Below are 72,089 nucleotides of genomic sequence, written 5' to 3' on the forward strand. Positions count from 1 at the left end.
ATAGCCGGGCCCGGCCGAGAGGCGCCCATCCGAAAGCCGGCGAGAAGCCAGGAACGGAGGAGCGCAAGGAAGAGAACGTCCGTCGCCCGCATCCAGCCCCAGAGACACCTCGCTCCGTCCTCAGCCTTCCTCCGGCCGTTTTTTTCCGTCGGCGCGCGCCGGACGAAAGGGGTCGGACCGGAGAGAGGCCGCGCGACGCGGGAAGTAGATCAGTCGACCGGTGCGCATGTGGCCTTCAACCCCCGTTGGATGTGGGAAAGGGACTAAAGGTTAGTTGGTTGACATTCCTCGAGCCATTCTGCCGGAGATGTCGGCGGTTCAAAGGAGTCATTAAGCCTCACCCCAACCCGCCACAAAGGGGAGATTTAAAACAGCAAAAAGATCTGATAGTCAAAAAAAATAAAATTAATCAAAGCCTAACACAAATATCCACTAAGAGGCTTTCATGTATTATGTTGTTACTTTATACAAGTCTATGTAGGTTCAATTATGCTTTCTCTGTCGTCCTCTCCTGGGAAAGTCTCATCATAAATAGTCATGTCCCTTTTCATGTCAGCTGCTGAGAAAACCTTTGTCCCAGATCAAATATTGCGGCTTTCTTTATGATGCAGGACCGTTGTCGCTGTATCAGGACGTCCCCTGTCGTTTTACAGACAAACTCAACCCCGGACAAGGTGTATCTCGCATCGTGACACGCTGTGTGAATTTTGCATGGGAGCACAAAGGACGATGCGGCTTCACAGAACTTTGTTGACGTGGTTTCGCCTCTGCAACCGGCATTGAGGACTCGAAGGTCTTCGGGTTGGCGAGGCGACAGAGAAAGCCCATTTAACCAGGGCGATGCTGATGGAACGGGCCTGTTCCTTATCGGGGATAATGACGTTCTGCATCTGAGTGGGCCAATACACATCTGTTTGTGTTGCGGTGTTTGCTGCTTGGCGGTGAGGCTGTCACTAATAGAATGGAGCACTGTGACCGCAGCCATATGAATAACAATATGAATAACAATATGAATAACAATATCAACAGATACTGTGGGATACCAGTGAAAGCAGGCACCAAAACGGGTGGACGGACAGATGGACGGATACATACACGGACAGAGTAATCCACACCGGGATGGTCAGCCAGATGTGTTGTCCTGTCTCATCTCAACCTGCTGTGAACAGTTAAGAGCGCCAGACTTTTCCTGGATCTTCCTTTAAGAAGCTGCAATAATCCGTTTGCTCCTATAATGACCTCATTGTTTCTCGGACCATGGAAAGCTGGTCTCACCGCCGCTAAGCTCCGGCTCTTTGAGCGGCAAAGCTGCTCTGAGCGTCAGTGATACTCTGCTCTGGAAGGAACATATTGTGTGAGTCTGAGCCTGAAGTCTGAGCCTGTTTGAATTCACACACAAAAAAAGCTGTTTTGAAGCTCTTTTACAACGTCCTGAGTGCCTGGCAGATGGTAAGGTATTTCAGCCAAACGGTGGGTTATCTCGAATAAGTTGATCAGGGTTCGAAACCTCTCCTGCGGCTTGGCTGGATTTTAAATTTGGATTCTAGGCTGAGAGAATGAATGCAAGGGAATAAATGGAAATAAAACTTAGTAATTGAAATGGTAAAAAAAACAAAAAAACCTAAACGCGATATCATGTTATAATGAAAGGTAACATGATTTTACCTGAAGCACCTGTTCCAAACCATCTTCCACGTCATAGAGGGGGTATTGTATTTCTCTCTCTCTATATATATATATATAACCAGACACGTTCATATTCATTTAAACTCAAAATATTTATATAGCTGTTATCACATCCACTGCAGGATACAATTAAAGGATGATGGAGGTACAACAGAGTCTAATTAGTATTGATAAGTATGATAATGGATGTATATCTGGCCAGAAGGTCACAGTTTGGAAAAATGGCGTCATCCTGACTAATGTTCACTCCCAGCTGCAGCAGCAACACAGCAACACATAATGGCAACAGTCAACTTTAATGATGCACGCCTCTCTCAGAATGCACACACACACGCACACACACACACGCGCGCACGCGCGCACGCGCACACGCGCACGCGCACACACGCACACGCACACACACACACAAGCACACACACACACGGACCATGAAAGTCTGCATGTTGATCAGACAGTGCCCCTCTAATTGAGCTAATCCCCACTTCAGGATCAGTCCTGTTCCCTAAGGTATGGCCCTCCACCATGCCTCTCTCTCTCTCTCTCTCACCCTCTCTCTCATTCTCTCACTCTCTCTCTCTCTTTAAGCCATTCCCTCAGCTCTCGGCCTAAATCTCAAGTCCCTTCTGTGGCCCATGTGGACAGTAGAGATGTTGATTGGGAGACAATGGGCAGCAGATTGTGCTGTCAGGCTCCATTAATTGCCATCATTAGCATCACACTCCAGGGTCTGCAGACCTGTGGTCCTAAGCCATAAACTCAGATTGTGTGTGTGTGTGTGGGTGTGTGTGTGGGTGTGTGTGTGTGTGTGTGTGTGTGTGTGTGTGTGTGTGCGTGTGCTTGTGCGTGTGCGTGTGCGTGTGTGTGTGTGTGTGTGTGTGTGTGTGAAAGAGAGTTTTGTGTGTATATTTGTTTTTATGCATGTGCCATATACATGTATGTAATTGAATGCATCTCTACAGTGACCTTATTCATCTTTGTGTGTGAATATGTATTTGATGAAGTAGAGCAATAACAACCAAACTGTTGTACGTATTTGCCGTGGAGAACATGAGGCTCGAAGAATTACTGTAAAGAATCTGCATGGGCCAATGAAATGCCTCATTGCCTCAATGCCTCACAGCAGCACACATCAAACAATAGGCAATAACAAAAGTAATAAATGTGTATATAATAAACAATGAAAAAGGAGTAAACTGTGTGGGAAACTATGCGTAGATATTTCCTATGTAATCGGTACATATACTGTGCTGTATGTAACAGGGTGAGAAGCAGAGTGGTCATAACAATATAATATATAGAGTATTCTACAAGATGAGTGTTTTCAACATGGTCCATATGTCCTTTAAAACATGTCAATCAATGGTCAAATGCGATTGACCACTGACCACCATTGATATTTCCACCTCCAGCAGCGGGGCAGTGAAAGGGAATTGAACCACGTTCCTGCCACGCACCTACTGTGGCATAAGCCTTTGGCTCCTAATTTAACTTCCTGTTCGATCAATGGCTGAGACAATGGCTCAACAGGTGCGACAGACACGGGCCCAGCGGCAGGCCCCCGCCCCGCCGCCAGGCCCAATTAGCCCCCACGGCTCAGGAACAAAGGGCCGACATTTCATTTCAGCAGAGTGGCAGTTTAAGGCTGCTTCCCACCACCACAGCCTTTTTTCCTTTCTGTCTCTCGCTGCTGACATCTCTGAACGATCCTCCGGGCTCCAGCGTGTTGGGGACGTTTCGGGTCGATGCCTTGTGTTGCGAGTGGCAGGGGTGTTGAAAACATGGGGCGTTGATGAATTCATTGCATGTGACTGAACTTGCTTTCTTTGTGAGAGGCTTTTGGCAAATGAAACCCCACCATGGTCCGCCGAAGGGGAGTCCATATTGTTTGGTTAACTCTCTTAATTAGGGATGGTTAACTTCACCGAATTACGTAACAAATCTTTGAAAATGTATATATATTTTTTTTTTTCAAACATCGGTAAGCTCGAGAAATTCAAGAATGGAAGACAAGATGTCACAGAAATATTGCAACATAGTCATATGAATCAGATGTAGTCGTGGTTCTAATTCGGCTCTTCACAATATATCGAGAGAGCAGTGTCTTATCTTAGTGTGAGATTGTTCCAAAGAAGTATCCTTGACATGAGCTGTGATTCCATGAAATGTTCATTCCATTCTGACACAAGACGTGTTGTGATTTCAAGATAAGATGGGAGACAAGACAATATAATAAGTAAAGTTGATTAGCGCAGCAGCGTAAGTTAATATACATAGCAAGGCATACATGCAGCCGATTTATTATAGTTACATATGACTTTGGTAACCCTAATGTGAAAAATGGAAATATATGTGAACTACTTTGACATTGATTCAAGTGGGGTTGCATTTGTCTAAATTAAATTTGTCTTCAACATTATTTATTTTACAAGTCGCCATTTATAGATGTTATTTGCATGTATTTTTTTTCTGTACATGTATGCATTGACAAGACAGGTCTGACCCAATATGTATAGAATATATATATATATATATATATATATATATATATATATATATATATATAAAAATGTAATAAAATAACAAGTTGATGTGCAAAAAATGAAACTCAATGTAAAGCAAGATCCATGGTATATATATAGTCATTAACCACAAATCACTGTCTAGAGACGTGAACCGATAAATAGCCTCACATAACAGCCTGGAGATGTTTTTTTTTAAAATGTATTTTCTGTGTTCATTATCTATCTATCTGTCTATCTATCTATATATAGCGTGTATATATATATATATGTATATAGCGTATATAAATATATATATATATATATATATATATATATATATATATATATATATATATATATATATATATATGTATATAGCGTGTATATATATATATATGTATATAGCGTATATAAATATATATATATGTATATATATATATATATATGTATATAGCGTGTATATATATATATATATGTATATAGCGTATATAAATATATATATATGTATATATATATATATATATATATATATATGTATATAGCGTGTATATATATATATATATGTATATAGCGTATATAAATATATATATATATATATATATATATATATATATATATATATATATATATATATATATGTATATAGCGTGTATATCGGACAAAATATATATATATATGTATATAGTGTGTGTATATATATATATAGCGTATATATATTTTTTTTCAATATATATATATAAAAAATAAATAAAAATAAATAAAATGATAGCAGAGGATGGAGTACAGCATGAGCGGTCGTCGCCTAGGGTCTTCTCGCGAGACTTACCGTGCGGCGCAATCTCGTCCCTCTTCCGGTCTGGGGAGGGCCATCCGGAAGCCGGAAGTGACGGTGATGAAGCCGCTGGCTGCCGCGGTGCTTGGGTGTGTGGCGGCGGTGCTGCTCGCTGCGCTGATCAACCACCTGGACGGTCCGGACCCGGTGCCGCTCACCAGGTAAACGCTCCATTTTCTACCGCCGAGCGTGTTGTGTAACAGGGTGAAACGGTTCGCTGCCGAATCACCGCAGAAACGGGTGAAAAGCCCCCGGTCTCCAGTGTGTGTGGACGGCGTTTACTTCTAGAATGATCCCTGAGATGAGGAGACGAGTTCCATCTCTTTAACTTTTAAGTTTAGTTTAGTTTGATTCGTTCACTTGTTTATCTTATTTTATTTTATTTCACTATTATTTTTATTCACCAATTTTGTCCGACTGTTTAGCTCGTTAAGATTCCTAGTATGTATAATAATAATAATAATAATAATAATAATAGCTTTATTTATACAACACCTTTTAAAAACAGTTTGCAAAGTGCTTTGATAGATCATGAAATTAAAAGGCAAACAATAATAAACAGGAATAATCGAAAAAGCGGATAAAGAATGAATAAATACAATTTGATAATTAGAACTATATAAATAAAAACGAAAAATAAATAAAATAAGAAAGTAAAAAATTAAATAGTTAAAGAAAGGGGGCGAGATCACATGAAAGCAGATCTATTAAAATGGCTTTTGAGAAGTGATTTAAAGGAAGTCACTGACTGATGTTGTTCCAAAGCCGAGGGGCCCTGACAGAAAAGGCCTGGTCACCTTTAGTCTTAAATCTAGACTTTGGAACAGCCAGGAGGGCCCCGCCCGCCTGAGGACCTGAGGCCACCCTGGCTCATACGGGGTCAACATGTGTCATGTAGCTTGGAGTCAGACCCAGACACGCTTTAAAAGTAATCAGTTACATTTTAAAATCAATTCTGAACAGGAGCCAATGGAGAGAAGCCAGGATTGGGGTGATGTGATGTCGTCTTTTGGAGCCGGTGAGAAGCCGAGCTGCTGCGTTCTGAACTAGGTGGAGGCGAGAGAGTGACTTTTGGACTTTTGGCGTGGCGGAATAGACTGTTTTCTGATTCTGATCTCCAAATTTTTCTTAAATATGAAAGGTTCAGACCTCTTCGTCCATGTGGGTTAGGGTTAGGGTTGTATTTTAGTGAAATGTTATATAAAGTGGCTGCACTTGTTTCTTATTGTTCATTAACATTAATTATTTGATTTCAAGCCGTAATATTCCTCTTTTTTTTTTTTTTTTTTTTTTTTTAATGGCATTTACTGACGGGACTTATTTTATTTTGAATATTCAATAAAACATATTATACATCTACATGCCTTGATGTCATTCTCTATGGAGCCTGCTTATCAATTGTTTTTAAGCTCAATAAACGGAGATAATATTTGACCGGAATCTCTCCCGTTTGTCTGGGAAATTGAAATCATCCGGGACATGTTGACCGGCACCAATTTGTTCTCATGGAAACTCTGCTACGCCGCATGACCTTCCCTCCAGGTTCAGCTCTCAGCACTGTTTCATGAAAACCCGAACAGGCCTGATGACCAGAGTCAATGTGCTGTGGTTGCGTCTTGTTTTGTGGTTTGGTAGCATGGCGGAGGACATGGCCACCCTGGAGGAGAACTTCAGGCGACAGAATAAAAGCTGCTTCATCCTCGGTGCCTCTGGAGAAACGGGCCGAGTTCTGCTGCAGCAGCTTCGGCAGCGGAAGCTCTTCTCCAAGATCACGCTGATTGGAAGAAGACGCCTTTTCGAGGACAGCGCTCAAGAGAACCTGGTTAGGGGCGTCCCCTCCCAGAGTTGAAATGAACGGACCATTTTGAAAATGGATATTAAGGGTCATATTTGGGAAAACTGCGTGAAAAATATTTGTTTCTGAATCTTTATTAAGGCACAAGAGGTTGTGGACTTTGAGAAGCTGGATGATTACGCCGCAGCGTTCCAGGGACACGATGTGGGATACTGCTGCTTGGGAACAACCAAAGCTAAAGCAGGGACGGTACGTCGTCTGTAACACTCTTAACGCTTGTTTTCACCTTGTAAATAAATGCTCTGCCAGAAACTTACTTTTGCTCGTGTGATTTTTTTATTTTTTTAATCCCAGGAAGGATTCATCCGTGTGGATCATGACTACGTTGTCAAGTCGGCAGAGCTGGCTAAGGCAGGAGGCTGCTCACAGTTCCACTTGGAGTCTTCCAAAGGAGCCGACAAAAGCAGTAGCTTCCTCTATCTCAAAGTCAAGGTTATTTGACTCGTGCTGTGATTAACAAAACCTTGCTGTTGTTTTGTTTTTTTAATGATACATTCAATTAGATTTTTGACATAAAATAGCAGGGAAATTTGACATCCAAACATACTGACTGTGCAAAGGAACTGAGATGCTATGGAAGTATCTACTCCCTTGGGCCAGAGAGCCACTGGCCTAAATTTAACAAAATTTAGGATTGAATGATTGGTTCACGTTTTTGTAAAGGTTTTAAATTTCAATGGCCAATTCAATGAGATTTTATTATTATTTTTTTTTATAATGCGGTGTCCACTCCCATACCAGCTCTGAATGCTTGGTTATTACTGAACATTTTATGATATGACATCATTTGTAGAGAAAACAATATTCATGCACAATGGAGCTCTGACAAAACAATGCCACATTTTGTCGTCAAGTAAGGACATTTGATTGTGTGTGCGACTGCTTTACTTCTTTCTTCTTCTAGGGACAAGTGGAGGCTGATATAGAGGCGCTCGGCTTCAACCGTTACTCCATCTATAGACCTGCGTGAGTTTTCAGTTATTGACAAAACAAAAACGGTTGAACTTGGTTGTCTTTTTAAAAACCTTTCAAACCTACCTTTTTCAAAAGAGGTACAGGAAGCGTTTGTCATGTGACGGGGACATCTGGAGTTTTGTTCTTGAAGATGTCATTTCCTGTTGTTTGTTGCATTTTACCATTTGGTCTTGACCTATATCAGGCTTCACCAGCGAGGTGGAAAGCAGTTTAATAATGTCATTTCCTCCAGAGGATCTAGAAAACGTGTTGGTTTATTGATGATATTGATTACATCAGTTCACTGATAGATTATGTAGGAATGCTGCTGTCATTAATGATTTTCCCAGTGAAGCAGGGTCTATGTTCTGGAGCTCCTGTCTCACCCCCCCCCCCCCCTCCCCCCTTCAGGGTTCTCCTGGTGGACCGGCAGGAGAGCCGACCCACTGAGTGGCTGGCCAGGAAGTTCCTGAGCTCCTGCTCCTTCATGTTTCCCACCATGTCCATCCCCATCGACGTGGTGGCCAGAGCCATGGCGTCCAACACGGTGCTGCAGCCCGAGCAGAAGAGCGAGATCCTGGAGAACAAAGCCATCTCAGCTCTGGGTCAAAGTGCAGCCAAGTAGGAGGAGGGCGAAGGAGGAGGGCGAAGGAGGAGGGCGAAGGAGGAGGGCGAAGGAGGAGGGCGACGGAGGAGGGCGACGGAGGAGGGCGACGGAGGAGGGCGACGGAGGAGGCCGACGGAGGAGGCCGACGGAGGAGGCCGACGGAGGAGGCCGACGGAGGGTCCTCCCAATCAAGCTCAGTTTGTCTTTATACGCCTTATACTGCACTTAATTTTCTCTACGGGATACTGCTACTTCATACTTAATATACTTGAACATTTCTCATGCTTTTTTCAAAGTTGCAGTGGGAATTTGCCACTGTTGAACCAGGATTTCATGGGGAAAGAAAAACAAAGCTCTGTGCTGTGTATATGCATTATTAGGGCTGGGCGATATTGACAAAATCAAATAGCCGCGCTTTTTTACAAATACCTGGATATTGACAATACTTTGGTGCCTATATTAAATATTTATGCACAAAAAATATTTGAGAAAAAACTATGATTATATTTCGAAAACCCAAATCCCAGACGATAGTCTCGTATGGATATATAGTGTATTTGTATGGAGAGCGAGATATAGACCAACCATGAATGTTGTAATATTCATAGAAATTGAATTATTTATGTTAACACAAAGCCCTGTCTGTCTCTCGAGGATCGAGGTGGCCTTCCAGGATGCTTTTTGGGGAATCAAACCTTTGTTTTATGCAAAAATGCAACATCATGTTTGTTTTTTTAATTCAGGTTTTCATAGTTTCCTCTTTTGTTATTGGTATTGTGAAATGATCCGTTGGCACATCCCTCAACTTGACCTTTCCTTTTCTGTTCTTCATTTTGTACGTTACCTTTTGACAGAGAAAATGCCTTGAAGTGAACGGAAATAGGAATTGACACTACCACCTTAATAGAGAGAATTCCATGACACACCAACACTATATTTGTTTGTTTATTCTTGCTTTTGAAATAAAAATCTCTTAAATTAACTTGAATGTAAAGCTTCATATTTTGTTTATCCACAGATATCAATCCTGCAACATGCAACTATAAAAAAACATGTCTTAGGGAGCCCAACCAGGGAATATTTCTCAGATTTTGTTTGACATTAGTTTGTTCACTTTAACTCTTCATTTATTTTCTGTAGGATTGGAAAATATAGAATCTGTGTTTCAAGTTACATCACTAAGAGGTCTGCTTTGTGGTTAAATGCAGGATATGTATAAACTTTTAACATTTATATATGTTTTAGACAACATGCATAACATAAGTAATATGGTTTATATATTATATTAAAGTGTCTTTGTGTGTGTATGTGTGTATATATATATATATATATATATATATATAATATTCTTGTCACATCTGTAAACAAACAAAAATATGTTTTGGTATTTTCCAACATTTGTCAAAGGTACATTTTCACACACAAGGATTTTAATTGAATGTGACTATGCAAACGAACACAAAACAGATACTGTTTGTAACATGACCTGTTGTGTTACAGATTTTGCTAACGGAAATTTGAACATGAAAAAACACCACGCTCTGTTCCTCCCTTCCGACAGCGGAGACCTGTGGTGTTTTTCTTTATTAACTGGGAGTCGTTCAGTCTGCGCCACCCACAGCAATCAGCCCAAATGGAAATCAGCCGAATGGATTCACTCCACAGGGTTCTGAGGTTATGAGTACGAGTGCTACTGTTTCTGATAGAAGTTTGATCTGGTTTGTTGTTGCCCACTGGCGGAAGACTGGAGGATGGCCATTTTGCATGGTTTGAGGTAATTTCTCTTGATTTACATTTTATCTTTAAAAGTGACACCAATGACCAGCAACAGAAGGTCAATGTCCAAACTACTGCGACGGTGCTTTTGCTTCCTCTGCAGTCTGTCTTTGTTTGTCCTACGGCTGGTGGTTGGGGATGTTGCTCGTGAGACTACGCAGACAAGTAAAGTACCCAGATTTCAGTTAATTTTTTACAATGAAGTTCCAGGTAATGACATCTAATGCAAATTCATTTTTTCAGGCTCTTTTCTCCTTGTCCAGGCACCAGTGGGCCCCCACACGGACCATAAAAGATGGAGTCAACCACCCATTTTAAGAGGTCGCAAAGCTGACCACAAGACGCCTTTTTTTAGTACAGACGCAAAAGACAACACTGACCCAGGAAGTGGACGTCGGTCCATCACTCCACTCCACCCTGTGGTGGTGGTAAATGGTGCGAAATCCGAAACCCCAAACTGGTTCAGACGCCCCCAATCCGGTTTTACCTCTGTAAGCGGGGGCAGGAATGGTGTGTCGTTCAGCCCCGTTGGACATAAAGGGGACACTGTTCTGGAAGACCGAAGGACAGGGCAACCAAGCGCTGGTTCCACCTCCTCCGTAGGGGCGTCCTCCGAGTCTCCATCGGGCGTCTATCGAGCCAAATTGATAAATAGTCGGATAGAGCCCAGTTCTGCGGGCCATGGGGCCGACAGCAAGAGGCCTTTTATACATTCCAGAGAGGGGGTGAGGACAAACCCAGAAAGTGACGTTGGCTCTGGTCTGAGCTCTCAGTATCATGGACCAGGAGTTCCCAATCGTGGACCGGGAAACTCTCGCCGCCTGCCACAGTCACCGGTGTACAGCCACGTGAGGAAGGAGACGCACCCGCGTCCTAGTGCGGGCGGACATCACCCTGCCCATGTTTCCCAGAGCGGAAGTCGGCCGGGTGCTGCAGGACCCTATAGCTTTAGCGTAAATAGCCCGGCTTTACCATTTGCATCGCCCGACTTTACGAGCCAAGGCTCTGCATTGGCCAACGCAGAAGGTGGAAGAGGGCAGGCCCGGCCTCCGCCCAGTCCCGCGGTCCACAGCGGGGTCGGCTACAAACGGAAGGGATATTTCCAGGTCGGATATATCAGGCCTCAGTTTTTTCAAACCGCTCGGGACAGGAGCCCTTCCAACCCGGTCCTTCCCAGCATGCACCGGCGTCCGCCATCTGGGGACCCAGGGTCAGGGCTCGGCATTGCCGCTTACGCCGTGGGGAGGCGAGACCCCGGTCTCCACCAGAAGGACAGGGGAACGCGCCCCCCGGGCCCTAATAACCACGGACAGCGGCATTCCCAGCCCACAGGGGAGGGCCCAAAGTTCCAGGTCAAGGGACGATACCGGCCTTTCCAAACCGTCCGCCGTCCCAAAGGCTCCCTCTCCGATCTGACTAACTCATCGGCGACGGACCACGGTCCTTCGAGTCCGACGGTTGCCCCCCCCTACGACGACGACGATGACGTCGACCTCGGCTCCGGGGAGGCTCCTGCCACCGTCCTGCCTCCCGTAGACGAGGAGCGGAGCACCACGGCCGCCCCTGCTGAGGATCTCAACGGAGCCCCCCCGACGTGGAGACGAGCGGAAAGAGCGGCGGCGGCACCGAAACCCGGAGGAAGAGAGTTAAACTGACGCTGTGAACGCTGCTGAAAGAAGTGAAGAGGGTTTCTGTCGGGGCTGTGATCGAATGCTCTGCACCGCTCTGGTTTATTCCATGGCTGATGGAGGAGACCTGACGTATCGCCACAGGTGAAACCAGGCCTGTTGTACTGGAATAAAAGTTTTAAAGGCTGTGATTCAAAGTCCAATTATTTATTTTAACAGATGTGAATATGTACCTTTTGTCCAGCACGGGTCTGAATTTGAACTAGCTGCGAAAGGATTAAACAAAAAAAAAATAAAAAATTCTTACGGCTCACTCAAGACTGACTTTCACAACTTGATGTAAAATGCATGTTCTCAGGAGGTGGAAAACATCTTTTTACTCAACTGCCGTCCTGAAGTAAAATTGAGGTATTTAATATTAGAGCAATTTTATTTCAGGGGATTTTACAAGTTGACTCAAAGAAAATATTACTTCTTGCTTCCCTGCATTTATCTCCCGCGTCTTGTATTTTATCTATTTTTATTTTTACAGAAGGGATTATTCATACAATGACTGATTTATTAAAGGTTTGACAAATTCTGCCTATTAGGGCAAACTGACGCTTGGTTTTCAGTGGGCATACGTTTTCAGCAACCTGTAGTATGGGACCATATTTTCTAGAGTTTCACTGAGAGCTAAACTGCAAAAAAAAACGGGGGGGGGGGGGAAAGCTGTCTTTGAACTTGTCTAAAGTAACTGATCATGCAACGGACAAACTATTATGGTCCCACAGCTCGTCCGCATGACATCAGGTCTGTTGACCACCTCTAATACCCAACATCTAGATGTGGCGCCATCTGGAGGCGATCGTACGAATGCGCAGTTCGGGAGCACGACGATGGCGCAGAATTTTGGATTCGTATCCAGGTTTTCTGAATAAAATACAAACACAAATAAATTGTATGGATAAAAAAAAAAAATGTGGATGTGATCGAACAAAGCCTCGTTAAACCGTTTTGAGTTTTGCGCGTGTGAATTCCTTATTTTAATAAAGATTGAAACAGCGTGTAAGCAGTTTAATTCTTGGATAAAAAAAACCAAAACAAACAAACCTCGGACGCGTGCTTGTTGGCTTTGTTTTTTTAATCGCTTGTGTTTTGGACGTTTTCTTATTTTATTTGTATTTTAATTCCATTTGTTTCCCGCCACCCCCTCCCCGCACGCGCTCGACGGCGTCCGAAATGACGTCACCGTGCGTAAGCTACGTCACGCCGGAAGCGCGTCCCTCGAAGCGACGGGCAACATGGCGGAGCGCGCGGACACACGTGAGTAACTCCGGCGAACACGTCGCTCCGCGTCCGTGACGCCGCCTGGTGTCGGTTCGAAAGAGGCGGCGGGCGTTGCCACAGATTTCAGGGCGCGGCGTTGTCCGTGCTTTTGACCGTGAGGCTCGTCGTTTCTCCAGGGGCCGAGCCTGATGGGTGCGACGTTCCGGAGCTGTCGGACAGTGATGGCGACGAGGAGCAGTGGCAGTGCCTGGAGGAGGAGGAGGAGGACCCCGAAGAAGCAGGCGTCCTCTGTCTGTTCTGCGACAGGTGCCACAGCTGCATCATCTCCGTCCCTCCTGGATGTCTCCCCCTTCCCCCATCTTGTACATATAGTCTGATACTCAGCCCTTTACGCACCTTTATATAGAAAAGAAGAAGAAAGAAAGAAAGAAACAGTCTTTAATCGTCACACCACACTACAACACATGCTTGCACACACACACACACATGCACATGCTTTGATGGTGGCCGGTGAAATGGATTCTCTGCTTTTGACCCATCCTGGCTTGTCCTTCCTCCGGGGGCACAGCCAGGAGCAGTGGGCAGCGTACGTGGACGCGCCCGGGGACCAGGTGATAAGTGTCCATTGCTGGTCAGACGATGATGGGTGCATGTTTTGGGTGGGGGTCCTTACTGACGTGAGGTGGAGGAAACCCCATGTGAACACGGGGAGAACATGCAAACTCCACACAGAAAGGCTCCTATTTGGGAGATAACCCACCGGAGCACGGTGCCAACAGCGCCCCAGGCGGGAATCGAACCCAGGACCTTCGTTGCGTACTTCTTGTTTTTCCCTATTTTTTTGTATAAACTATTTCTTCCTCCAATATTGCTGACGGCTAAGCTTCCGTTCGGTTTTGTTGCGCTTATGACAATTCAAAACCTTTACTAGCAGTACTAAATAATTATTTTAAACGTGCTGCATTAGCTAAGACAAAGCGGTCTTTGCAGTCCTATTACTTGACACAGGTTTTCTATTTAATTATGTTATAGTTAAATCAAAAAACACAATTGAAATGCTGCCGTTGCAGCTGTATGCATCTGCAAATTGCTGAGGCGACATGGATTAGTCTATTTGATTTTATTGGCCAGCAAAATATAGACCTGGGCAGTATTCACAAAATCAAATATCGCAAGTGGTTTACCCGGGTTCCTCAATATTAATTATTTGACTGTTTTAGGGATGACTATCTATGCTTTCAGTCTACGGTTCAGAAAGATGCTACTGTGATGCATCCTTAAACATAACATTTAACTGTATCACGATTAACTGAATAACTGAATCCATAATTGCAAAGATTTCACTCTTTATTCCAGGTTGTTGCCCTCTGTGTCCAACACACTACAACACTGCTCAACCCAGCACCAAGTCAGTCTTGTGGATCTGATACGAAAGCACAGTGAGTCATTAAGCTTATGTTTATCACAGGAAAAATGCCTACAATAAGTACATGTGGTTAGTGGGGATGCAAAGGAGCAGGGTATGTTATCGAACCGTTCGATACGCGCCCTACGGTTCAATACGCACACGTGTACCGCCTTATATACTATGATATAACGGTAGAAATCCACCGACGCGTTGGTGTTGGAGCGTGGTGCGTTGGTGCGTGTCGTTAGTACACGCTTCCTATTGAATCCACTGTTGGGGCTCCATTGGCCACATCAGCCGTGTGGGGTCCGCGCCGCATTTCTCTATTTTTGCACAAGACGTCTATTTATCTATTTTCTTTCCAACTGCCTGCTGCTATAGTTTTTCTGCCTGTTTTTCTGTGTTTTTATTTTAGATCTGTTCATTTTAGTTTGTTTCCCTACTTGTATGAAATGACATTTTTAAAACAAAGTTAAGGGACTGTCCTGTTCCATGTACCGTGCCACTACCCACCAATGAGTTTGAACTTTCCCTTTCCCCCTCCCCCCACAGTCATACACACAGAGCGTTACGCTAGTTATTTATGGCAGACTACTATAAAAGCAATTTTTACACCTTTTAACGTTTTAAAAGTCTTTTCTTAAATATAAAGATATCGAAACCGTACCGTTTCCGTGGCCCAAAACCGTGATACATTTATACCTTGAACCGTGGGCCCACTGTACCGTTGCATCCCTAGTGGTTAGATGGTCATTCTCCTTCTCTCTGATAGTTTTGGATGACTATGGCTACATAAAGATGGTCAACTTCATACGATCCACAGTAAGTGCATTTCTCACATTTTTACACGTTCTTACAAAAGTTGAAATAGCATTTTAAATATCTATCGAGTATTCATGATTTATTTGAAAACAATACCAACCATAATGTTCTATCCCCCTTGAAAACATCCACTTCTTGCAGAAATGCAGCGCGGCTGATCTTGCAGCGCTGCCAGAAGGCACCGAGCCCTGGCAGAGTGAGGACTTCCTGAGGCCCGTTCTCCAGGACGACCCCCTGCTGCAGACAGGTGAAGTGTCTCCACAGAGTTCAATTGATATTTATAGAAACCTTTAATGCGATGGCAGGATCAGAAAAGTGATTATTTAAATTATGGCACATCCAATATAGCCAGAGTTGAGTATATTCCCATAACTAGTTTTTGCATGAACAAGTTTTTTGATACGATATTGTGATTAACTGGTGTGAATCATATTTGAGTTGAATGAAAGTAAATTTTTGTTTTTCTAATGGGCTCTGCCAGTGATTTGCCGATATCATATATGATGAATTCACCTTAGAGAAATAATTATGATAATAAAACAAATATGAATTTTGCCACATCTCTATAGTGAGTTTTAAACCCTTTTTTTTTTTTTTTTTGCATTGGATTTATTAAAATCTCATCTCTTAAATGTTTTGACCAGTAGAGGGCTGCACAGAGCAACAGCTGCTGCAGCATAAAAGCGCTTTCCTCGGAGAGCCTGCTTGCTTGGCTTTTTCCACTCCTCAAATAAATATTTGAGCCTATCTTGAAATGGTGTAATACGAATTGCTGATTGGTTCTGCTCATACATCACTATGCGAGGAAGTTAGGAGGTCGCATTAAGGTGTCTCCTTTTTCCATGTGCCAAACACTTAAGGAACTGACCTTGCAGAGGCCTAGTAATCTGACCAGTCAGCTAGTATTCATCAGCTAAATGAAACATTAACGTGAGACATAACATTAATATTGCAAAATGACTGCTACTCAAAAAAGTACACTCTGACCGAAACCTGAAGCATAACTCTTTTTTTTATTTATTTTTATTTTTTTTTGAATGTGAAAAGTCTAAATCAACCAAGTCTTGGAGACTCAGGGTTTTAAAGTCCAGGCTGTTTTCTACGCAGTGCTGCTCTTGGGGAGTTTGACTTTGTGTTCATTGACCTCAGCCGAAGAGAAATAAAGACGTGGCCTCTTTTGTTTCCTCCTCCCCAGACCCAGAGGAGCTGTGTGGCAGTGAGAGTGCATGGCCCTCTGCGGGCTGCTTATTCGGGGCCCAGGACCCAGGCATTATGCTACAGCGGGCCCAGGCTGCTGAGGAGAGGGCCCGACAGTCAGAGGAAGCTCTATCCAGAGCCATGGACGACCTACACAAACTCAAGTAAAGTGAATATTGCGCTTTATTTCAGCGTTTTGCTTAGATTTTTGCACTAGATCGCTGCAATTAATCCAGGTGCTTGAAGTTTGAGGTTGCGTGCACTACCCCCCCTGAGCCACCAAGGGGAACCAGCGAGTCCAGTATTGCAGGGGCATCAGTCAGTGCTAGGAAGAAGTTTGGAGAAGAGGAAGCAAGGGAAAAGGAAAATTCCACTGCAGCAAAGAGGTTAAAGTAAGGAGGGAGGGAGGAGGGCAATAAGGGAAAAATACAGAAAGAGCAAGGGAAGTTAAAAAGAGGAGGGGTGGAAAGAGTGTGGAAGATGAATGCCCCCCGCCCCCACCCTGTCCATGTACTACCCTGTCCTGCATGAAGGTTGTGTGTTCTTTTCTGGGTTTTGCGGTTTTTTGCGCCCGGTCCCAGTTTGAGGGTGCAGACGTTAAAACCATGTTTCCGCCCACCTCCATTAGGACGCTGGCCCAGGGCCTGGTGCTTAGCGCTGACACCGCCAGGGGAGCTGGCAACCTGGGCACCATTGCAGAGCTCCGGGACGATGAAAACGAAGCCTACTTCAGCTCCTACGGCCATTACGGCATCCACGAGGAGATGCTGAAGGTCTGATACCCATGCACGACATGCTCCAACGTACACACACATAAAACCACCGCTGTGGCGCAGCGGGGAAACATCCCCCGGCACAGACGCTCCTGCACAGCGGGTTGACCGGCGTGCGTCTCAGCTGGAAGAAACCGATGTGGCATTAAATGAACATGATCATCACTTGGCATACATTGATGTTGAGCGTGAGACAGTTCCTCAAAGTGACAAATCAGCAATAAATAATGTTTCCTCATCTGAGACACCGTCTCTGATGTGGCATGGCCGAGGTTGGGAAAGCAGAAACGGACAGCGCAAATTTATGAATATTTTATTTTACGCCACTTGCAGGCAAAGGGCTGTAAATTTGAGAGAATAGGAAGAGGGCGGTTCCAGGGGCTGTTCACAACCCGGTGTACATACCGCAGTGCTTAAATGGACGTACTCCTTTGGCGCGTCCTGATTGGTGCTAAGAACTGTTAAGTTGTGCGTAATGTGTGTATGCGTCAGACTGTAAACTCCAAGGTGTGTGTGTCTCTGTGGGTGGGTGTGGGTGGGGGTGTGTGCGGGCAGGGGTTGCGGTAGAACGTTGTCAGAGCTCTCATCCTACGATAAAGTGCTTCAGCTCTGACGCAGGGGGTGTAAAAAGAAAGAGCGTCTTCTATTCTGGTATTCCATCCTCAGGCCAATTTATGCTTTCCGCGTAAATGCGAGGGCCCGTGTGATGTAAATTTCATCAGCCGCTCATGGGCGGACATCCGCACCTCACAGTTTATGTGACCGCGCTAGTGGTCTTCTCTGGCACACTGTACAAACAACAGAATAGAATAAAAACAATTCTCCAGAAGATAAGTTGACAATCGTCACTTAAACATAAAAATCTTCAGAGGTTGCTTTGTTTGGTGGTCAGTGTTTTATGATAGGTTCCATGGAATTCTGCAACGCATTGTAAAATACTGGAAAACTTCCGAGTTACATGTGTTCTATTGCCACTCTTCCGCAAAACATGGTTTTGTTTGTTCTGTTCCAGAACAACTTTTAGTTCCGCCCACACCAGTGCATGTGACTGGAGGACAGGCAAAACTCAAGATTCACAATACACATTCAAAAGTGTTTGTCATTTCACCAAGTTCCCTTCATGTTAATTTCCCTTCCAATATTAGTTTGTCCACTTTATAGATGGTCAACGGCTCAAACCTCATCATTTAAGACATGTTTCTGGTTGCAGGATAAGGTGCGCACGGAGAGCTACCGTGACTTCATGTACCTGAATCCAGAGGTGTTCAAAGACAAGGTGAGGAAGCTGCAAACACGGTGTCTGTGCACAACAAACTTAGTTTCGATGAGCATATAAACTCCCAAACCAAGTCATGTTTTTACACAGCTCTAAAATTCTTCAAAAATGACAGGTTTTTTTTTTTATAGGGCTGCCCAGTGACAGTCGACGAATCCAATAATCAACTCTTTTTATTTTATTTATTCAGTGTGCATTTCATTAACAGGATAAAACCGATAGAAGCTTACATATGCTCAGAGATAACATTTCAATGAGGTATTCTAAATGAGGGTGAATCGATGTGTGAATTGTCCAGACACGAACCCGGACACGGCTCTCAGTGCATTTCAGCCCCGATGGCTGAGAGCCGCGCCCCGTTCCTCCAAATAAAACAACTACAAACAGTGTGGGGACGGGGCTCGGAGGAGCGGGGCTCGACTCGTAGACTCCTTAATATTATATTCTGCGTGTAACGCATGGAGAGGGGGCGATCGGGGAGAGAGTTATTTACTAGGAAATATTTTTATCCACAATAATGGACCGTTCTGGATCAAACTTAGACGACGGCATGTTGGAACTGCCCCGAAAACACATTTTATTCCTCTTGTCTGTGGGCAGATCCATGACATCCCTAGACTACTGATGTCAGTTTTTCATTAACAAAAGCAATATTGCTCCCGCCCCTTTGGGGCTGGACCCCTAACTTTTTATTATTATTATTATAATTATAATCATTGTTATAGTGTAGGTCTGAGTGTCCGTATTTATCTCTCTCTATGTCTCAGTGTAAGGAATATTTGCCTCCTTTTGTGAGGGAAGGGTCTCACTGAGCTGCCCTGACATAAAACATTGTGACTTTATTAGGTGCCGTAGCCCCTCGCGCGCGGACTGCGTAGAACTGATAACACGTGCACGCAACCCACCCCCCTCCCACCAAACAATGGCTGTCAGTGGCAGCAGTCAGTGGCCTGTATCAGGACCATCCATTATATGGACTGCTGCTAGTTAATGCCATGGTGAGACTACAGGGGGGTGGGGGGGTGGGAGGGGTAATTGGTGGGGGTGGGTGTGGGGTGGAGTTTGGCAGATTCTGTTGGACAGTGATGGTGGTTGAATAAATATGTAAAACAGAAAGCGGAGTTACCTGCCGGACTGTTGTTTTAATGCTGAAGGTTTTCCGTCCCAGAATGATGCTGTAACATCCAGGAAAGGAGTCGGTGAGTTTGTTTAGAGCAGACGTTCTCAACCTTGGGGTCACGACGCCACATGGGGTCACTTGATATGCACGTGGAACATTTCTAAGACTGATAAATTGATATTTAAAAGTAGGTTTGTAATACATTTTTTAATTAAGTAGGTTTGAAATATATAATTATAATCCATTTGAAGCCCCCTCCATGCGCTATGATGTAATTCACATGAAACAGACTGTCAGTTTTCGGAAGTACGGCAATAAAATATTCTTATTTAGTCTCAATCTGTTGCTTTTTAACCCTAAATGTGAACCAGAACAAATACAATTAAGGACACTCTTAACTGCTGTTGTCACAAGAATTTTGGGAACAAAAAACCTGTGGTTTAGAGATTTAGGGCCACCTCGATTTGAATGTTTCCTTGACCATTTCTGTCCCTGTGCCTGTAATAAAACACCTCCCCAACTGCACCTCCCCGCTTCGTCTTTTCAACTTCCCCCTTTCCCCTCCCGTCCTGCAGGTGGTGCTAGACGTGGGCTGTGGAACCGGCATCCTGTCCATGTTCGCTGCCAGAGCAGGGGCCAAAACAGTCATAGGAGTCGACCAATCAGAAATCATCTACCAAGCCATGGACATAGTCAGGTGAAATGGACATGAATTGTCAAACACACACACTAGGCTTGGGCTGATATTCGATATCCAATATCACGATATGTGCCACTATATGCGATAGTTTCACTGTTTCGTAATAATGGGGTAACAGCACGGATAAAGCTCATTCACTTGCGCCCCCATCAGCCGCAACATTAAAACCAGCACCAATAGCCACTAATATTGTGTAGCTCCCTCTTATTCCACCAAAACAGCTGTGGCACGTGGAGGCATGAACTCCACCAGACTCTGAAGGTGTTCTGTGGTATCTGGCACCAAGACGTTAGCAGCAGATCCTTTAAGTCCTGGAAGTTGTGAGGTGGGGCCCCCGTGGATCGGGCTTGTTGTTCCAGCACATCCCACAGATGCTCAATTGCAATCTAACAATCTAAAATTCTGTTCTAAATGTTTTTTAATAATTGTTATGTAGAGCTGCCAAGTCTCACACTTTGACTGTGAGACTCGCAAATATCAACCAGTTCACACGCTACACCTCGCATTTTTTGCGCTGAGCATCCCCTAATAAGTCTTTTTTTTTTTTTTTTTTTTTTTTGAATTCTATGCATATATTTCCTCATTGGCACTTGCTTGGTGCCTTTCACTGTTCATGTGGTGAAGGGGAGATGATATTGGCACTCCCGTTAGGTGGACACCCACGCATAACTTTCTAGTTTGAGTGGCATAAAGCAAGCCGTTCTCCGCGATCTGGCATAAAGGTTCACCGTTTCTCCAAAGAAAACAAATAGTGTTTTTATTGTAGATGTATTTACTGTAATTGAATGAAACTAAACAAGCTATGTGTGCAACTGTATGTAAAGTGGGCGGGATATAAAATTTGTCCAATCGCCCAAGCCTAACGCACGCACACACGTGTTTATGGAAGATTAAATTTGAAAAATGACAGTGAAAACAAAAATTAGACCCAAGAACTCCTTATGAAGCCACTGATTTGAGATCAAGCTTATTTGGAGACAACAGACTGAAATAATTTTAAATACTTTGGGTTTAATCCAGAAATGTTATGATTGGTTAAAATTTCTTTTGGAAGGATCCTGAAGACCCAAACTAGAAGCAGTCCACAGTAAACGATGCATGCTACACCAATAAAATGTTGGTATCCAATAGGGATGCAACGGTACACGGTCTGTTATCGAACTGTTCGGTACGCCCCCTATGGTTCAATACGCACACATGAAACACGGTGTCACGGTCCACTGTTGGAGCTCCACCGGCCATGTCAGCCATGCGGCATTTCTCTATTTTTGCGCAAGAGGTGTATTTTATGATCCAGGATAAGCCTGATTGCAATCCCAAAAGGCACACTAAATCACCTCTGAAACATGCCGTACCATCAGATGGACCGTGTCAACTCGTTTCCCCTCAAGAAAACACACTTACCTGTGCAAGCGCCAAAGTGGCACAAGGAGGCTCGGATGCTCAGATTCCAGAGCTGATATTTACATACCGTTCTGCCTGCACTGTAGTCGAAACAGCAAATTCTTCTCATTCTTCTTGTGCGGACAAGACCAGCACCGACTCCAAACCCTATCGCTCCTACTGCAGCGGTGGAGTGGTTGTGTGAACAACCACTCAACCGCTGACCTCCAGCCACCTCTGTTTCCCTCTTTATTTTTTTATTTGTCTCAGTTGGTTGAGCTGCTGTCAGTCGGCCGCGGCTGTAACGCACGTAATTTACACCCTGCGTCCGGCCGGCCTGCCCCCATCGCTTCCCTGCTGCACCGCGGTTACTGCACCACGAATTTGAGTCGCACATGTACTACTCCACCCCCTGGTGCTCATATTCAATACAGGGCTCAGTCCAATCTCAGGTGTTGTACGTTCCAGAAGGTTCTGAGTGGTTTTTTTTTTGTTTTTTTTTTTTTGTTTTTTTTGTTTGTTTTGTTTTTTTCGTAACAGCGGAGAGCCACTGGAGTGTCTGTGAAGTAGCAGAGGCTCCCTGTGTTCACCTGCCTTCGCCTCTCCCAACACCCCTGGTTGCAAATGTGTTTCTGAATTATGGTCCATTATGATGCTTATTCATATCGCTGTGTAAGCGAGTGTCCTATAAACAAAACAACAGGATTTTTATATTTTTTTCGGTTGTTTATTTTGTTTAATTTTACACCTCGCTGGCTCGCTGTCGGGAGTGCACGTCCCAGGTTTTCTAACGGTGGAAGGTCCTGCAGTCAAGCGGTGCTTTCAGAAGCCCACTGCATGATAAACAGCGTACTCTTTCAAAATGAAGTACAGCTTTGTACCTTGAGGGGTACAAAGCTTGTCACACCAGCAGTACCCTCTCAGGTCGGGTGCTTGTTTGTAATCTTGTACATCCCTGATACAAAAATGGAACAAAGTCATTTTTTTACAGGATACTGCCAGCGTGTTTTTATAGCCCCTAAGGTACAATACTGTACTTTACTTTTCTAAAAGTGCAGCAAAAACACGTGACACCTGACTCACTGCCGTTTGGTGCTGCAGAAGCACTGCTTATTTTCCTTGGGGGGGGTGGTGTGTGTGTGTGTGTGTGTGTGTGTGTGTGTGTGTGTGTGTGTGTGTGTGTGTGTGTGTGTGTGTGTGTGTGTGTGTGTGTGTGTGTGTGTGTGTGTGTGTGTGTGTGTGTGTGTGTGTGTGTGTGTTGATCCATCACTTCTCCTTGATGGTAATATGAGGATGGTAATTAAAGCGGGTCCCATTGGTTAGGCAGCAGCATCCATCTCCTGTCTCCACTCCATCGCCAAAGTTTAAATGAGGAAAAACCCGATTCCCTTCACAGCGTTTTCCTTAATAGACCGGGATCTTAAAAAAAATAAAAAAAATGTAATGATCTGTGCAAAGGGGTAAAATTGATGAATGTACACTCAAATTATGTAAAAGAATATATATAGTTATGGCACAAGCCAAAAATTGTAAACTGAACAGCACACACACTTACATAGGTACATAGACTCTCTTGAGTCATGACATTGTCCTTTAAATTACACCAATAATGAGATTACAGTGTTTCCCTCTTGTGAGAGGCGGTCGGGACGGGGGGGGGGGGGGGGTGGTCTCTGGGAGGAGGTGATAGCGGCAGGAGCATGGGGAGACGAGAGGAGAGGCAGTTGGCGATAAGGATCGCTGCTACAGAAATGCACTCTAGGCTGTGAGTAATTGCTCTGTCCTCGGTAACATTAGCTGTCATGATAATGGAATATTCACGGCGATTGATACCCGCGGTGGCCAGTCAGAAATAAAGGGCCAGGGGAGAGGCGGTCATTTAAAACACAGTGCTGCTAGAAATGTCTCCGCAAAGCGTTCAGTCACAGCGTCCCTTTCCCTGGATGCTCTAACGCAAATCCCCACAAATACACTCTGACTGAAGCCTTTCAGGTCAAGTCTAGCCCTAACCCGGGGGGGGGTGGGTGGGTGTGTGAAATTGTGACAATATACGGTATGTTGGGCGCTTACAACTAATCTGTTTCAAAGAATAGGTTCCCTCTGTTTCAACCCAGGCTGTAAATGGAAATGTTGGTTCCCATCATTTATAACTGTTCAGAGCTCAACCTGGTGGAACACTATTGAGAAACCTACCACTCTGCTACAGCTCAAATGCAGCTCACTGTGCTTGAATGCAGTCCGATGGGGCAAACGTAATAGCCTTGGAAAAAAACCAAAATATGTTAATGATCATTCTCTGTCATCACAGTGCAGCTTTCTGAAACAAAGTGCTGCAACTTCCTGTTTCTAGTCTTGCATTGGAGCAGATGTACTCATTTGCAGAATTGCAAAATAGGCAATAAACCCTAAGAAAACTGAGATGTATGGTTTGCAACCACATTTTATTTTTTTATCGCAAAGTATGTCAATATTATGAGTTTCCTATTTTATTTTTTTTTGTAAATGATGCCTTTTTTGTACGTTTCTCAACAGTAAAGCATTCACACGGTTATGCTATGACCAGTTATAAATGATGGAAATCCACATTGGTTCATCAACATTACCACCAGCTGCTCATTGGTGTGAAATTCAAACTGCCTGTTATCCGTCTTCTTGGCACAAGCTTGGATCCCAAGTACCAGAGAGTCGGGATTACATCTGGTGTTAAAACAATGCTTTAGATTAGCAAAGCAGACTGCAGTCTTGGCACTGATTTTTCTATTGTTTCTAATTGCAGCCTTGATGGCAGCATGGCGTTGTTGTTGTTGTGTGATTGGCAGACCTTACTGAAAAGGTTTGACTCTTGTGTTGCAATTGGATCTTTGGTGCTGACGACCAGGTTTTCACATCTGAGAGAGAGGAGAGCGAGATCTTTCCAAAATATACAAAACGCTATAACAGAAGCAGTGAGAAAATGTCTTGAGTCTGCATGTGAGGAGAAGAAATGACCGTCAGCCAAATCTTCATCGCCAAAGTTGGAGGCATGTCAAAGTTTTGGCCTTAAGTATTTAAACGTTGTTACTTCCAATCATGACCTGATTTTGGTCACAAATCTGAAATAGATCCTGATTTGGCAGAGCTACCACCATGGTAGCTCTGGCATTTGCGTGGTCCGTAATGTTCACTGTGTTGTTTGATGACTCTGTGGAGTGCGCAGTGGAATTGAACTTAAGGTGATTCCATGCTCCAGAAGGGCCGCTGTTCTGCAGCTACAAGGTGTCTCTCTGCCCCGCAGGTTGAACCAACTGGACGACCGGGTCACTCTGATCAAAGGACGCATCGAGGATATCACCCTCCCTGTGGAGAAGGTGGACATAATCATCTCAGAGTGGATGGTCAGTGCACAGACACACACAAACACAAGCATACTCACATATTCCACTAACTCGCTCACTTCTGGTAGTAAGAGAGAGAAACAACAGTGTATTGTATATACTATTTACAATACACTGTCTATGTACATTAAATTGTATATAGAGATGAAGTTTTTTCTCCAGGCATTCAAGTGTTGAATATACAGTGTAGAGCAGCGAAAATATCAAATCACTATGCCACTGATAGGTATCCCATCAATGATGTAAGCGGTATGTATTCACCCGGAATCCTAAAGGGCCAATTAAAGAAGACCTCATTAATGAACAAGCCAGAGATCACTGCTGTAATGCACAGTGCTAGATATTCTCTGGTGTGAACCTGTGGAGCCGTTGATTATATGAGCAAGATTAGATCCTAAAAATACATACGTAAAAAATATACAGTATCTCAGAAAAATAATTGTCTTAAAACAGGTAGGAGTACAAGCCTGCATCCAGAAGTGCAGCTGCACTACAAATAGTTTCCTGTGTTTAAAATTTGACTTTATTTAAATAGGCCTTTACGGGGTGGAGGATATGTTTATTCTTATCTTTAACTCTTTCACTATCTGACAGGGTGGCAGAAAAATATGACCTTTACATGCATCTTGAAAAGGTAAAACTCTGTATACTCTAGTGTAATGTGTACATATGGTTAGAAAATACACAAATCTTAGTGTTTGATGAGAAATGAAAAGTTCTTGTGCAAGTGCAAGAGACCCAAAGAACATGCAGAGTGTCATTTAGATGCTCTTATAGATCTCTCATTACACCCATAAACAGTCAACGACCCACCGGCTTCTATGGCTCGTAAAAGTGAGGCATGTTTAAAACATGGTCTGGCCGAGGCTCCAGCTCCCTTGAATACCTAACCAGGAAGAGCAGTCTTCCTTCGCCCCGATGCCCATTTATCAGGGAGATCCGCAGCACCGATACGGGCGTGACGGTCAAAGTTGAATGCACCGCTGAAGTCATCCTTAATTCATGAGCAGGCCCTATCTGCAGCCCCCCCCCTTCCCGATCCCTGTCTCCCTGTCCCTCGTCCCATACGACCATCGCCAAGCCCCAGGGTCGAGAGCAGGGGTCGCCAACCAGAGCCGGTTACCGGGGAAATTGAAATTCGGCGTCTGACGTGCGGGTGGAACGGTGAAGGATAGGGGGCGTAATCTCCGATGACACCAGCCCACGGAACGCTAATAAATCTAAGAATCCTCCAGTCACTTCTCATCACAGCGGCGATGTCAGACATCTCTTGGGGTGCCCCGCAATCTGCCTGAATGAAACGGGGGAAACATGATAGCCGTCACGACGCCGGACTTTTGGCCGGCCCTATTTAAACAGCTTCAGTTTTTATTAACCCTTAATGGTTTTGTGGAACAGCAACGGTCTTCCCGTCTAGCAATTTGTTTGCTCTACACAGGACTTCAATCCATAATATTGTCTGTATTGGGTGGAGTACTACATAACCTTATTTTTTTTTTAAAAGCTTTCAAGTTTTCCCTCATCCTCACTTACTTTCTTTTCTCCAAAGTTTGCCTTCTTCTCATTGATAGATTTTTTTTTTTCTTGTTTACTTGAGGTGGTAGGCATATGGTCAGTTATCTTTTTGTGAATATTCATCCATATCGACAGTTTACTGGCCACAACCAGCTACGCTGCTTTAGCAAATTCACTGTGGCTGCCTTTCACTTCTATAGTCTTACGCATTACCACTTGAACTGATTTCATAATGTGGTCTCTGCAGTCATTTTTCAATGCCTTTTTCCCAAGCCAACCATGAAGTCAGATCTTATACCTGGGCAAGATTGTCAGGGCTTTAGTGCTTAACTCACCTTGCATTATCCATCACACTAGCACACACAAGGACAGTTAGTGTTCTGACATTGGGCCTTCTCAGGCCTTCAGCTCAGACGAAGCCAAACTGGGTCAGAGCAGCGGATCAGGGGTGTGTGGGATTCCACATGGGGGAGCACAGTGACTAAAATAGATTGCCATCTAACACCGGAGCTTCTGTTTTTTTCTTGTAATCAATCTGAATAGTTTTGACTCCGAAAAGGATTTTAAATTATAAATTATTGATACTGATTATAAATTATGCCAGATGCTCATGATGACTGTAAGTCTGGTAAGGTTATGCTCATGACATTGTGCCCATTTGTATTTGACAATATGAGCGCTTTCGATGGCTAATCATATGACTCATCATATTGCTCAAAATGATATAACTAGCTATCTAGCTGTTGATTACTGTAAAATAGAAGATGGGAGAGAGAAAAGCCATAGATCAAGTGAACGGACGTTTCCATAATTACAAAATCTAAATTTCCATGTGCTGCCGCTGTAGAGAGAGATTCTGAGGAATGTTAGAAGGGCACACCGTAGCATCAGTCGTGAGGAAAAGATTCATCTATCACCACGGACAATATGATTGAAAATGTTGTTTGGCCTGGAAATTGTATTGGTTGGTCGGCAATGAAAAATGTTCAGGGTTTTGAATGAGCTATACGCCCGGAAAGGATTGGAAAGTCATATAAGACAAATGTTAGAATGATTTAAACTTATTTGGCGTGGGTCTTTTGTTTTTTTTTTCTTTTCAAACGACTGTTGGAATTACCATTGTAGGGACAGCAGAATGTATTACAGCTTAACAGAGTGTAGCATGAATTATAGGATGGCGGCTCCGTTGAAAGTAAACCTGATGGCGAAACCACTGCAGGAGCCTGTGAGATGTCACTTACGGTCTTGTGTCGCTTAAATATTGTTGTCCAGTGGTGGATCCCTCCTTGCGATCTGGCTGTGAAACACCTGGAGAACAAGAATTAATTCAGTATGAGGATTTTCAAGTCTCACATTTTCAAGATCGCAAGAGAATCAAGGTTCGGAATTTGTTGAGATTGTGTGTGTGATTGTTGAAACTTGCATGAAGTTAACCAGAGTTTGACGTGAAATGCTGTGAAATGTACGCACACAAACAATTGAAGCTTTCATTAAAGTGCGGCAGCAACAGAATAATACGTCTGAGAAGTACAGCTGTCAAAATTGTCTGAGCAGACGGCAGGACAGTGGCTGTAGATTTAATGGACAGCGATGGGTGATGGATGTGGTGAATACATGCTTCGGAGGGGGGGTGTGCCAGGGTGTGTTGCGAGTAACTGCCTTGCCGTGTTTGAGAGACAGCCTTTAGTAATGCTACTGTCATTTCATAAGTCACAACATTGATCGGGCTTCTCCGTTTGCTCGCTGAAGAAACAGCCAGGCCGGTTCAGATAAGAGACTGAAGGCTTGGGGAGCTTTGGGGGAGGATTTTGCCGGGGCCTTGAGTTACCGAGAGTCTAAACAAAGATTGTCACTTCGAGATCAATCTCGTGGCTGATGTGTCTGCCGGCCTGATTGTGTTTAATGGGACTTGTAAGAACACGCGAGTACGCAGTCAGTAGGGAGTTGGCTTCGACAAACTTTGTAGTCCGATTCGCCCAGATTTGGTGATCATCAAATTAACTCTCAAAAGTCTGAAGGCAAAGTTATACCTCAGTGTTCAGCCTGGGCTGCAAACTCCTCCGTAATTGTGCGTTGATCTACAACCTTGAGCTTCATTGCGGTTTCCTTGTTTTATGTCTTCTAAGTAACAACACGTGTAAGGAGAGGAGGCATTATGGCCTCTTACATGCATTGAAAACTCTGGAATACCAAATGACACAAAAAAATAGTCTATCCTGTTTTACCTAAAATGTGTAGGAACAATGCTGTACATTATTAGATTGGTCTGTTTAGTGCTGAAAATGTGTCATATGTGCCAGGAATCTTTGTTGATTTCTACACTGTGTGTGTGTGTGTGTGTGTGTGTGTGTGTGTGTGTGTGTGTGTGTGTGTGTGTGTGTGTGTGTGTGTGTGTGTGTGTGTGTGTGTGTGTGTGTGTGTGTGTGTGTGTGTGTGTGTGTGTGTGTGTGTGTGACCATTGTCACAAACCTCGTAATCTGAAGAGACTTTGACTGGATTTCCTTAGCTCTCGCTAACCTTGTTTGTGCGAGTGCGATGAAGGTTAGTCGCAATCCTCAATACTTCCAAACTTGTTGATTGGCAGTTTAGGACTACGTCATGTTGTTTGGCATGTCTGCTTATGTGGGTGGAGTTGTCCTCTTGACTCACATCACACTGTGGCTCACACAATCAGTGTGGTTTGTAGTCTGTATACGGATGAGCAGCTCCATGGAGGCCATGGTTCTGTCCTGGAAAAGAATGGCTTATCCCCTTCTGGTGAGGAGGGGAAATTGACATGAATTGGGGAAGTTCAAGTGACTTGGGGTGTTATTGACAAGCGAGTGTAAGGATGGTCAGATAGACAGATGCAGTGGCTGCAGATGAAAGAACTTAAAATGTTCCAGGTATCTGATCAGTGTGGATTCTAGCTTCCAGAATGTTTACGTTAATGATGTTTAAGTATGACGCGATCATGCGTTCTTGGAGCACTGTGAAGCTCTTGAGAAAGGATGGCTGTTCATCAATGGAGATTTTTGTTCTGCTTGAGCAGCGCTACGTCTCTGACTGTTGACCAACCCGAGGGGGCCAAACTTTTGCGAAGGAAGTCGGATGATTCTCAATAGTGTCCTGGGATCCGCCAAGCGCAGGAACTCAAAGACGTTGTGTGCGGTAGAGGTTGTAGAGTCAAATGAATGGCCGCCTCTCCTCTCCAGCCTCATTATCAGCGCTCAGAGCCTCACCTGCCCAGGCTGAGGGCGGCAGTCATCCGTCATCCTGTCCTCTCCTCTGACTGACTGTCAGTCACGCACGCACGAGCATGCACGCACACACAGATGGACAGACACTGAGATCCAGAGATATACAAACAGACACACACTTGCACACGCACGATGGAACCCACGCAGGCACGCGCACAAACACACACACACACACGGAATGACAGCCTCACAGGTGTGTCTGTGTTCTAATGAGGATTTATTGGCTGTGTTTACTTCCCCAAATCCTCCGTAGAGTAGGAAGGGATGTCACGGCTGCTGTACTCCTGCTGCACTCGATACACATTCAAACTTTGTAGTTGACACTTCTGATGTGCACTGATGTGCAGTCTGAGCCATATGTGTACAATTATTTACTTCAGGCTGAGTCATCATTTCTCTCATAGACTAGACTTGCGGATTTGAGGAAAAGGCATTCGAGTTGAAGCGGCTCTTCAAACTCTTTTCTACTTTCCAAAAATATTTAACTTTTTTTTCCCGTGTCCTGTTTTTGTATTTTTGTCTGTTTATGGTTATTGCTATCCAGACCTAATTTTATAAGGAACGATGGAAGGAATGCTTGCTGTGTTTATTTTCATGTTTTGACTTGAAATGAATGAACAAAAGCGAAGAGACATCAAAAACCGTAACTAGGGGTATATTACTAATGCCTCAAATCTCCAAAAATAGACTGGTATCTGTCTCCAGATCTGTTTTTATTAACTGAAAAATTAAAAAAAAATTAAAAAAACCCTGTCAGATGCATATTTCATCTTTATTTGTCAGAGCTACAGCGACTCCTTTTTAAAAAGAACTTCCAACGACAAAGCCCAAGTAGCCTGTAGTAGTAAATTGTACGTTCCTTTAATGGCCTCACTGTATACTGCTTTGCACTCTTGCGTTTTATCTCCTTTTTTCCTTTCATTTGGTGAAGATGGAACCAGCATCTGTGCAACCTACACACAAGCACAAGAAAATCTTTGAGATAGGTTTATGCAAAGTATGTCATGTGGCTGTACAATACCATAGAATGGGCGAGCTCATGGCTTTGGTGTGCAGCGGAGCACAGATGCACCTAACACGCAGCTGTCCCTGCACACACACACACATACAGAAACACACACATGCACTGATGCAGACACACCAACCCCACTGATTTTGCCATGGTCCTCCTGGGACCAGACTGATGATGTTCTGCAGTAATTGAGGAAGACGTGCATTGAATGCATGAGGAGAGGAGGTGGTGCTGTTGGAGAAAATGATAAACTGCTGATGCAGAGCTCTAGTGTACCAAAACACCTCTCTACTTATAATTGACAATAGCTCAGTCTCCCAAGGGTTGATTTGCGCAAAACTGTGTGGATATTTATGGACTTCCAGGCCTTTTTGTTCAGTACTTTTAAAATCTAGAGACTGGAAATAATTTCACCAAATAACTGAGAAAGTGCTCTGGATTTCTGAATATTCTTGACAATGAGGAAATTCATTTCTTCAGCATTTCCATCAGACAAAAAGGTACTGACATCTCAATGAATACACTTACGGCAGAAATAATTTACAAGTGTAACATAGCTGTAAAAAAAAAAAATGTTAGTGAATTTGTAAGTTTCTCTATTCTGCCTGCATTTTTGGCCTTGCTCAGGGAAATGTGTTTTATATGCTAATTTTGCTAATGCCTATAAGCTGTTCCAGCCCATTCTCATTAGGTTTTCATTAGTCTGCTTTATGGAAATGCTCATTGTACCACGCTGCACAGCAAAGATTCCGCTGGTCTGGGAACCTCCCAGTAGGACTGCACGATACGAGAAATAATGTGTGATAACTGTCTTGCAGATCTTGATGACGATACGACATTCGCCAGAGCAACGGAGTAAAAACTGTTCTGCCAGGCGCAATGGTTTAACCCTGGCGGTTACAGATTCGGAATATATCATTTTATATCGAGCGTATAACATTATAATTATAAGTCAAGCTCAGTCAAAACTACAACGTTTCGACTTCAAATGAAAGGAGGTAAAATTAAATGAGATCATTACTGACTGGTCACTGAGTTTGGTGCTCTGGATGAACAGACTCAAGCTGCAATTTACAAAACCCCAGAGCTTAATTTACTTGCTGTTTATCGAGGAGGTACGTCTGCAAACACTGATTTTTCATTCAAAGTTGTTGTCAATGAAGTGCACAGTGAGGCTGATGAAGAGGTTACCGGACCAAAAGCTCTCCAAGGCTTTCAGCTAGGATTCTGTGGATGCCCAATATTTCTCACATATTTAAGGAATGTCAGCTTTTTTGGGGGGGGGGGTCAGTGGAATATAATTTCCAGATATTGTGATTGGCTCAGGGTTTCTTTGTATTTGTGGTTCGCAAACTGTGGTACGCATACCACCGGTGGTACTTAAGTCGCCTCCAGTGCAGTGTGAACTATGTGCACTGTAAAATTATGAGGAAAAAAAATCGAAAACTTTTGCTTTTTGTTTTTATCGACTCAAAAGTATTATCCAAATCCATCCATTTTCCATCCATGTCCATTTTACCTGCAGATTTCTTACAACATATGAATGCATCACATGGGAAAGACTAGGGTCGCTTATAAGTGCCTGTAATACCTTTATAAATTCACTGTTTCAGTGGCCTTTTTTACAAGACAAATATTGCAATCTTTTTAAATCAAAGCAGCTTCGAGCATGTATCCATCCAGCAGAAATATTCCAAGAGTTAAATTATCTCGCAACCAGTTAAAACGCAAACTTTATATCGCCAAAAATTCTACCAAACTCCACAAAATACTATAAACATACAGTAATACACGAGATCTGATGTTGAATACCACATCGGCTGAAAATAAGGGAGCTTCACTGCCAGCGTGAGCGTTGAACCGAGGTCATCAAGTGGGCACCTTGAACCAATATTTAATTGAATTAGGCCACTACACCATCAGAAGGCCCAACAGAGAGGACCTTCATTTAATCTCAACTTAAATGTATATTTACCATGCTGATTCTTGCTATATTTAGGATTTTGTTAATGTTGTTGAAATCTCATGTTGGAATTTTATGCAGCAGTTGCCTTCTAAAGTTTTCATGTAAATCACAGATCTGCTGTGTAATTTAATTTACAATTCTACACGCACGCCCACACACACACACACACACACACACACACACACACACACACACACACACACACACACACACACACATATTCCAGTTGTGCAGATGTGGTTTCTTTATTTTGATAATTAAAAATTTGGAAGTGTGAATTGAGGAGGTGGCAGCCATCCTAGAGCATTATGGAAGATAAAAGGTGTGCCTCTGCTTCCTGGAATCTTTCTCTCTTTCTCTCTCACCCTCATATCCTCTTTCCTTCAAGTGAAGCAGTGTCCCGTGAAATTGGGCTCTAAATTACGAGGCCAGGGTACGCTGTGAGTGGCTTTTAAAACGACCTGGTCCAACACTAAGGACATTGACTGGGCTGATGCGGTCGCACAACAGCCTTTGTGATGCTGGTTGACTGTTTGCAAACAAACGATGACTCAGACTCATCATCTCCTTCGTCATCTTCACCTTCTTCATCTGCTTGGTGTTGCCGTCATGGCCGCAGATGGTGAGATGGTGGCGACTGGAGCGTTGGAACTCAGTGCTTTTTTCCAGTTTTGCCTAACACTTTGCTCTCCCTGGAAACAATGTCCTTGAATAACAAGGCTCTTATCTCGATAGATTACAAGTCACTAGGCCACGGCAATCTCCTATCTATCTGTCTCGTCCCCACACCCCCAAAGAGAGTTGGTATGACCCTGCTCCACTGCCGTGCACTCCATCTCAACCCACTCCCTATCCTGCTCAGTGTTTATTTTCCTTCTGCACTTTTCTTGTCCAGTGTTTTCTGAGATGTTTAGGGGAGTGATGACTTTTTGATAAAAAATAATAACAATAGTGGAATGCTCACAGTTAATGTTTGTTCTGATAAAGACCCTTTGGCTGAAACTTTAACATACAATATACTGTAAGTATAATATTGTAAAGGGAAAATATATAACGGTACTGATCAAGTTGTGGGATTCTTTGGAATACCGATATTTCCCGTAGACCTGACAGAGGCCGCAAGGAGCCACTGGTACGTTAAAAAAGTCTGCCAATACTCTGCTACTTACTCCTCCCAGATGCACTGATATCTTACATTTTTTGCACACCAGCCAGTTCCAATCTAAATAAAACACAAAAGGCCAATGTTGAGCCAAAAGACAAGGGGGAGGAGCTTAAGGGGGGACGAGGCGGGGTTATCCAAGGTTAAAGAAAAAGCCATTTGTCAGCAGTATCTGTCAGTCAGCCTAAAGCCAACGAGACGTGGGGAAAAAACTCAATTTCAGCATTAATGGAATAATACGCTGGTTAATGTGCGTGTGCTGGAGCAGAACACGAGGTAACTGTGGGGTCGAACCCTCAGCCCCAGTGCGTTGACACTCAGTCGATGGCGATCTACAATGTTGTGGTTTTTATCTATTGAAATAAAAAATGCTTATCTTTATCTCTTTGGTATTGTTTGCATTGCTCTCACCCTGGATGTTTATCAGTAAACATACTTCCATTCAAGGGCTGTAATTATCTACATTTATTATAATTTTATTTTATTTTTTTTAAAAGAACCCATACTTATACTTCACTAGATTAAATATAAAATATTGTAAAAGGATGAACGAGACCAACTTAAACTGGACCATCAACACTTTTGTCTTAACAAACAGGAAGGACATTAAGCATGAAGGACAGACTGTCTTCACTCAGTGTGTTTCTTCCTCCTCCAGGGTTACTTCCTGCTCTTTGAGTCCATGCTGGACTCAGTCCTCTACGCCAGAGACCTCTACTTGGCCGATGGGGGTTCAGGTAGGTCGCTGCGTCGTCCAGTAGAGCTGTCAAAATGATTACCTAATCCCCTGATCAGATTTACCAGATCCCAAACAGCTCTCTGATCTCACCCTGTCTGCTTGCTACAAATATGAAATGTGTGCTTGTGTCATAGTGGATCAGTTGGAGAGTTGCAGAGTTCAACCTGGTTTTCCCATTTGTATCCTCGTACACTTCTTATTGAGCATTACGTCAGGAGTCTTCAGGCACATGTTGTCCTCTGGTTTCCGATGGTAGTGAACTACCTACTTACCATACTAACGGAAATTTGAATGGCAAATTGCATCATTTCTATCAGCAATATTCGTTGGGTATGGTTAATTTATGGCCTGGGTTTCCTGGCAGCCTCAGTAGGGCATTGTGGGTGACGCCACAAATTCCTCTCTGGGTGATGGACGGAAGCAGTGGAATAAAAAATATGACTGGGGAGGCTGGACTACTATGCCCCTATCCCACCACATCCATCCTACTCCACCCTCCCACCCCACCCAGCCACACCCCCGTGCCCAACACAGCTGCTTTGGAAGCTGCGTGTCTCCACGAGGTTGAGCTGACGGATGGGTGTGGAGAAATCCACAACACACATTCCCCCCCAAACCGTATCACCTTCTCATTCCAGGAGAAGGTGTAATAATTGTGATTTTTAAAAGAATTGATCCAAGCAACTGGAATCTTTTTTTTTTATTTATTTTTTTCTTATATAGAAATATATTGAATATATTTTAATATATAAATATATTTTTTCTTGGTCACTGGTGGTGGTGGTGGGTATATTTTTTTTTGTTGAGAATGTTCATCCATATTGACACTTTACCGACCACAACTAGTTACGCTGCTTTAGCAAATTCACCGCGGCTGCCTTTCACTTCTTGAGTGTGCCTGATTTTTCCATTTTTGCCGGGAAAGGTGGACCCCTCCACCAACAACGGAGACAGCATATCGAGGGGCACATACATAACGCTGATACATTTGATGGCTGTTTCTTATAAAATGCCGGCTAAAAAACAATCAAATATATATTTTCTTTCACGACATAATCTTACCACTTTAACCAGGTTTTGTTTTTGCTCAGTGCTACAACTCTCATGTACCCTCTCTCTGAATGGTTATCCTTCTGCATGTGTGTGTGCGCATGTGTGCTTATACGTGTGCTCCCATATCCCGGGTCAGTCCCGTCACAGAGCAGGTTAAATAGCTTGCGCCAAACGCGGACTGACAAAGTAACAGCCGTTCCACCATACCGCCTCTCGCGGAGGTCACACACACGCATGCCCCTCTGGTTTTGACAGCCAGAACGACGGTGTCAGGAGAGACGGATCAGTGAAAGGGAGAGAGGATGGGTGAAGGTGTGACCTCGGTAATGGAATGAGACAGGTTCACAGAACGCTATATGGTGAGTCAAGAGCCCTGAACCCGGCGGTGCGGCCACAGCCCATGCTGCCAGGCCAACTGGCCCGGCAGCATCCAAAAATAAGACACTGGTGAGGGGGGAGATGGAAGTAGAGGGGGGGGGGGGGGGGGAGGAGTGTTTTATGTTGTTTTAACAGTGCCAAGAAAAACATGCATCTCTGGAAAAGACGCATACCTGTACTTAAGGATCGTACTGCTGTCAGATGGTGTTTTCGTTATCAGGAAAACGGTCAGGTCATGTCAAATGTATTTGCTGACTAGTGAACGGATCATTTGATGCAGATAAGAGTCTTTTCCAGAGCTGTTTTATTTATTTATTTATGTTTTTGGTAGTAAGGATGAATGAGATTGAATAAACACAGATCTCTGCCCCTTCACCAGATTTGTCTTCCAAACTGCAAAACTGCTCTTTAAGTTCATTAGCAACACATTGAATTTTTTTTATGTACCTTGCCATGTAAAATTAAGGAATTTAAATAATAAAAATTCAAAGTGCAGTATGCCTTAGAGCACCGGTACCGGGATGTGATCACAATTCACACCTCAGACCCAGCATCTCCATTCTGCTTTTTATCTCAGCTCTTAAATTTGTTTATCTTTTCGTGTGTGTGTGTGTGTGTGTGTGTGTGTGTGTCTCTGTGTGTGTGTAGTCCCCCCCCCGTCAGTGCTTCTGCCATATGTGTAACGAAAACAAAGTAAAGCCACATTAGAGGGTTTTTCTGCAGCCCCCTCATTCTCCGCACTACATTAACCTCCCCTCCATCCTTAAATGTACCCCCCACCCCTCCACCTGGCACAGCACACAGCGTCCAGGGAGACGGCTTCTGAGTCTCCCATGCCCCCGCGCCCTCCCCCCTCTGTCCCAGCCCACCAATGGGGGGAGCGAGAGCAAAGGGTGGGGGGGGGGGGGTGACAAACGGGCCGTGCGCAGCGAGTCGAGAAGGACGCAGATGTCAAAGCCATGAATCTAGGGACATACCCCCACCCCACCACCCTCCTAACCACCAATCCACCCTCTGTTTCTGTCTCCTGTCTTCTTTTCTCTATTTACACCATAGCACTCCTTCAAGCACACACCTTTGCTTGTTTTCATCTTCTATCCCTCCCTGTCTTTTACTCTCATGTTCTCTCTCTCTCTCTCTCTCTCTCTCTCTCTCTCTCTCTCTCTCTCTTTTGTCTGTCCAATTTCTGCCCAATCAGCACAACATTCTCCCCGCTGCTCTGCTCTCACTTGCCCCTCATAATTACTCACTTGCCTCAGTAGTCAGAGGACTATGAAGTGACAAATCCTACGTGCATGTATGTATTCGTGCGTGTGTGTGCGGGATGGTGTTTGTGCAGTTATCAATTACCGTGACACCTGCAGGGTCACTGGGAAGCATCTGCCAATAATCAGAGGCCATGAGCTGCCCATCACCGAGCTGTCGTCATCCATTCACACACAGCTATGGCTGGTGTGTGTTATGTCTGAGGAGCACAAGTGAAATTCCCGTTTGTAGTTGGTGTATGTACATACATATGTATGCATGTGTCTATACATATACATATATATATATATATACCTGAATATATATATATATACGGGCTGGTGGACATTGACAAATGACAAAATCAAATCACAATTTTTTTGACTAATACCTCATGTAAGGGGATACTATGATCTAGTAGGTAGAAGCTTATATTCAAAGAAGATCAGTCTATGAAGTTCATAGAATTACATTACTTTAATGTGATGCAGCCTTTAACATAATTGAACTACACCTATCTGCTACAACATTAAAACCACCTGCCTAATACTGTGTAGCTCCCCCTGGTGCCACCAAAACAGCTGTGACACGTGGACGCATGGACTCCACCAGACTCTGAAGGTGTCCTGTGGTATCTGGCACCAAGACGTAAGCAGCAGATCCTTTAAGTCCTGGAAGTTGTGAGGTGGGGCCCCCATGGATCAGGCTTGTTGTTCCAGCACATCCCACAGATGCTCGTCGGATTGAGATCTTGGGAATTTGGAGGCCAAGTCAACACCTTGAACTCTCGGTCATAATCCTCAAAGCATTCCTGAACAATTGTTGCAACAATATCCTACTGAAAGAGGCCACATCCATCAGGGAATATTGTTGCCATGAAGGGGTGAACTTAGTCTGCAACATTGTTATGTAGGTGGTACATGTCAAAGAAATCTGACAGTTGACTTGCATGAAATAGAGGATATGTCTCATTTAAAGAGGTTGTGAGACAGATTCATGGGGTCACGTGGTGGTAGCCTTTATCTCGGCCGACCCGCTGTGTCAAACCGAAATGACAGCAGGTGCAGTTTCTGAAGGCTGTGATTTTACTCTTCATGGCAAGACTCGGTGATTTAAAAAAAAAAAAAAAAAAAAAAAAAAAGTTGCTTGACCAAATGGTTGCTCTCTCAGTGCAGGACGCAGAGTCCCATTTTCTTAACGGGGAGGAAATAGCAGAGTGAATAGAAGGGACCTGGGAGAGTCCTCAACTAAAAACGTGTAAAAGTGTCTCATCTTTTACAGTGATAATGCCTTCGCTATGGATGTACGCTGGTCATTCCTGTGTGCCTATATACTTGTGTAGTATTTGCATGAACTGATGCTTCTAATCTTTACATTTAGGCCGATAGGAATTACTCATCCGATAAATTTGTTTTACTGAACGGTAGAAACTGGGACTTAGTTAGTTTCGGCGCTATAAGACATAATGAATACATGATCCATTATCTTTTAAGAAACATCTTAAATGCGTTAGAAAAATATCGTGATTCTTTATCCATTGATGTGATCGATATGGCTCTGGATATTGTACTGTATATTCTTTGATACGCTATTCTTTTCAGCCTCGTTTGGTGCCAGAATCGCTCCCTCAATTGGCGTATACTTTCATTTTTGTCGAGAAATTTGAGTAGATCAAATGGACATATTCTAGTGTAGGTTTAGTTTTCCCTCATTGGAGACAGCTCCCCCAGCGTACTGGAGCTAGGCCCAAAGGCATGGATGTGGTGGCCGGTAGCTCCTGTCTCTCCACAGCAGGATCGCCATTAGCTTCAAGCGTTGCAGCGCTGCTTTAATCGCTAAGCGTATTAACCGTACCAAGGAGCCCGTTCAAGATTTGGAAAGACTGAGAAAACGCATTAGTGCTCACATTTAATGTTCATTTTATTTCATGGTTAATGTGTATTCAGGGGACTCTAGTAATGTTATGTCAAGAGGGGAGCTACTTATGACTGTCATGGCCAAAGCCTGCAAATGGAATAGATAGGGAAGGTTTACATACAGTAGCTGTCTATGCAATTTAATTAACCCATCAGTGTCAAATATCAGATATGGATAACACAAAAATCTTGCTTCTTTGTAGGCTTGTTGTTTGAATGTTTTCAAATGTGACTTATAAAACCAGGTATGTTGTCCATCTGAAGTGATAAAGCAATGGTGTCCGGCAAACTCTGCTCTTTGAAGAAAAACTTGCTGGGACTCACAACTGGTTTATTCTGTGTGTCAAATAAAGCCCAGCCCAGAGTTAAAGTACCGTAACCCCTTTCTAGAAGTGAAAACCAAATGATTCACCTTGGATGAATCCTGAGCTCAACTATGGGTCTCGAAGGAACGACAGAAATCTAACCCTGTCACACTTTACGTCTAACTCCAGGTTTTTGAATTCACAGAAACGCATCACTGCTCAGTTCTCTTTTGCAATACCTGGAACCCAAAGTTATCCAGCCATTTCCGATGTTTGAACCATATTCTCGGTTCATTGCATTATTTTTATTGGCAGGACTTAATCATATCAAATAGAAGTTGTTTATCTTAAACTAACTAGATAGTCACCACAGTAAGTATAAAGCAGGGAGAAAGTAGGGCAGAGTGGCTATCAGCCCGCGCCGTATGTGTACTATTTGATCGATTGTCATTTAGGAGGGCGTCGTGAAATGGATGCAGGGCTCCACACCCCTCACATAATGGGGCATCATCTAATAGATTCAAATCTGAGAGCACATTGACTGATATTAAAAAAGTTTCAGAACTAAAAGCTGAGCATAAGTTTATTTGCCAGTCCTGAGTAACCAAACTTTTCTGGTGGTTTAAAATGACCACAATGTCCTTTTAAGAAGGAATGGATGATTGACTACTAAATATCTTTATGATAAATTATTCCCCAGTTAATAAGTTCTTTATTAGGAGATTTCCCTCTGGAATATCACAACCTTTACCAATGAACCTAACTGCACTTGTTACCACTTATTTTCTGGACATTAATCGAGAAATGTCTCCCATCACTGGTCACAAAATTTAAATGTGATCCACAGAATTGTTTTGAGTTCTCCTGAAATTAAGCCCACAAACTATGGAAGCACTTGTATGGAATCCAAGTTAATTTTTGTTGTAAATGCTGCCTGACTAACGAAACTAAGAATGAGATCCTTGTTCCAATTGGATTAAGTGAGAAAAAAAACAAAAAAAAAAAACCTCTGTACTCCCAGTTTGTAAGGCCTTTTCTGGAAAGGCTGAAACTTACTGCATCTCTAATTTCTCCTTCGGTTCTCTCCTCAGTCTACCCAGACCTTTGTAACATCAGCCTGGCCGCCCTCGGAGATGCACAGAGGCACCGGGACCGCATTGCATTCTGGGACGATGTTTATGGCTTTAACATGGCATGCATGAAGAAGGCTGTGCTGCCAGAGGCTGATGTGGAGGCTGTCAACGCAGACACGCTCATCTCTGAGGCCGCAGTCATACAGGTACACGCATGGGCACGTGTGTACAGAGTTGCAGGGACAGGGATTTTCTGGGAAATGGGGAAAAATAAAACTTGGACTGTAGTGAGAGAGGGGAGGAAGCGATGGGGCCCTGGAGGTAAGTAGGTGTGTTTGTTTGGCCCTGGGGTGGCGATGTAGAGCTGTGTGATTGATCTGTCCAATCCTTAGTTAAGTTCCTCTTAAGGAAACTTCATTACTCTCATCCCCCTGTGGATAGTGTTTTCAGCTTTCCTTTTTTTCGCAGACTGAACGTAAGGCCCTCGTTGAGCAGATAGATAAAACACACACAGAAGCACGCAGCCCCTTCCGTATGGTGTCCCTGTGGGGTCCTATAGACCAATGTGCGCAGCATGTTCTCCACCCATCTCTAGGTGTGATGAATGAGGGGTGCGTGTGATATAATGGAATTTGAATTCCTCTAATCGATAGCTTCTGCCCTCCAGTGAAAAATAGTCAGCTACTCTGCCCAAATTACACGCACTCTCATATATTGCCTCGCTTTGATACGATCCAATAACATTCCATTAAAGCTGGCCGCTATTCCGTAAAATTGAGAGCCCTCTCATGGAATTGTGAATTTTCACAAAACAGATCAGGTTTTTCCTCCACAGTAAGACTAGGCGCTGCGGTGAGGAATGTTAAATATTTAACCTTCACAAACAGACTTCTAAGTACACAGCCAGTTGGGTGGACCAGGGTTAGTTTGGTGAAGTAAATGAGGCAAACTGTCAATTAAACTTTAATTCTCTGAAACCTACGTTAGGGAGCGTTGCATACTTGTTGCCAATTGGTTTAATTCCTCTGTTATTTGATCACAGTTCAACTTGTCTTCTTGCTTAGCATTTGTGACGGTTATAAGAATACATGTTTCTATTCATCGATTTGCCCCCTTGTCCTCTTTTTTTTTTTTTTTTTTTGTGACTCAACAGACAATTGATTGTAACAGAGTGTGTCTCTCTGAGCTGGAATTTGCATCGGACTTCTGCATAAAGATAACAGAAACCACTGACTGCACGGTAGGTCATAAGCGGACACAATTCTGTCTTTATTTATCTCATCTCTTTCTCTCCCTCCCCAGCTCTCGCTCCTATACACCAATTGAAACCAATTTCTGCCATCACAATCCATTTCTTAACAAATTAAGTGAATATTTTTTACATTATACTGGTTTTAATTTGACTGCACTCCACTGGTGGTGTTAAGAATGCCAAATTGCTTTGACTCACTTTTATGGACTCAAATTAATAATTTCCATACACTAATGGTTTTCAAACCAGCCCAACCTTGAGTAATTATGACGTTTATGGGTGTTTTCAACAACAGCACCTACTAAAAGAAAAGGCCGTTTTATCGTCAGTGAGTGGTCAGTCACCCGCTTCAATGCATTGCAGATGCTTTATGAGTCTATTTGGTGAGTTTGCTGGCAGCCAGCCGGCATTGTCTGAGGTGCATTTCTCAACGTGCGCCTCGCAGTGACCTGCGGACCAAAGAATAGCCTGGCTACGGCGGGTCCACCGCTGGGCTTCTCCACGAGAAGTGAGCCACTGGATTCTTTTCTTCTGCTGCAATGCTACGGTGTCCCCCTTGTTTGAGTTTAATGGAGAATCAATAGCTAGTTATTATCTACCCTGCGCTCCCTGGGCTGGGCCTGTGGATTTAATGGGATTTGTAAACATCCTCTCATTTTTCCTGCCACCCTGACCCCATAATTGAAAAGTTCCCATGTCTATTTCTAGGAGGGTGTAGTCTAGTGATTTTAGAACGCTAGAGCAGTGAGACATGGCCCTACAGATGATCGCGGTGTGATTTTTATTCCGATTTTTCATGTTTTATTTTCATCTTAACGTTTTTACGTTTTTTAACATCCAGCCTACCTGGCTGTTGGCACCTAGATTCATTATTGACCTGGAGGAGCAGCGCAACGCTTCCACGACTAGAGATACCCATCTGTAGTGGGTATTGGCGGCGTCTCCCTAACAGTAGTTAATTTTGCGGCTGTGCGAGGGCTAAACGGCTCCCAGACCAAAGCTTGGAGAGGACTGAGCCGAGTGGGCTGCGCCGCCCGTCCAGTGATGGAGCGCCTGCTTTTGTTCTCCTGTCGACAGTCCATTCATCAGCTCAGCCTGCCTAACCTTGCATTAAATGAACAGCACAACCCCTGCGTCTGCGCCAGTCCCCACACAAGACAAATACCCCCCTCTTTTTCTCTCCCTTTCTCTCTCTCTTCATCACACTCCCTCTTTTTTCGCCTCCTATTTTGTGTCTCCTGTGTTGTTCTCATTGCATACACCAGTGTCGACTGCACTCGTGGAGCCTGGTTTACCCCCGTTCTAAACTTGTATGAAAGTTTGATGTGAAATGCTCTCGGGTCATATTCAATTCAGCCGTACTCGCCATAGCTACACACTCAGCTCAGCTGTGCCTCGTGATCCATCACACTGAGGTGTAGGGCAGAGAGAACACATATCCAGCGTTCTCCCCAAAAAGCCTCAAAGCGGCTGCAGAGAAAAAGAGTTTCCGTCCGTAATTAATTTTAACACCACCACTCAGGTCGGTTCTGGATGCTTGGGAAGAATTCTCCTCAGTAATTCATCTCTTCTCCCTTCCGTCAAACTTTAATTGTAGGGGTGGGTGGAGGCGGTGGCCTTTTGGACTGTCAGGCAGTTCCTTTTCAACTTCAGAGATGGTTTCCTCTGAAGTTGCTAGGAAAGCGCTGCCGTCCGCCATGACTGTGGGTTAACACCTGACTTCTTGTTTCGATCCCATCCTGCCTCCAACGCCCCCTCGCTGGTTCCCAGCGTGGAGTTTCTACCTTTTTTTAGGTTGACAGGGCTCGACACTTAACTTTCAAAAGTGGTTGCCAGGCTGGAAACCAGGCATCAGCTTTTGGTTGCCTAAACTGAAAATATGGTTGCCATTTTTAGTCACTTTATATTCTGAGTAATTACGATACTTAATACTTACTTAATACTTACTTAATACTTAATAATGAAATTGTGTCATAAAATACTTTTTAAAAGCTTTATCACAGCAACTGTACAAAATTCTTTGTAGTTTGTGTTTTATTTGCTACTTTACAGAATTTGAATCTTTAGAGGGGAAAAAACACAAGTCAAGACAGACAAGCGCTGTGATAACACCAACTTGGCCTGATCACACTCAGCCTGCGTCTCTGTCTCTCACTTACACCCACCCGACAGTAAATGTCCACCACACAGACAATAAGAATCTCAACAGTTCTGTTTGGCACACTTTTAATTTCTCTGACTGTGTGGAAATCTGATGTTTTCACTTCACAGACGACAGACAAAGGCATTAACACATGAACATGGTGCCTGTGCTCACCGGTGCGCACGTGAGTAAATGCACGTGCAGTGTTTTGGTTCAGACTGTTACGACAATATATAAAAATCACTAATGAAACAAATTTATTTATCTTGGGGTCCACTGGATGCTGTCCTTATTTTTTATGTTAAAAATGGGTTGCCAAAGGGGGCAACCAGAGGCCACGAAATGGTTGCCAATTGACTCAATCTGGTTGCCGAGGGTACACCCTCACTTCCCTCCCATGATGGGAAAACCTGGACCTGTTAACATCCAGAGCATCTGGATCTCTAAGGCAGTGTTTTTCAATGTTTCAGTGATCCCGATGATCCAGCTCACTGAAAAGAGACGGCTCTTATGGCTCCCAAGCATTTATTTTATCTATGAAATTGTATGAAATAATTAGTTTATATTTATTCCAATACAAAAAAAATATTTATAGTGATTTAATGTGACTGGACTCAAAGTTACTTATTGACAAACAACTGTTTTTCTTTACAAATCAAGACTCAATAGTCTAACATGGCATAGCCGTCAGTGCTGAAGAAAAATACATCTGTTTCAATCGAATCGTGACCTTAAAATCCAAAGTCAAATCGAATGGTGTATTTGGAGAATCGGGACGGCCCTAGGATCTGGGGACCCCCAGGGGTCAAGGGTTTCCAGGGGGTCACCAGCAGAATGATTAATAGTTATACTTGAGACTGAAGAATGTATAATATTTACTGTTTTGATCATAGTTTCACTCTTATCTCCATAACTATTGTTTCGATGGGTATGGAAGTTTGGACTAAATCATATCCCAAAAAAAGAAACCTTCTCAGATTAGATCCCAGGCAAGATCGTATCAAATGGGGTCTGTGGCCTGATGCGTAAAGAAACATTTCAGGGTCCTTGATTTGGAAAACGGTTGAGGATCACGGTTCAAGGCTGTGTGTGTTTGGCTGAGGACGCGGCATTGAGCAGCGGCACATAGAGGTGTGCTAATGCTGAAGCTAATGCTATCGCCGGTGCCGTGGCGGAGAGCAGCCGCAGGGTGACCGGGCTGGGGGGGTGAGGGTGGGGGAGAGGTGTAGGGGGGTGGATTCACAGCAGCCCCTGCGTGCGAGGTGGTCGAGCTTGACGCCTCCACGCCTGGACAAACCCCATCAAAAGCGCATTAGCCCCCCCCCACCCCCCCCTCCAGTGCTACCCCCACCCCATCACCACCACCACCACCACCCCCGCCCCTTCCACCACTCCCCCGCCTCCCTCCCCTCGCCGCTGTATAATAGTATCTGGCCGAGCCACGCGGCACGCTGACACACGGCCAGGCGAGAGGGGCGCGATGATGAATTGCTCCCTGTTGGTGTTATCCATGATGATAATTATTAATCCCCCCTCCTCACAACCCCACCCCCCCACCTCACCAACCCCCCACCCCCGCCCGTTCTCTTTCCCGGGGAACAGGGGCTGGTGCCGCAGCGTTCCGGGCGCCTCCTCTGTGGGCTGTCAGGAAGCCCGCTGTCATCACTTATCGTAGGCGGAGCCCGGGCCCAAGGCTAAACGCTGATGAAAATAAAAAGCGCTCATTTGATTTGTTCCATTTTCGCCTCGTGCGTGCACATTTCCGTCTTTTAAGTTTGCGCACGCACGCACACACACACTCCTCCTCCTCCGCCCTCTGATGTGATCGCGCAGCGTTGCTGACGTCCTGAGCCTCCGTTTGGTCACAGCTTTTAGGTTGTTTTGCCCGTTTTTGTAGGATTGTTTGAGGCTCTTAAGAGCTCACGTGTTCAACACGGGATGAGTGGGTTGCGTGTTTAAATTCAGACGCAAAGGTTGGTTATCACACTTCCATTGATGCCGTCGGAACACTCAGGAGGATTCTGAAAGTGTTTGGAATTCAGAAGAGAGATATTGTATTGTATGTGTTGACGTAATTGATGTAATGTTCGATTTTAAAACTCTTACAATTGTTGAAGTCAACAAATTCTTCCTCTCACCTTTCATATCCAAACAGATCAATCGTATTGTTTTAATGTAATGTACGGTGATAGGAGTTTGAACCACTTATTTAAAAAAATAAAATAAATTACGAAATACACGATGAAACTGTGCACATGTGCGTATCAGAAGTAACTTTTTTTTTTGTCTGTGTTAATCGCCCCATCTCACTGCGGTGGGAAAGTTACACAACGCAGAGGTGACAATCAATCTCGCTTACGAGGCATTGTCATCGCCGTGGCAAGACGCGGCTGATCTCTGCGTCTCTGGCGGAGGGAGGGGAATGCGATCTGCCTGCCGAGTAATTATGGCTAATTTCCTAATTACCTCGGCACCGGGCGTCCTGTAGCGTTCATTAAAAGCCATAATTGCATTGGCTTGACATGCTCTTTTATCCACTTTGGGTCCTTTTCTGCGGGTTTCGCTGTGCGCCAGCCAAGCTGCCCCGGCCTGTCTGAGTCGATAAAGGGTGATTGCAGCCCGGGTGTGAGGAGTCTGTTAAACATGGGATCAATGACGGGCCCGTAATTTTGAAGTATGAAGGCTTGTGTGTGTGTGCGTGGGCATTTGTGACTGTTGGTATAAATCACTGTGAAAATATACTATGACACTATGAACAAAAATGTATTCCAGGCACTTTCTAAAAGGCTTTGTGCCGCTTAACGAGGAACAACACAACTTTAACGTCGGCCAAAATCTGTGAAATTGTACCCAAATGTTGCGCATCATGGGTTCCTGCCATCGATAAATAGAAAATAGAACTCCAGTAGATATATATATATTTTTTAATCAACTAATTTAGACCGAAAATGCCCAAAATAGGGACCTTTACGTGGCTGATTGAGCCGGCATTGCACAAAAATATTTCAAAGTGATGAAACAAAAAAATCTAAAAATCTTCCCGGATTTAACATCAAACACACACATTCTCTCCCCCTCCGCCTCCCTCTCCTCCGCTGTGTTCCATCTCTCAGCCGTTACCGCCACCCGCTCCCCGTCCTTTCTTTTTCTCGCTCCCTCGCATTGATTGTGCTCTTCTTTGTCTGCATGAGCCGGCCTCCTCGTTGTCAGCTGCGTCAGGATTAAAAGCTATTAGTTCTGCATCATTGCCACTACAAGTGCGCTCCTGAGATTGATAGAGTGTGCCTCCCTTCCTCTGTTGGGGGGATGAAATGGGAGGGAAACAGGCCACGGGCTGGTTTTTACCTCACAAATCTGACGGTGGTCACCTCCGGGCATTCCGTCCTTTGTTTTTTCCTGTAGTTTGTATAGGTGGGAGAATTACTTTTCCATTTAGATGCATTTATTGGGTCAGCCCTCCCCCCTCTCTCTCCTTTCTTTCTGCCAGAACTGAATGTATTTACATGCAGCCTGAACCGCAGACCCACAGCTGACTCACACCTACCCAGAGTCCAGGGTTTTATGAGAATCCATTTGTTTATATACGGACAACAGAGGGGGGAAAATAGCGTCAACAAGCGCTTTTTCTTTTTAGCATTTTATAGGATTAAAGTGGAAATCCATGAGGTTGTCTGTGTTGGGTGGATTACACTCTAAGTCCCAGTGTTTCATTCAAAACATTTGGCTTTACCCTCATCTTTGCTCAAGACATTAAATACATTTTTTCCAAAGTTTTCCTTCTTCTGTTCAGTTGCTTGTTTTTTTTCTTGCTGGCTTGAGGTGATGGGGATATTTCTCTCTTTTCTGTGAACGTTCCTTCCGTCCATAGCCACACAACCAGCTACGCTGTGTTATCTAATGCACTGCGACTGCTTCTTACTTCTCGTGCGCCATCTTTTGCATTCTTGCCGAGAAAGGCGGACCACGCCACCTAATATGAAACAGCGTATAGAGAAGATGCAGAATGCAAATACTTTGAGTGGCTGTTTCCAATAAAGTGCACGTTAAAATCATGCAAATACAGCACTTTTTAAACAATGTACAATGTTAGGGTTGGATAACACTGGCATGCTGATGGTCGTTAGCACAGATTACAGATTTAGTGCTAAATTCTTCGGACTCAGAACCCACTCGCTTTTCCTTCCCACCCCCAAGTGTTTCTGTCACTGCTGTGGGTCTTGTCCCCTAAAAGAGCAACATAAGCTAATTTGGTGTCGCCAGGCGGTTTCATATGTCAGCAATAAAAAACACACCATTTATTTATTTCGCCTGGTGACAAGTCGCCTGGGCGTGGGCAGAAGTGGCACAGGGGACCGGGTGGCGGTTTGAGGAACAGAGGGGTTTTGGAGTTACCGGAGGGGTAAAATTAGGGTGCTGTGGATAGATATGGACTGATTCTCACACACACACACACACACACACACACACACACACACACACACACACACACACAGGCAGTAGGATTTTTAACAATTAAGGCAAACAATTTTACACTGATATTTAAAAAATGTAATTTAACAGTAATTTGTGCAATATACCTTCACATACCGAGCCCACCTCCATGTTCCTGCAGAAGGCCGTCCTACTTTTCTCACGTTCCATATGTAACATGCTAAGCACGGCACGCCTCCTCTGGCTTCCCGTGTGTCGCCCTGTGCACTACGGCAAACAAATAAGTGTTTATTGTTCTGTCACATTCTAACATGCCGCTCATATTTCATTCCAGGCAATTGTGGGCTACTTTGACATTTTCTTCGACAAAGGCTGCCGCAACAAGGTAAGCAGCGCAGGCGGAAAACGGCCGACCCATTTAACAGAAACTCAATTACGTTCACGCTTTAGCGTTTCCCTCCTCCCCGAGGCGCGGGCCGGCCATCGACGCACGGTCCTCCCTGACTGCTGATGTAAGCACTTACCTCTCATAGCCGGCCACTCGGAACAGGCGGTGTCGAGCTCCGTGGCCGACACGGAACACGCAGCGTCTTTTTTAATTGCTCTTCCACCGTACTCTACCTGAGAGTCGTGGCGGTCTGGATACCCTGCTCGGAAAGGCCGAGAGTGTCCGCTCATTTGCATTATCGACAAGATCTGATGGAAACGGGAAAGTAACAATAGCCATGCGATAGAAGGAATGCTGCAGCCTGAGTCTTGGGTGATCAGTAACTATGACTCCTTTCAGCAGCAAGATTGTTTTTTTACGACTTGACATTTGTCCACGCTGGACCGAGCCGAGGGCTTAACCAACCAAAGCCCCGTCCGGAAGAATGAATCCCCAGCAGTGCAGTTTCGTTCCCTTCACTTTAAACCTTGACTTGCTTTAAATTAGTATTTCTATTTCCTTTCCTAGAAATTTGAAGAAAATCAAAATGTGTAGATTTTTTTGAGAGCTCTTGCCTTGCTTCTCTGTTGACTATAAATAATGCTATTTTGATCGTGCTAATGCTCCACAAAGGCTTTTACTTCGAGGTGGAAAAACAAAACCGTCAAAATAATTAGGTCCTGTATAGTTTATCAGTTTATTGTGGGTTGCCACCAACATCTGCTGTTTTTTAAAGGACATTCAATGGTGTAACAAAATCTGATGTGCAAAATGAGTTTTTTAAATTAAAAAAAATAATAATTTGAGTGTGAATGGTTAGGATTTTCTTAAAACACTAAACTTCCGTGCATTCACGACGATTGTTCAGCATGAAGAGTAAATGTCAGTGCCTCCTCATATTGGAAATAAGTATTGAAATGAGTGTTTCCGTCTTTAGGTGATGTTCTCCACGAGTCCTCGGGCCACCAAGACGCACTGGAAGCAGACCGTCTTCCTGCTGGAGAGTCCACTTCCTGTCCAGGCCGGTCAGTGGAACCACATGACGCAATCTGCCTAGCAACACCTCAACACACCACACACGCCAACACTGTTGGAGGTCGAGGCCTTGTCACACAAAATCCGCAAAGCGTGGAAACCCCCGATTCGACTTGATTTCTGTCTCGCTTGTGTCTGTTAAAAAATCTGACTGACCAACATGAGAACTGTGTTTTTTCACATGACCTGTACACATGGCCACGTGACGCCAGTCCTGTCTTTGGTAACGTGAACAAACCGAACAAACCGTCCGATGAGCTCATCGGTTCAGCGTCTGAGCGTTGCCTTTTAAGACGCGGGGGCGCTCGACTGCAGCAGTCCCTGGATCTCTCCAAGTGACATCCTGAGATAGGTTTTGTATATTTTTATTAAGAATAAGATGAACGCAGTGCCGTCTTTTCACTCCGCTGCAAATGAGATTCGGTGCAACTCCTTCAACTCTGCTGCTGCTCGACAACTGCGTGTTTTGTTTTTTACTCTGCTGGGATCGGTGCGAATCAATTTGGTGTGAAGGATCATTCTTCGCAAAAACTGCATCTGTTTATTTTTCCTCCGGATTTTGTGTTGTAAAATCCTGTCGGTCCCTGTTGCTGTAGCCGCGTGCCGGCTTTCACGCAGGCAGACTTAGCATGTTTGTTGTCACATCTCCTTCCCCCATGGGAATGTTAGCGCCGCATCGTGGCTCCTCCCTCGCCAGACAGTCAATCCGTCTGTGGCAGATATGTAGCTCGAGTGGTTGACACCAGTTATCTGTCAGAGGACGGAGACGGAGAGGGATCAAAACAGATCTCCGTCAGCCATCGGAAGACAGCGTGTAAAACTTCATCTGATAACCCCTGGCAGGCCCGGCTGCGCTGAGTCGTGACACTTTACGAGATCCGCGCCGGGCTTTATAAGTGGGCAATGAAATCGGCAATGAATCGGTGCAGCAGCGGAATTCCGGAGTGACGAGCTAACGCGGGGGCTTTCGGATGCTAACGCCGGAGGGTTCAACGTGTTTCCAGGTAAATACAGGACGTGAGGCTGTTTATATTATTAGTGGCCCCGGTGCGCGATCCACTGTAAGTTATCTGTTAGTTGTCCTGTAAACGGTGTTGTCAGACCGTTACTGATGACGTGCGCTGCGGCAACAGACAGGGGTTTGTCCGCACTATCGTAATGGTTATCACGGATGTGTCCAGTGATGTGGGGATGGATGGACCTGGAGGCGGAGACTGGGGGGGGGGGGGGGGGCTCTCCACTGGTTGGCCAGATATCAGATACAACCAACTGTAATAAATGACCAGGACGCAGAGGAAGGGGGAGGTGCAGGACGTCCGGCGTTCCTCTGCCCTCGGCTGGGGGCGAGGACGCCGCCCCGCTATCGCTGGCTCGTCAGCCGGAGGGTCAGATAAAGAGATGAGGCCGTCCACACAGAGCACAGCGGTACAGTGGAGTACGAGGTCGTGCACAGGGGCGTGTGCCTGTCTACATGCACATATGTCAGTCTGTCCATGACGGCACAAACGTGGGAATTAGGGTTCCCGCGGTTACCAGTGTTACATGGTGTTTGGGCCTACACCGATTACGTTACTTGCCCAACAACCCACCAGTGTTTTACAATTTTTTTAATATATAGAAATAAAACCCATTTAGTTCATTTTCACTTATCAGTGCCCACATACACCAAATAACAACACTCTTAATTTGTAAAATACTAAGCGTGTTATCAACACTTAAGAGTATTGATAACACTTTCTGAACGAAACAAGCGTGACGATATGTTGCCTTGGTGATCAACAAAGAATAAAATATATAAAACTTAATTATTTAGAGTCTGTTCTTATATGTAAGAATTCATACAAGTAATAACCTGGAGCTGCAACTCCGGTGCAATCACCGGACCAACCGTGCAACCAAACAGCCTCCATGCTTTTTATAACTTGGAAAAACAACTCTAATATCAATCCACGTTTTTTATTAAAACCATTAGGTACGATGTTCCAGAGAATACTGCTTCTCACGGGTTCTGCACCCGGAGTTTTGTGCAGTAGAGTCTACAGATATTAAGCACCACCAACTTGAAAATGTCAGATTTTACCGGTAACACCAGTGTTGTCATGGGTTTATTAACCGGTGGGGAAAAACTGCTCACTGTGGCAACCCCAGTGGGTGTTTATGTAAATAACTCAAATTTTGTTTGCTCACCGTTGTCAATTCTCTCTCTCTCTCTCACACACACACACACACACACACACACACACACACACACACACACACACACACACACACAGAAACACCCACTCCCACATATACCCACGTGTACACATACACACGTGCACATGCCCGTAGCTCTGCAGGCAAATGGATGCGGACTCACTCGAGTGCTTTCTGTGTTTGGCTCTCGCCTGCTTTTCTGTCTCAGTGAAACTTGAGTTTGCCCGATGGAGAGCGGCACGAGCTGCGTTCACACAGTCATCACTCACAAGGATAAAGCTGCTGCTACACGCACAGGCAGAAATTAGGTCTGCAGCTCTCACCACGATGAAAATTTGTCCTTTCTAACCCTATTTTTAATGAATTGAGAGTTATTTGCAGAGAATCGCTGTTCTGATTTTTCTTTCCTGGCCTCACCACAAACAGACCTTTCCACCAACATAGTGACATTTTTTTTCATGTTGTTTATTATTTGTGTGTGTGTGTGTGTGTGTGTGTGTGTGTGTGTGTGTGTGTGTGTGTGTGTGTGTGTGTGTGTGTGTGTGTGTGTGTGTGTGTGTGTGTGTGTGTGTTGGAAGGCAATAGGCTGACGTGGCTCCTAAGAGTGTTTTTTAATCTTTACGTAAAAACCTGGATGTTACTTCAAACCTCAGGACACCAATTCATCCATTTCAGTGCATTTATAGACTTAATAATCTGCTGATTACATGAACATATTAACAAAGCTTCTTCATCGTTATCAATGATGATATTTATAGACCAATGAGCATGCTGTCAAACCAGGCATCAGCAGCGTATTTGCTTTTATTGGAGCGATGGGTTTAGCACAGCATGGCTCCACCCGTCTCGTGAGGTCTTTACAGTGGCCATCACAGGAGGGAGTGGCCTTTCGGCGCGAGCCTTTGGTTTGAATCCGTGCCTTGACAGACAACACCTTCAGCCAATCAGAATAACGAAACACGTGGCGCCATCACCGCGCTCCGCGTGAACACAACCTACCTCAGAGATTACCCCTTTTTTTTTTTTTTTTTTTTTTTACTTTATTTGAAAACATCACAAAAGTATGGATATACAAATCCAATGGTGATATAACATTTGAAAGATCAGGAAAAGTTACAAAACAAACAGTAGCCATGCAGTTTGCTGTCAGAGATGATCTCGGTATATCCACTCGCCAACATTGGCTGGCAGCTTCCTTGTCGTATATCGGAGTCGCTGCGACACCAATCTGCACGGCAGTGATCCCAAGCTTTGAAGCCCGGTGCATCCAGTCCACCATGAGAATGATGAGTGGCGAAATACCAATGGAAAGAGGATTCTTGTTCAGGAACATCTTCTTCGTCACCAACGGGGCAAACTGATAAATCTAGCTCTTTCCGAATCCAGGCGGTAGACCAGGGAGAACGTGTTTTCCTCTCATAAAAACAGTCCACACTTTTGTCCTTGTTTTATTGCTGTTATAACATCTATCTCTGCTAAAACTGGTGCCATGGCTGCATCGGCACGATCGTGGTCGGGAGCCGCCTGAACTGCATCATCAACTAACATCAATTATCCAGCAACAACGGCAGCCTCCGATTGGTCCGGCACACGGCTGGACGGGCTGAGAGGTACCACTGTGGCCCGACCCCAAGGTCTGGCTCTCAGCAAACTAGGTTTAATGTGCCACTGGCGTACAATAATACACAGGGTGTACACTGGTTTAATCCGTTGTGCTGATAAGTATTGAGTCATTTCACAGAGATCATGGGAGAAAGACGGCTTTGGGGAGTACACAAATATGTTTGCGGCTCTCTCGTACACCTGAATCAAATGCAAAATCCAGGGACTCGAGTGTAAAGAAATAAGGAGATGTTTTGTGGATGAGGCCCAGGTTGTTTTAACCAGAGGGAGACAGCATTTTTAGAGTTGATTTCACCCATTATTTGCGGAAAATTCACCCACAACCTGGCAGTCGCCGAAAAACATGGGCACGATTGTAGTACATAATTGCTGCGGTCAGCTGAATCCATTCCTTCAATACTGGATCAATTTTAAAGATTATGATGGAAACCCCCATTGATCAAACAGTAAGGCTTCAGAGTTATCCTTCAAAGAGGTGGTGTTGAACATGAGGAGTTAAGAGGAAAATGAAAAGAGGAGGAAGTGAAGGCAGATTATTGATGTACCTGCTTCACCTCACTGCCCTGACAGTCCCACTGGGCCTGCAGGGGCATTATACCAGAGATGGAGTTTTTAAACAGCATTCGTGGTCTGCGTACGGCTGCCCGACTAGCAACACACACACCTTATATATATAATCACACACACGCTGCTCATTTGCCCCCCTCATCTCACATATGCACCCACCTACAGCCAAGCATTCCTCTCCCTCTCTCTCTCTGATTGGGGAAGAAAATAAAACTTTCTGGAGTCACCTTGAAGATGGCTTCTGCGATAGGCTGTCTCCTCCACATGCTCTCTCCTCCTCCTTGACAGAACTGGCTGACGGAGAAGCCTCCTCCTCCTCCACCTCCCCCGCGCTAGCAATGCAAAGTGTCCGCATCCAGTGCTTTTGTTTCAGGAGACACTGTCTCCGGTGATTTATTGTGGCCGAGACAGAAGCCTATTTGATGTGTTTGTATGTGTGCAGTAATTAACTTTGGGGCTTGGGATTCTGTACAAGGTGCGGTAGAAGGGAGGGGGTAAAAAAACAAAAAAAACCAGCACGCAGCAGCCTGGAACAACACATACGAATGCTTGTTTGGCAGCTTAATAAATTAAACACTGTCATTTGTCATGCTCTGCTGTGTTTGTTTGGCTGGTGTGTCGAGAGAGGAGGCTCCTTCATGGGATGCTCAGCACCCCCCCCCCCCTGCTTATTTGGTAGTCTTTACTCAATATTTGTTCAAGAAAGGAGGTCAAGCTTTGTGCATCAAAGTGCCATTGTGCTCGGCAGGGAGGCAGTGGCCTGATTTGCTGTGCTTTCAACCACTCACAGCGGCCGTAATAAATGGGCGTGTGAGGTTCGCAGACATCCTATTGGTCTGATCACCTCTGCTCCCGCCCTTTGATTTAAATAGATCTCTGTCCGTATGGTAACCATGACACTGGCTGATTTGACTGCCCGACCCCAACCCACCGTCCTACCCGTCCCTCCCATCACCAGCTCCTCCCACAGTGCCCTGCCCATCTTCCCTCTTGAACTCTGAAGGTCCTTGGGGTGTCCAGAGCAATGGCCCCGCTAATGCCGTCTGTGTCAGGCTGTAACTCAGTGGCTGACTGGCTTTCTGTCCGCGGACAGGTGCAGGATCTACTGCCCATCAACTCCCTGAAACTCCCCGTTCTCCTTTTACAGAGATGGAGTGAGTAGTAGAAAGGGGTGGAAAGGAGGGAATATGAGGGGTAAATTGGGACACAAGATTGAAATGCTTCCAGGAGCATCATTCCATTCCATTTACCGGCAGGTTGTATCCGCTGGGTAAGTGCAGTATTGCTCAAGACGATACCAAGGTGACAGGAGGCAAAGCCCTGGAACCCTGAGGTTCACCTGTGAATTTAAGGATCTACAGCGTTGTTTACTGTCCACTTTTCCACATCACTCCTTCTGTAAGTGCATTTTCGCGTGATGTTGGACTGTTTGATTGGATTGCCATCAGGACATGTGACCCTTGAACTCACTGGTAACAATGGTAATCCAGAGATTTAAGCTTCTTGCATTGTTGAATTTGCTGTGGAACAACGTATTAGAGCAGCTAAATGGCTCAATGTCAAAAGAAAAATTTAAATTCCACTTTCTGTTGGTGAGAAAGGGGCCTTTTGTTGGAAGTGTAATTTCATGGACAAAGCCGTGTGCTGCTGCAGTAAGCTGAGATGGACGCTTTCTGGACCGTGTGCGGTTAATGGCACTGGCATGTTGATGTACGACATCCCAGTGAAAGCCCCAGCCCCGCTCCCTCCTTCATTTCCACACATGGCTAACACTTCTTTCTCAGCCCCTGATTGGTCCGTTTACCCAGAGCCTCAAGACTCATCTCCGTCGGGAGGAACCGCAGCACGAGCTCTAATTGTAATGTGTCCGAGCGTAGACCTGTTAGTTGGCTGTGTCATTTTAATCTCCCGCTCTTTGTCCCCGTCCCCCACTTCTCGCTTGAAAGGGTGAGCTTTTCAGAAAGTTTTATAAGGGTAAAAGTCTTAAATCCCAAACTGTTTTAATTTTGTCATTTTCACAGAGGGCTACTATGGGTCAAGCAATTGTGCTGTTGACCTTTTTTAGCTCTTTCCCAAACTCCAGCTGGTGCAAAGTGCAGCCTGCCTCTGCTTTCCTTGAGCGCCAATGCACTCACAAAGGGGTTGAGGGGGAAAAAGGCCACTGTTTTTATTCTGTAAATTGTTTAAAAAAAATTTTTTAAAAAATAAATAAAAGTTTCTTTGCCCATTTTCTCTCTGTGTAAAATGAGAGGAGCGGCAGATAAGTCAATACGGGGTTGTCTCCAGCTTCCCCCTCTCCAGTAAACAGCATCCCCTCTTTCAGTCGGTCACCAAATAGAAAAAGGGCCCTAAAAGCACCATGAGCGCAGAGCTACCGCCGCGACTCCCAATCGTCTTTGCCGGCCACTCAGCCCGTTCAGTGGGCTGGTGACTTGAGTGATGGGATGCGGGATCTGTTTGAGGAATCTGGACACAAACCCGTCGCCCCTGGCCTCCGAACCGGCTGAGATTGAAAGCTGCCGGATGAACTCTGAAGGTTTGGGGATCCCGTGTATCGCGGTAGATATGGGTCTTTGTTCTGCGCTGACGCCGTGTGCTGCATGCTGGTGCTGCGTCGCATCTTTTCCGTCAGAAAACTTTAAAAACAGCTTTTGCTCTGCACCTTTCGAGGGCAGGGGGGGGCTGGGATGAGAAACAAATCTGACTTTTGACATCAAAAACATATATTGTCGGTGAAACGTTTTGTTCCCCTATTGTAATGAACAGTGTTCATTTTGTTTTGTTTCGTCCCCTGGGTGCATTTGGGGTGAGGTCAGTGGAAGGGGGTGAGGTTTAGCTGTCAGGTGACATATTTGCTCCTCTCTGATTGGCTGCTGCAGGGAAGAGGTGGATGTTAATGTGTTTTTTTTTTTTTTTTCATTGACGTTTTTGGAGCTGAAAGTCAACAGACCGGGGACATTTATCTTCCAATCCGTTTACAGTTTTACTCAGAAAGACAAACGACAAAGCCAGAGTTTTGTGGGTTTTTATTCAGTTTAATAGAAAGTTGTGGCTTTGCAACACAACGCGCAGCCACGCGTGCGTACTGTACATTTGAATGGACGCCGGCAGCGGAGGCAGCGTCGGCATGGTAACGGCCGTGACGCGACAGCAGTGACGATGGAGGAGAAAGTGCCACAGTCAGCGTTTACTCTCCACGTCGACGTCAGGAGGGAGGGGCGGATGGAGGGGAGGGGAGGCTTGTTTGCCGATTGAGTAAACACCCCCCCCCCCCCCCCCCGCAGGGTTCATCACTGTGATTATGCGTCATAATGATCCACGTCTCCTCCCGGCCTCTTGTTGGGCGGGGGCACCGTGCGTCATCGTACTGTAGATGCACGCGTCTCTCCCCTCCACCTGGGGGCGTGGTCCTCCACGCAGGACGTGCTCACATCTGGCTGGACGCCTCCAACCGTCTCTCACCTCACCGTGCTTCTCCCCCCCCAGCGATGCCGCTCTGCCGTGGGATCAGCTGATCAGCGATGTCCATTATGATGTCCATTATTCATACAAATGTTGTTCAAGTTAATTGGATTTTCCTAAAGCGTTTATTTGGCTTGAAATCAAGACTGAAAAATAAAAATATGCCGTTAAAGGTACTGAGCAGTGTTGGAATGTATATCAACTATTGTTGCTGTATGTTTTCCATTTAGGAGTCTTAATATCAATAATGCCTTTATTTGTTTGTTTGTTATGCTCTGGCCTACAAGGCTTTGTTGGGAGCATTCTTTTTTTTAACTGATTCACCTCTTATGACTTATTTCTCTCCTTGCTCCGTAGGGGAGGAGCTTCGGGGAAAGATCACGGTTCGTAAGAACAAGAAGGATCCTCGCTCCCTGCTGGTGACCTTTGACCTCCGAGACAGGAAGCAGACGTACAGCCTGCAGTGACGTCAGTGGGCAGGCGGCTAACGCAAATGTTTTAGTGGGTTTTTTTTTTTTTGTTTTTGTTTTTTTTTTCCATTTTTTTATTTTTATTTTTTCCACACTTCCACTTTGTTCTGAAAACCAGAGGACAATGAAACGGTATGTAAGGAAGCTCAGACCACAATACGTGCTCCTAAAAACACGATTGATCTCGATGAATTCGTGAGGGACATCAGCTGTCTTTAAGGAGGAGACGGCGGGGGAGCTCTGTTGTTCCAAAATAGTTTTCTGTGCCTCGAAATAAAGACGATAAAGTTGAAGCGTTCTCGTGTGTTTTTGCAACGTGTTCGATGTGCCCACATACAGGACCAATACCCTTCCTGTTATTGGTAAGACCCTGTTTGTACAATGTTTCCAGCTATTTACCTTTCAGGATCCCATGTATTTTGATAAATCTGTCTTTGTTCACCGCTGGCGCTGTGTGCTGCACGTTGTTGTCGCGTTGAGCAAACTTTAAAATCACATTTTAAAGGGGCAGTGGTGGGCGGTCATGACGGGGGCGAGGATGCTGAGCAAATGTCAAAAGGTTTTCATAAAATATTTTTTTTATGTCAAAAATATATAGTTTTATGTCTGAATTGTTTCGGCCACAATTTTGACTTACTTCCCTTCGTTTTTGTTTACTGCCCTCCCTGGTGCAGTCAATGGAAGGGGCGCGGCTTAGCTGTCGGACGACACATTTGCTCCTCTCTGATTGGCTGCTGCCGGGGGAAGGTGGATGTTTTTCGTGTGTGTTTTTTAAAAGTCAACAGACTGGGGACACGTGTTTTCCAAACCGCTTACAGCTTTTACTCAAAAGGACAAACGACAAACCCTGAGATTTTATTTATTTTTTTATTATTTGCTGTTTAGTAGAAAGTGGTTAACTGCATTCAGACTGCTGCATCGCTCCGTTTAACGTTATGTTTTATATTTTAGTCGATATTACGGTTCCCCCTCCCCATCTCTGTGGTAATGAAGTCTTTTCAGTGTGTGATGCCTTTTACAATTTGATCACAGCGGCCGCCTCTTTTTAACCAGCCGGCCAATCGTAGCAAAGAACAGACGGACGTCACTGAGCCGTTGCTATGGAAACAGTTTGCGCATGGGGGGGGGGCGTCTCACGATGTCGATCCACCCCTCTGGGCTGGGCTCCCCCCTTTTGACTTCATAGGTTTGCAGAGTTTGTAACTGGATTATTGGAATGCAAATGGAATCCAGCAGCGTATCGATCAGGGTACAAGAAGGAAAGCAAGATGCTCTGGTAGTAAGATGGGAACACAGCTGGGGCGGCGCTGGGCCCTGGGCTCCACTGCCCAAAAGGAGTGGAATTGTCTGTAGAAACAGATTAAACTTCCTTTGTAAACGTAGGAAAAAAATGTGGGATCCGTGTTATGTAAGTGCACTTTGTCCCCAAAGTCTTTAGAGATGGATTCAGTTTTAAAAAGGCAGATTAGGGGGGGGGGGGTTACCAACACTGACATCTCTGTTGGTTCTATTTTATTTGTCTCACAGACAGGAAGGATATTGAAACAGGTTTGGCATAAAGAAACTGAACGGGTCGTGCGAGATGATTGTTTCCATCTCGGCCTTAAATGCTGAATGAAAAGTACATTTGTTTACAGCATCTTGTGCAGATATATCCTAATGCACCCTGGCTATTTCTAGTCTAATTTTGGTAATAAAACACAGTTACCCCAGTGATAAAGCTGTGGATGACACGCCCACCTTAATGGAATGAAGAAAAATAAAGATGATAATGGTAATAATAATAGACAGGAACCACGTGAGTTATTTCTTGGGAGGGGTGTGATGGGCCTATCAGGCTGATAAGAAGGCGCGGGCCCATCTGTGTGCGTGTGTGTGGGGGTGGGGGGGGGGGGCTTATCGGAAGTGGGAGTGATCAATTAATTCCGTGGTGTGATTAGGGCCGAGCAGAGCCCACGGTCACGGTGGCTCCAGGAGGCTGCGAGATGGAGCTCAAGGCCTCGGAGATGTCACGCAAGGAAAGGAAATCAAAAAGGCCAAGTCAGAATATTTGGGAGAGGGTGAGATCATTTTAGAATAGATATTGCCATCAAAAAAAATAATAAATGTTGTGGTTTTATTTATTTATGTTTAATTTATTCTCAGAATTGCGACTCCCCCCCCCCCCTTCACTGAATTCTGAGAATAATGTCAGTATTATTTAATCTCAGAATTTCGTCTTTTTCCACCTAAGAATGCTGATTTGAATTAATCTTAGAATTCTCTATTTTATTCTCATAACCTATTTTCTCCATACGGCCCTAATCCTCTTAGTACGAATAAACTGCTTCAACAAAATAATTAAAATATTTGTCTGATAATATTCCCTATACTCTCCAACTGTGTTTCTCTTTGCATTGCAGTGGTAGCCACAGTATCAGAATGTTAAAGTGCTGTGTCCTCCCTGTGAGGAGCAGAAATCAATTACAATTATTCCGTGTTGACAATGTAATTACAGCCGCCTTATCTGGAGCTTTCCAAGCCGAGGGAACACGCGAGTTCCCCCAAAACCCTGGAAACAAGTCCCTGGGTGGAGGCTGGGTGGAGGCTGGGAGGAGGACCCACGCACCACCAGGTGTTCTGCGCATTGCAGCATATTAGGTCAGGTTATGTCTGATGTGCTGTCACTGCAGGGCATTGTAGCGGTGGGGTTCTCAAAGCGGGGTCCGGGGACCCCCACCAAGGGCCCTTCGAGAGCTCCCAGGGGGTCCCCAGTAAAATGACAAACAGTTACGATTCAACATTGTTTGATTTACGAGACGTCAGCACATACGGGATATGTGAGAATATACAGGGAATATACAGTAGAATGACTGTTTTGATACTTTTTTTCTATACACACTAAATCACCCAACTGATCATATTTAATGATATATAATTGCTCTATATAATTGCTCATATTTGATAATATATAACTGATCATATTTAATCAAATATTTCTGCTCATATTTAATCTTATATAACCTCGTATTTAATCATATATTACCGCTCATATTAATCATATATAACTGCTCATATTAAATAATATCTAACTAATCATGTTTATTAATATCGAGCTTATCATGTTTAATAATATCTAACTGTTCATATTTAATTACATATAACTGATCATGTTTAATCATATATAACTGATCGTATTTAATCATATCTAACTGTTCATATTTAATCACATATAACTGATCATATTTAACTGATCATATTTTATCATATCTAACTTATCATATATAACTGATCAGAATTTATCTTATATAACTGATCATATCTTATCTTATATAACTGTTCCTATTTAATCATATATAAATATCGCCCCAGACTTGATCCCAGAGACTAGATCTTATCCAACAGCATCTGACTTGGATCGGGCTGAGGCTCCCGGTCGGTTGAGCGTCTTCCAGGACACCGGGTGTTGGCCACCGTCCTCCCGATCCCAGCCCCACGTGGCTCCGCCAGGCCCACGCCCACTTCCCTGAACCTGATCGATCCTCTCGTCGGTGACGTGGGCGAGTAAAGTGTAAGAACAAAAAAAAAAACAACTAAATATAGCTGAGGCCGTTTTTAGCCACTATACTTTCCCCCATAGTTTACAGGGTTTTTCTTATCTTTCAGGGGTAGATTGTGGTATTTCCAAGGAACTTTGATATGTTTTAAGTCACTAATTACACAGCCTATAAATAACAAGTAATAAATAAATAAATATAAATGCTGCAGTAATAAAACTTCAAATGTAAAGCAGGCAAATTCTGTAGAAGCCAGATATCCACTGATCCAGCAGCAAAAAGTCCCTTAAACACCACGTCGCACCTGATCTCCTTTTAAATATTCCACATTTGAATTCCTCCTTTCTCGCCTCTTCCTGCAGAAACACGCGCGCCGCGCGGAGAGACGCGGCGCGCGTGTTTCTGCCGCGACGCGACGCGACGCGACGCGACGCACTCGTGTCGTCCGCGCCGCTGTCCCTTTAAAAATCAGAATCCGAGGCCAAATGATTTATCAAACTCGCGTTACCCGGGACGTGTCAGGCGAAGGGCACCTTGCACCGCGCTGACGCAAACGGAGCCAACATAGAAAGCTGCAGCCGCGGCGGGACGCACTCGGCGCTCCGCTCCTCCGCGCCTGCTCCTGCGCTCCTCCACTCCAACTCCTCCACCACAACTCCTCCACTCCAACTCCTCCACCACAACTCCTCCACTCCAACTCCTCCACTCCACACCTCCACTCCAACTCCTCCACCACAACTCCTCCACTCCAACTCCTCCACTCCAACTCCTCCACTCCAACTCCTCCACCACAACTCCTCCACTCCAGCTCCTCCACCTCCTCCACCACAACTCCTCCGCTCCTCTCCTCCGCCGCCAGCCGCCCCGCACACACGCACGCACACACACACATGGTGAGTGAACACAGACTTCTTCCTTCCTTCCTTCCTTCCTTCCTTCCTTCCTTCCTTCCTTCCTTCCTTTCCTCCAACTTGTCCCTTCGGACCCCGGCGCGTCCCGCTCCCGGCACCAACTTTGTTGCGCTGTCCGCGGTTCTGAAGCCCGCGCCGCGTCGCGCCGCCCAACTCGCTTGCACAGGACCGGGAAGCGGCTTCTCTGTTCCCCGCAGGCCTTTGTTTTTCCTTTTCTCTTCTATTATTATTATTATTATTTTTTAAATGTTTCATTATTTCATTTGATTTCAGGCGACACACCATCACCCGGTTGAATCGAAAATAAATGTAGGGGGAAGCGGACACACCGCAGCTTCATGCTGCAGGACACACGTCCAGGCTGTTGTTTGTTCGTTTATGTTTGTTTGTTTTTTGTTTGCTTTTGCTTTGAGATGTGTCTTTTGTTTCCTCTCCTGGTTGTTATGGTTACTTACTTTACTTACTCACAAAAAAAAATCAGGAAACATCGTTCGGGGTCTCCCCGCCGCCGTAGTGCCGGTGATCCAGGCATGCCTGCCGGGGAGAGGGGGCTGGGGGAGCCCGGCGGCAGCTTGTCTATTGCCCCGTGAAGTGAGTGGATCTGTGGGGCTGAATGACACGAGGGAAATGAGGCGTAAAATTAAAGAATCTTGCAGGGACGGCGGGGGTGGGGGTGGGGGTGAGGGCGGGGGTGGAGGGGGTGGGGGGGTTGGAGCGAACCAAACCCCCCCCCACGGACTGTGAGCAGGAACCAGGAGAACCGGGAGCCTCCAATACACCGGCGACATAATTCAATTTTTAAGAAATATTTCAGCCAGTCGGTAATAAACCGGAGCTGTCGACCCGTCTGTGACTCCATCTGTTGATTTTATTTTTATTTTTATTATTTATTTTAATTTTTTGTTGCCCCTGTGTTGGATTTATTCTGCTCATCTTCCATTCCCACATGTTCCAGGATTTCTCCGAGCAGAGGGAGATGCCCAAGCCGCCGGTCAGCGCTCCTCCGGCGGGCTACAACCCGCTGCGGCAGAGCGGCGGAGCGGCGGGACTCACCGCGGGCAAACCGGAGAACGCGGCCCCGCAGCCGCCGCCGTGCAACGAGAACAAAACTTTCTGTCCGCCGGAAAATAAACCCGGGGAGCCCGACACCAACAGAGTCTACGGGACGTTTAAAAACGCGGCGCCGCCGGTGCCCGGATCCGTGGCGGCGAACTCGGCCTTCCGCAAGGACTCGAGCGGCTCGGCCGGAGCCCAGACGGGGGCGGCGGGCCGCGGCGCGTCGGTCCAGGACGGAGACCCGCTGCCGAAGTCCGGCACGGAGCAGAACAACGCCCCGGGAAACTGGACCGCCATGAGCCAGACCACCATCGTACTGGGGACGGATGGGAACACGTCGGTGCAGCCCGGCGCGGTGCAGGCGGCGGTAAGTGCGCGTAAAGGAACCGTGCGTGGCCTGTGAGGAGCCGGGGCAGGGGCCGGTGGGGACGGGGTGGTGTCTTCTCTCTGTGAAAAAGAAAGATGACTTGAAAGAAAATATTGCAGGAAATTCCCCCCCAGGAGGAATAGTTTGTTATTTTATCTGAGAAAGGGTTGAGGTGTGACGTGTGGCATCGCCTCCTTTCTGCAAAGGTGCGGTGACTTCGGGAGGTAAAGTTCCCACAGCTCCGTTAGAGATGGGTGCACGGGTGGGTGCCCGGTGGGTGCACTCGGTGAGGGTGCGCGCAGGGTGCACGGTGAGGGTGCACACGGTGAGGGGGTCTGAGCCAAATCCATTTAATTTAAATATGAAAATCAACAAAACAAAACCTCTCATTGAATTGAGAACATGAATCATACCCGAAAGCATGAATTTCAGCTGGATATGTGTTTATATTTATTTGTTTATTATTATTATTATACATTAAAAATACATTTTAAAAAAACTGTTAAAGGCGCCCTGCTGTGTGTGACTGTTAAAGGCCATGAACGTTGAACTAAAATACCGGGGGACCGGACGTGCTCCCCTCGTGGTAACGTGGCGGCGGATTCTTCCCGTTGTCGCGAGCCTCGCGTTGCGCGTGAGGGGCTTTCCCCCTCTTGCGCGCGCGCCGACCCGGTGAGTTCCGCCGGTAAGCGCGCGCCCGCCCGAGACCCCCCCGGGCGCGCGCGTCCCGGAGACGCCGAGGGTCGGGCGGAAAAATGGTTTGAATGAATTCATTCGATTTTTCTTTTACCCTCAAAAACCAAGTTATTATCGTTATTATCACCTTTCTGCGCCATTTGTTCCGTTTGAATAAATAGTAAATGAATGATAAAAAAAAAACACAAAGATGCAATGAGTTGTGAGCGCGCGCATTTAAGGTTCGGTTTCTCCCAAAATGTGGTTCCGAGTGAAACGGCTCGTGTCTCCTCAGGGTGAGGATGATGATGATGATGATGACGATGGGGGAGATGAGAACAAGGCCAGAGGGAACTGGTCCAATAAACTGGATTTCATCCTGTCCATGGTGGGATATGCCGTGGGACTGGGGAACGTCTGGAGGTTTCCGTACCTCGCCTTCCAGAACGGTGGAGGTAAGAAAAAAGTTTACAAAACTCCCCCCAAAAAAGAAAATATTACAAGAACATCAAGTCCTGGAATCGACCACTTGGTGCGAGATAAAGATTTTAAACGACTGAAAACGTGTCCCATGCCCATCCTTTACCCTCCGTGTTTTGTCCTCTTTTTAATATACAGGCCGATTTAAAGTGAGATTAAAAATCCCGAATGCTTTTCAAATAAATACAAATAGGCTACTTCAGTCAGTACAAGTTATTCTAGGCACCACGGATTCTTCGTCCTTTACTTAAAGGGCAAACAGGATTTTTTTCTATTTGAAGAGGCCTTACGTTCTATTATCGCCTCTATTTTATTCCGTTTTTTACACCTAAATGTTTCTCATTCGATGACAAGTGTATTATTATTATTATTATTATTATTATTATTATAACTGTGATTATTATTATTGTGATTATTATTAGTAGTATTGTCATTTTATTATTACTATTAGCGGTATTATCATCATTATTATTGTTATAATCGTTATTATTTTTATTATCATTGTAATATGTATTATTATTGTTGTTACGGTTATTTTTGTAATTTTTGCACATTTTTTTTTACACATTTGAGTTTTTGTTGATTTATTCGCTTATCGTGTATTGAACAATTCCGTCGTAAAGCAAAGCGCATGTTTTTACGAATATTGTGACATAAAAGGGTCATTTTTATTGTATCAAAATAACCAAAGTCCTCCGGCGAAACCTTCCTTCATAAAACCACAAGAATAACTGGAGTTTGTTTGCAGCTGTTTGTGCGGTCTCACCGCAGCGGTGGCGGTGGCTGTTGAATATCCGCCAAGCCCGTTCCTCTCGTCCCCCCTGCAGGTGCTTTTTTAATTCCCTATCTGACTATGCTGGGCATTGCTGGGATCCCAATCTTCCTTTTGGAAGTTTCTCTGGGCCAGTTTGCCAGCCAGGGCCCGGTGTCAGTGTGGAAAGCCATCCCGGCTCTGCAAGGTAAACCCGGCTCATCCCTCCGGAACAACACGTTACCACCAAATTAATGCCATTTCTTTACAACCCAGCTCGACTTCCTTAAGAGTAATTTATATATTTCGTCTCGTTTATTTATTTTAGGTTGCGGGATTGCCATGTTGATAATATCTGTCTTGATAGCCATATACTATAATATTATAATGTGCTGGACACTGTACTACCTATTCGCTTCGTTGAAGGGCTCACTGCCATGGGCTCACTGTAGGAATGAATGGAACACGGTGGAATGTAAGGACAAAGACATGCTGCTGCTAGGTAAGACACACGCACACACACACACACACACACACACACACACACACACACACACACACACACACTCTCGCACACGCGCGCGCGCGCGCTCACGCGCGCGCAGGCACCTAAAAGCGCCTCTCCACATTGCGCAGTGCGTCATGCCTTCCACAGCTGAAGAATCTTGCAAACCTGCAGTAAAATGCATTCTGGCCCCGGATCTATGCGGTGCTGAGCCCAATGTGCCTCTAATCTCATGCACGAACGAAATATAACATTTAAACTGCTCTTCTTCAATTGGTTCCGCTTTAATATGTATATATATTTATATATACACACACACACACACACACACACACACACACACACACACATACATACACTGTATTTATTTCAAGGCCAACCAACTGTGATCTGCAACCTTTAAAACTGGATTACTGCACTTTATCAAGAGCCACTATTTTTAATTATTTCGTTCATAGTGTGATACTGTGAGTTGGTAAAAACCACACCAGAGTTTCTTTCTCTGTCAGGTGTTACCGCGCATCCGAATAGTTTAAAAATGTTAAATTTCAAGTGGGCCTGCGAGGGGAAAAACAACGACAATGTTTGTGTGTTATTAAATGTTGCTCTACCGGTGTCGCCGGACAAACCATTGTATGAGAAAAAAAAAGTGAAATTGTATTTAGATCGAGCAATATGTCCTTTTTGTTTTCTGTGAAATCAGCACAAAAACTGCTTGCTTGACAAATTTACTGTATGTGGCGCAGTACCGCAGTGCACAGAGAGCCCCCTGCCGGCCAGGCTGGGTATCGCAGCCCCATCTCTCCACCTCTCCCTGTCTCAGCCCTCTATTATGATCCTTCTTTTAGGTACACTTTGGGATTCTGTCTCGGATTTCGTCCCGTCTTTAAAACACACTTTAGCAACTGTTATTGTAAAGTACCACAAAAATGTTATCATGCAATACCCAAATGTCATTCATGTTTTAAACCGATGGATGTAAGTTGTATGAGTTTGGTCGGTTGCTGTGACGTCCGTTTCTTTGCTGGGCTCTTACATTAGACACATCTCTCAGGACTTTCAGTCGAGCCACTGCGCCATTAGTATTTTTTATTTCGGTAATCAGATGTCTCCCAACATCCTGCATCCAAAATACATAACAGTCTATCGTTTAAATTAAAAAGCAAACAAAGATGCACCCCCCCCCCTTCCATCCCCACCTGGTATCTGCACCCTTGAGTTTAGGTATGTTGCTTTCTGATTGGAACAGAAACGTGCATCTTTCGTGATGGAAACATCACCTCCATCAAGGACTCCACCTTCTGTCTGTCGGCTCACGCTGTTGGAAACCTGAGCAAACTGCTCAACATGACTCTGGACGGCAACAAGACATATGTCAGCCCCAGCGAGGAGTACTTCAAGTAAGTGCAGGCCTCCTGTTTGTTCTTGATTGTTCATCAATTTCCTCTACTCTAGTTTGAAGAGGACCTCTCATGCTCCTTTTTAACAAGTTCAAATAGGTCTCTGAGGTCCCTTAAACATGTTTTTGAAGTTTTGTTTTGCTGAAAATACCACTCAGATCATGCATTCTAGCCATTCTAACATGCCTCTAACCCACCCTGTTCCAAAACGGGCAGGTTTTGTTTTTTTTGTGGGTGTAGCCACCCTCCTGAGGCCTCTAGCTCTGTGAACCAATGGGGTTTGATCTTTACTCTGAGTTCTGTTGTATTTATTCCGCAAACCTTCACTGAATTAACATTATCAGTCCGTCAAAATCTGTTTCTGAACAAATTTGAGGCGAGAAATAATTTATTATGTATTTGATGAATAAACCTCTTGGTTTATTCATCAAATACATACTTTCATACATATATGCAGTGAAATGTCAATGCAACGCACCCGGTGATTACACACAATACACTACAATACTCTACACTGAACACAGTAGCTACCTAAGAATTTCTACTTGACCAACTAACTGAGTCCTAAAACGCAATGCAGTAAGTCGAATACTATAGAATAAAATAAAATATATAGAATAAGATAAAATAAAATAAGAACTAGGGTAATGCAGGGTGGGCGTACAGAATAGATAAAGGGAATAGGCTTATGTACGTATATGGGATAGGATTACATTTCACTGCATATATGTATGGAAGTATGTATATGTATGTGACAAATAAAAATCTTGAATCTTGAATCTTGAATCTTGAATCTAGGCTAATTACGTATATACAGATATGTGCATTAAAGTGGCATGTGAATAAAGTGAGGTAGTGTATGTGAGATATACAGCACAGTATACAACAGTACGACGCAGCAATACGATAACACCGAACAACCCAAGACAGTGACACAGTAGGCAGTACAGTATGCTACATACAGTACAGTAGGTAGTGGAGCCTATGTGTATGGCTCAGTGAGGACCCCTGGTGAGGTCAGCATTGACACTTCTAATGGCTTGTGGGAAAAAAATCCGTCTCAGTCTCTCTGTTCTCGCTGCGTGACTGCGGAGTCGCTTGCCTGACCGCAGCAGCAAGCGACTCTTAACTCATAGTAGATCTACAAAGCCTTCTTTAAAGGTTTGTTGCGGCTTTGGTTGCCGTGCTAAATACATCTGTTAAACACATACATCGGTCACACTCCAGCCATGGCTGTTACTCTGTTACTCAGATGGGTGCGGTTCTAATTCTACTGAAACCCAACGTGACGTAGGGGTTGGCTGCAAATCCGAACGGGTTGTTTCAGGACATGTTTTTTGGAAATAGGCAGCTCAAAAAAAAACTGACTGCGTTGTCTGATTTACCAGTTTGTGCTCGTAGTTCCATCAGAGACCCAAATGTATGTGCACAAGCACTGAAAAAGTGAGCTTTAAACACAATAGATATAACTTGACACTATGACAGTACGGGGAGTGGAGTTTTACTTTCTGAACGCGGATTGTCCACCTGTACCTCTTAATACTTGATTCCGCCTCCACTCACCCACTCCTATCCACAGGTACAATGTCCTGCACATCTCCAAAGGGATCGAGTATCCCGGGGACATCCGCTGGGCGCTGGCCGGCTGCCTCCTCCTGGCCTGGTTCATTGTCTACGCCTCCTTGGCCAAAGGCATCAAGTCTTCAGGAAAGGTGCCCCATCACCCCGTGTGACACCATGTGATTCACAAACTGGACAAAAAGTTCACTATAAAGCATTCGTCACTTCAACCACAACAATTTGATGCTTACGTACATTTGTCCTTTATGGGTTCATGTGGTAATGGGTGATGAGTGTCAAAAGTTGTGGAAGAAATTGAACCTCAGCCAATTACTACCGCCCGCTCGCGCAGTGCTGCCCCCTGTGGCCGTGGCTTGTATTGCAGCCAATTTAATGCCGACGCACGTCCTCGTGCAAATGGAATTGGTTGCAATTCCAGTCGTGGCCACAGGGGGCAGCACCGGCAAACAGCTTCCACCTTTTTGAACTTGCGACGAGTTTGACGTCGTCCGTCACAGCGGAAACTGTGAAGGACAAATGTAAATATTAAAACACTGCGGCTGAAATGGTGAAGTTTTCTTCTGGAGGGGTTACATTCTTCTGGAGGAGTTACCTTCTTCTGGAGGGTTTACCTTCTTCTGGAGGGTTTACCTTCTTCTGGAGGGTTCACCTTCTTCTGGAGGGGTTACCTTCTTCTGGAGGGGTTACCTTCTTCTGGAGGGGTTACCTTCTTCTGGAGGGGTTACCTTCTTCTGGAGGAGTTACATTCTTCTGGAGGGGTTACCTTCTTCTGGAGGGGTTACCTTCTTCTGGAGGGGTTACCTTCTTCTGGAGGGGTTACATTCTTCTGGAGGGGTTACCTTCTTCTGGAGGGGTTACCTTCTTCTGGAGGGGTTACCTTCTTCTGGAGGGTTCACCTTCTTCTGGAGGGGTTACCTTCTTCTGGAGGAGTTACCTTCTTCTGGAGGGTTCACCTTCTTCTGGAGGAGTTACCTTCTTCTGGAGGGTTCACCTTCTTCTGGAGGGGTTACCTTCTTCTGGAGGGTTCACCTTCTTCTGGAGGGTTTACCTTCTTCTGGAGGAGTTACCTTCTTCTGGAGGGGTTACCTTCTTCTGGAGGGTTCACCTTCTTCTGGAGGGTTTACCTTCTTCTGGAGGAGTTACCTTCTTCTGGAGGGGTTACCTTCTTCTGGAGGGGTTACCTTCTTCTGGAGGGTTCACCTTCTTCTGGAGGGGTTACCTTCTTCTGGAGGGGTTACCTTCTTCTGGAGGGTTTACCTTCTTCTGGAGGGGTTACCTTCTTCTGGAGGGGTTACCTTCTTCTGGAGGGGTTACCTTCTTCTGGAGGGGTTACATTCTTCTGGAGGAGTTACCTTCTTCTGGAGGGGTTACCTTCTTCTGGAGGGGTTACCTTCTTCTGGAGGGTTTACCTTCTTCTGGAGGGGTTACCTTCTTCTGGAGGGGTTACCTTCTTCTGGAGGGGTTACCTTCTTCTGGAGGGGTTACATTCTTCTGAAGGGGTTACATTCTTCTGGAGGGGTTACCTTCTTCTGGAGGGGTTACCTTCTTCTGGAGGGTTTACCTTCTTCTGTTCAGTTTGTATGAACTGAAGCGGATCTCGGGCTGTGTTGGTGGAATACGCTGCACTTCCAAGAATTCCATTCGCGAATAACGTCCAGGTTTAGATTTCACTCCACTTTGTTTTCCCCTCAACTTTCTTTCTTTTTCTTTTATCTTTTTCTTTCTTTCTTTCTCTTTTTATCTTTTTTTCTTGCTCTCTTTCTTACTGTGAACTGTACTTTGTTCCTGTTCACTTGAGTCGCTGGGAATGTTTTTCTTATTTTTCCTCTTGATATATTTCCTGTGCGGTGCTGCCCCCTAGAGGTACAGATGCTCTACTGTAACTGCAGTGTCTGCTGATAGAGCAAAACAAACCTGTGAGCAGGTGGGAGGGTCCTCAACTTTAAAAAAAAAAGTCAAACTAAATTCACCTTGATGTAGTAAGACGTAAAATATATTTTTGTCGTGTTTGACTCAAACACCAACACGTCAGTCGATCGAAAGATGGAGGCGATGGATAAAACCTGGGACCTGTAGTGTAATCCACCAACGCAGACACAAACGACTCTTGACAGACTTCCCCTCCTCCTCCTCCACCTCCTCCTCCTCCTCATCCTTCACTTCTTCTCCCCTCCTCCCCTTCCGCTGCTCCTCTGCCTCCTCTCCTCCTTCTCTCCTCTTCTCCTCTTCGTCCTTTTCCCCTCTCTCTTCCTTTCTCCCTCTTCCTCCTTCTCCACCTCCTCTCCCCCTGCTCCTCTTCCTCTGCTCCTCTTCCTCCTCTCATCCTCCTCCTTGGCCTCCTCCTCTCCTCTTCTTCGACCTCCTTCTCCTCCACCTCCTGTCTCCCTCCTCCTCTTCCTTTGTTCCTCTTTCTCCTCTCCTGCTCCTCCTCATCCTTCTCCTCCTCCTCCTGTTTCA

The 72,089-nt window shown here is 44.8% G+C and overlaps 3 protein-coding genes across 4 annotated transcripts in view; all 3 read left to right on the forward strand.

The window, feature by feature from the left end:
• Positions 1–5,088: 5,088 nt before the first annotated feature.
• Positions 5,089–9,417, forward strand: htatip2 (HIV-1 Tat interactive protein 2). Its single transcript, XM_079998202.1, has 6 exons — positions 5,089–5,180; positions 6,655–6,841; positions 6,956–7,063; positions 7,169–7,306; positions 7,779–7,840; positions 8,240–9,417. The coding sequence occupies exons 2-6, from the start codon at positions 6,656–6,658 to the stop codon at positions 8,451–8,453; spliced, it is 708 nt and encodes a 235-aa protein (XP_079854328.1). The 5' UTR covers positions 5,089–5,180; position 6,655; the 3' UTR covers positions 8,454–9,417.
• Positions 9,418–13,104: 3,687 nt separating this feature from the next.
• Positions 13,105–58,564, forward strand: prmt3 (protein arginine methyltransferase 3). Its single transcript, XM_079997867.1, has 16 exons — positions 13,105–13,144; positions 13,285–13,414; positions 14,465–14,547; positions 15,289–15,338; positions 15,480–15,585; positions 16,534–16,699; positions 17,164–17,308; positions 18,519–18,584; positions 20,280–20,401; positions 25,062–25,161; positions 34,714–34,792; positions 40,783–40,970; positions 41,918–42,004; positions 48,925–48,975; positions 49,955–50,042; positions 58,258–58,564. Exons 1-16 carry the CDS (start codon positions 13,123–13,125, stop codon positions 58,365–58,367), a joined length of 1,593 nt encoding a protein of 530 aa, XP_079853993.1. The 5' UTR covers positions 13,105–13,122; the 3' UTR covers positions 58,368–58,564.
• Positions 58,565–63,763: 5,199 nt separating this feature from the next.
• The window catches only part of slc6a5 (solute carrier family 6 member 5), a gene marked incomplete at both ends in the record, with an annotated part of 20,399 nt that continues 12,073 nt past the window's right edge, over positions 63,764–72,089 (forward strand). Inside the window, 6 exons of one of the 2 annotated variants that reach the window (XM_079998194.1) lie at positions 63,764–64,240; positions 65,220–65,370; positions 66,223–66,354; positions 66,475–66,648; positions 67,901–68,051; positions 69,631–69,763. In XM_079998194.1, coding sequence (XP_079854320.1) covers positions 63,764–64,240; positions 65,220–65,370; positions 66,223–66,354; positions 66,475–66,648; positions 67,901–68,051; positions 69,631–69,763 — 1,218 coding nt within the window. The remainder of the gene's footprint in view (positions 64,241–65,219; positions 65,371–66,222; positions 66,355–66,474; positions 66,649–67,900; positions 68,052–69,630; positions 69,764–72,089) is intronic. The other variant, XM_079998195.1, reaches the window with a different exon arrangement.

Source organism: Zeus faber, assembly GCF_960531495.2.
Source record: "Zeus faber genome assembly, chromosome: 3".
Classification (NCBI taxonomy): domain Eukaryota; kingdom Metazoa; phylum Chordata; class Actinopteri; order Zeiformes; family Zeidae; genus Zeus; species Zeus faber.

Excerpts from the sequence above, each read along its gene's own strand:
- htatip2 (XM_079998202.1), top strand. The coding sequence starts at position 6,656 with ATGGCGGAGGACATGGCCACCCTGGAGGAGAACTTCAGGCGACAGAAT. Across the intron at positions 7,064-7,168 it reads CCAAAGCTAAAGCAGGGACG|GAAGGATTCATCCGTGTGGA; the intron begins GTACGTCGTCTG and ends TTTTAATCCCAG. Across the intron at positions 7,841-8,239 it reads TACTCCATCTATAGACCTGC|GGTTCTCCTGGTGGACCGGC; the intron begins GTGAGTTTTCAG and ends TCCCCCCTTCAG.
- prmt3 (XM_079997867.1), top strand. The coding sequence starts at position 13,123 with ATGGCGGAGCGCGCGGACACAC. Across the intron at positions 34,793-40,782 it reads CTTGGCCGATGGGGGTTCAG|TCTACCCAGACCTTTGTAAC; the intron begins GTAGGTCGCTGC and ends TTCTCTCCTCAG. Across the intron at positions 48,976-49,954 it reads ACAAAGGCTGCCGCAACAAG|GTGATGTTCTCCACGAGTCC; the intron begins GTAAGCAGCGCA and ends TTCCGTCTTTAG.